The sequence below is a fragment of the Varanus komodoensis genome, unplaced genomic scaffold, assembly GCF_004798865.1.
Source record: "Varanus komodoensis strain SLA01 unplaced genomic scaffold, ASM479886v1 scaffold44_3, whole genome shotgun sequence".
Taxonomy (NCBI): domain Eukaryota; kingdom Metazoa; phylum Chordata; class Lepidosauria; order Squamata; family Varanidae; genus Varanus; species Varanus komodoensis.
In genome coordinates, this window is record NW_025336010.1 from 5,373,093 (window position 1) to 5,445,181 (window position 72,089).

The window sequence follows — 72,089 nt, forward strand, 5'->3', positions numbered from 1 at the left end:
TGCCACCTTCTGGGAAGTTATATGGGTGGTGGAGGGTCCCCCCACCCCACGCTGTGAGATCCTAGACGGCAGCCCCAAGCGCTGGGCCTAGCGGCATCAAAGCCTCTGCTGCAGAAAGTTGCATTTATCTCAGATAATGATGACATGATGAAATGATGGGTAACTTCAACTTGCATTGCAATTGTGTGTAGCTCCTCTATTCAGTGAAAAGATTCTGCAGCCAGAACTTGGAAAATAAATACAATCACAGTTTTGCCCCTATGTTAGGGTTGGGGAACCCATGACCTCCCAAGCATTCTTAGATTACAGTTCATTCCAGAGCACTGACCATGCTGGCTAGGCCTGATGAGAACTGGAGTCCATCTGCATCTAGAAGGTTCCCTTCTCCATATTCTACAGCTTATTATTTTAGGTAATGTGATTGTGGTTAGGGAAACTCATGACTTTTTTATAGTTGCAACTTGCCATATAATTAGCATAGCACATGTTTGAATTATATCAGAGAGCTTCTGTGGGAGGAACAGCATGGTGTGACATGCAAACCCTACTTAATGAAGTCCAGTGGCCTAAGAAGTTGTTCACTGCATTCAGATTAGCCATCCTTTGCCATCAAAGTGCCTCCAGATCCAAACATTTTTCAAAATTGAGACACCCTGATACCCACAAACTGTCCAGCGAATGTGTCTATCACTTCTCGTATAAACAGTACAAATCTGCAAAGTAGGTATGAAAAAAATCCCTTTTCATTTGTTTCATTTTGCAGATCTGCACTCATTTCATTGTTCATCTGATTTGCAATAGTTTTTTGATTCATTCAAAGCTATTCATTTTATAACTCGCATGTGTGTTGTTGCTTTCATAAAGCTTTCGTGTATGTGTGACTGCTTACTTTTGCAGACTGTCGTGGGTCCCCTGCCTTCCAAGGCATTTTGCTGCTTTGGGAAGCTGGCAGAAGAGTCTCCTCTATTTGGATGGCTGCCCAGTCCAAGCCTGGTTGAAAGATCAAGAATCGTCAGCAGTGGGAGAAGCAGGGTCTTCAAGTTGCCAGTCCATGGACTGAGCAGGCACAGAAGATCACAAAGGAAAACCACCTGTGGCATCACCTGCAGGTTGATTTAGGATCCCAGGTTTGTAGTCAGAGACGGGCAGCTTTCCATATCAGCACTGAGGACTGGTCCTCCTCCTTGCCACCTGTGTGGGGAAAAAACACTCCGGCTGCTCTCCGGGGTCAGAAAAATTACCTTGGGGAGGGGTGGTGAAGGGGCTGGAGTGGCCAGGATAGAAGATAGCTCCAGACTCCTTTCCCCTGCAGAGCACCCCATCTAGACAGCCCCAAAAGAGCCATCTAGCAAAAATGCAGAGTACGGAACAGGCAGCCAGAGGCCACCTCCATCATTCCTCTTGCTCTGCATGGAGTGCTCAGATCCTCCAAGTTCCAGGGCTCAGGGGCAGCTTGATTGCACTGCACCCTTATTCAGTTTTCTTCACTATGGCAAGCTGGACTGTGTTTCTCGAACTTACCGTTATTGTTATTTCTAAATCTGCATGAATGCTTATCAGTTTGCACATGCACATTGGTGCCCTCTCTTTGGATGACCCACGTGCATGCACAAAGGGCCACTGTCCTGCTGTCCCCCAGGGCACGGGGAGGAGAAATGGCAGCTCCCAGGAGCTGCCACAGAAATGGCTTCCACTTCCAATGGAAAAAGGTAATTTCTCCACCCCGTACCTGGAATGGCGCAAATGGGCACCTCTGTGTATTTTATGCAGAAAAAATGAGAACTGAGCAGAATGCCTGGAAGGAAACACAGTGAAGGGGCCTGAAAATGGGTGGGGTGGGAGAGATCAGCCCCCCACAGTGGCCTTCTGGCCCTTTAGGTAGCCTCCCAGCACTACTGCGCCCCTGTGCGCTTTGGGTCCAAGTTGCTCTGGATTTGTTGGCTGCCCTGCTTTGATGGCATGGACCTCTCTGGTGCTAGTGTTACTTCTCTGGTGATTTGTGCTAACAAGATGAGTGAAAAATACTTCTTGGGTTTGCCTCCATTTTGATAGAGATTTTATTGTTTTCTGCACATAGTAAATAATGGATAGAAAAGCCTCTCTCCGTAATTAAAATGGATGCCCCTTGCTTGACACAGCTGATCGCTCTCGCAGGAGAAGGCGCTTAAGACACATGTAAAGCCAGGGTTGCCTGCAGTTTATCTTTGGGTAAGCCGTGGTGTTGCATACAGATTGGTGATGGCATCAGCAAACATAATAAAACCTAAGATAGCTGAGTCCACAGAATAGGCCAAATTTGTTTTCCTTATGACTGTGAAAACAATTCTTCCTTTGCATATTGAATGGAGCCCCGGTACCTTTAATGGCCACACAGGAGTGCAACCTTCAAAAGCACAGCTTGCAGCGTCTTTGGTGCTGCCCAGGAGAGGCCAGATGTGCTTGTGAATGAAGGCAGGTGAACCTCACACGAGGTTCTAAATATCTCCTGGTGTGAAAGCACTCAGGAAGTTTGCTATGGCCGGCACGTTTGATGCAACACAAATGCTTCACCGGAAGCAAAAATACAGCGGAGTGGTTAAGTCTTGCCTGGGTAGCTCTCACCATCAAAGGTGGGACCTCTGGCACTGCATATGTACAATATCCCCAACAGAGACATAAGCTCAGCTCAGTCACTCTCACATTTCTGCTGCTAAATTCAAATCATGTTTAGTTGTACTAAGAAACCCAGAATAGTTCTCACTGTGTCTTCTTGTTACACAGGGCTATTTTACTGGCTGGCCGTTGGAGGAAAGAAAAGGGAATTTGGCTATTCTGTGTTTGCAAGGAGGAGGAGGAAGACAAGATCCATGTTACAAATGGCACATTTCATCGTTTATTCCACATCTTTTGGAGAGAGCACACAGAATGGAAAGGACAAACACTCTTTGGAGTGCTAATAGGAACTCACACCTGCCCTCTGATTAGGCCTTTAAAACCCTGAAATTGGGAATCGGAGGGTGATGGGGGTGGCTGCGCAGGGAAGCAAGACACCTCTGACCTTGCAGTAGCAAGCAGAAAGTTGATTTTGGAAACACACAAAGCCCATCATGAACAGGAACTAACCAGATTGTCTAGGCTGACACAGGGGCTGGAAAGCTGTGCATCTCTCCCCATGTTGTTGGATTCCAGCTCCCATCAGTCCAAGGCAACATATGCAATTGTCAGGGATGCTGGGAGTTATAGTCCAATGTGTGGGGAGACATGCTTTTCCCCACTTTGGGGGTTGGGTGTACTGTCACGAAGGTTGCAGTCCCACTGGTGGACTTAGTTCTGAACAAAAAAGCACGGGGTTGTGCTGCAAGTCATGTCTGTTTTGATGGTGCCTACGTATTTGCAAATAAGTCACTCATCGCAGTCTCCCGTTTTGCTAATAGAAGCAGTCTGATTCTCTGTGCTCAGCTTCTTCTCTGTGCTTTCCTTCCCAAGGTCCCTGTGAGGTCTGAAGAGCAAATTAGTGTTAGAGGTGAACAATCTGTCGAGTTCAACAAGAATTCTGTCTAACACAGGATAGCAGAAATCAATTTTTATGTATTTTTGACTGCTCTTAGGAATAGCCTGTAGAGATGACTATCCCAGTGTGCCAGCTTGCTGAAGATTTGCTTTAGTTCTTTGTGATCTACAGGTTATAACGCTGTCATAGTGATTTTTTGATACTGCCAGGTTGGGAATGGCAATTTTGAGATCCTTAGCCATGTTTTCATCTTCATCACATAATGTTCCTCAGTTGTTGTTTTTAGATAAACTCATTCTTGACAACCACTAACATGCTTTTATCAGTTTCAGGGTGCTATATAAATCCAGGTTTTCATGTTGTAGGTTTTCCAAGGCACTGCCCAGAATCTTAAATATTTTCCCTTCCTAAACTAGCCCAGCTTTTAACACAAAGGGGCACTTTTCACTCCTTCCAAGAAGCCCTTTTGCAATACTAAAAGCCGTTCTATCAGTGGGCTGTATTTTCACCATTGCAATATGCCTCGCATAAGGTCAGAAGGAATTCTACATAATTCCGCATTCCTCAGGCTTGTGACCCCAGTTCAATTCCTAGCATCCCCAGCCAGCATGGCTGTCTTAGGGGTGCTGAAACTTATAGTCTAACACATTTGGAGGGTGGACATAGCCCATTAAATTTACCTGGCCTTTGGTTTCTCCTTTGCTGTGTTTTTATATAGGCTGTGCTCACAGCACTTGTCCCCGAAGGCTTCAGAGGATGCAGAATTGCTGCACAATGCCAAATATGCCTTGCCATTGGGCCATGCCACAGAATGTGCCCCTGGGTGCATATACAGCATGGCAGCTGGTCTGAAATCCGGTCCACTCCAAGCAGGTGCTCCATTGACTGAGTGTCCACGTCCCCCATAGGAAGCTCTGAACATTGGGAAATGTCACCGAATGATCAAGTTCAAAATGGTCTCAAATGCTGCGCTTCTGTATGAAGGCTCCCTATACATTCTGACTTAAAGGCTTACATTCTCATACTGCTTTCTGCTGGAGCAGGCAGAGGAAGATCCAAGACAGATAAAAAGGGGTTCTTTGCATAGTAAACCATGGCATTTGCTACAGCAAGTATTATTACCACTACTACTGCTACAACTATCATATCATTTCTACACTGCCCAAAGCTGGAGCTCTCTGGACACTTTACGACAATAATAATAGAATCATACTCTCAAGTCCAAAAAACCAAAAAATCAAGTCAACACCAAAAAATGATGTCCTTATCATCCTGGGGGATTGGAATGCTAAAGTAGGAAGCCAAAAGATAACCAGAATAACAGGCAAGTTTGGCCTTGGAGTACAAAATGAAGCAGGGCACAGGCTGGTAGAATTTCGTCAAGAGAATACGATGGTCATAGCAAACACTCTTTTCCAACAACCCAAGAGACGACTTTACACACGGACATCACCAGACGGTCAACACAGAAATCAGACTGACTATGTGCTCTGCAGCCAAAGATGGAGAAGCTCTATACAGTCAGTAAAAACTAGACCAGGAGCTGATTGTGGCTCAGATCATGAGCTTCTCATTGCAAAATTTAGGCTTAAGTTGAAGAAAGTAGGGAAAAGCACTAGGCCACTCAGGTACGACTAAATCATATCCCTGATGAATATACAGACAAATAGATTTAAGGAATTAGATCTGATAGACAGAGTGCCTGAAGAACTATGGAGGGAGGTTCGCAACATTGTACAAAAGGTAGCAACTAAAACATCCCAAAGAAAAAGAAATGCAAGAAAGCAAAATGGCTGTCTGAGGAAGCTTTACAAATAGCTGAGGAAAGAAGGGAAATGAAAGGCAAGGGAGAAAGAGAAAGATACACCCAATTGAATGCAGAATTCCAAAGAATAGCTAGAAGAGATAAGAATGCCTTCTTCAATGAACAGTGCAAAGAAATAGAAGAAAACAATAGAATAGGGTGGACCAGAGATCTCTTCCATAAAATTGGAGATATGAAAGGAATGTTTCATGCAAAGATGGGCATGATAAAGGACCAAAATGGCAGGGACCTAACAGAGGCAGAAGAGATTAAGAAGAGGTGGCAAGATTACACAGAAGAACTATACAAGAAAGAGCTTAACATCCCTGATAACCACGATAGGGTGGTCACTGACCTCGAGCCAGACATCCTTCAAATAGGTCTTAGGAGGTCTTAGCAACAACAAAGCTAGTGGAAGTGACGGTATTCCAGCTGAGCTATTCAAAATCTTAAAAGACAATGCAGTAAAAGTGCTACACTCAATATGTCAGCAAATTTGGAAAACTCAACAGTGGCCACAGGATTGGAAAAAGTCAGTTTACATTCTGATCCCAAAGAAGGGCAATGCCAAAGAATGTTCAAACTACCTCACCATTGCACTCATTTCACATGCTAGCAAAGTTATGCTCAAAATCCTACAAGCTAGGCTCCAGCAGTATATGGACCGAGAACTACCAGAAGTACAGGCAGGGTTTCGAAGAGGCAGAGGAACTAGAGATCAAATTGCCAACATACACTGGATCATGGAGAAAGCTACTTCATTGACTATGCTAAAGCCTTTGATTGTGTGGATCACAACAAATTGTGGCAAGTTCTTAAAGAGATGGGAGTACCAGACCATCTTATTTGCCTCTTGAGAAACCTATATGCGGGTCAAGAAGCAACAGTGAGAACTGGACACGGAACCACCGATTGGTTCAAAATTGAGAAAAGAGTTTGGCAAGGCTGTATACTGTCGCCCTGCCTATTTAACTTATATGCAGAGCACATCATGAGAAAGGCGGGGCTAGATGAATCACCAGTTGGAATTAAGATTGCTGGGAGAAATATCAACAACCTCAGATATGCAGATGATACCACTCTCATGGCAGAAAGTGAAGAGGAACTAAAGAGCCTCTTGATGCAGGTGAAGGGGAGAGTGCAAAAGTTGGCTTGAAACTCAACATTAAGAAAACTAAGATCATGGCATCTGGTCCTCTCACTTCCTGGCAAATAGATGGGGAAGAAATGGAGGTAGTGACAGATTTTATTTTCCTGGGCTCCAATATCACCACAGATGGGGACTGCAGCCAAGAAATTAAAAGACGCTTGCTCCTGGGGAGGAAAGCTATGGCAAATCTAGACAGCATACTAAAAAGCAGAGACATCACTCGGCCAACAAAAGTGCATATAGTCAAGGCTATGGTTTTCCCAGTTGCAATATATTGCTGTGAAAGCTGGACCGTAAGGAAGGCTGAGCGCCAAAGGGTTAAGGCCTTTGAATTGTGGTGCTGGAGGAGACTCCTGCGAGTCCCTTGGACCACAAGATGATCAAACCAGTCAGTTCTAGAGGAGATCAACCCTGAGTGCTCTTTAGAAGGCCAGATCCTGAAGATAAAACTCAAATACTTTGGCCACCTAATGAGAAGGAAGGACTCCCTGGAGAAGAGCCTAATGCTGGGAACAATAGATGGCAAAAGAAGAAGGGGGCGGCAGAGAATGAGGTGGCTAGATGGAGTCACTGAAGCAGTTGGTGTGAGCTTAAGTGGACTCCGGGGGATGGTGGAGGACAGGAAGGCCTGGAGGAATGTTGTCCATGGGGTCGTGATGGGTCGAACATGACTTCGCGACTAACAACAAAACAACAACAACTCTCAAGTCACCCATCCAGATCCTAACGACTACCCAGCTGAGGCTGTGAGGCATCTCAGAGAAGCCATCTGCCCTCCCACTTGGCAATCCATGGATAGTGTCAGTAGATGGCCCACCGAGGAATGGGCCCTGCACCTTCTGAGCAGAGCCCCGGATCTTTCCAGCTGCCCCACTTGTCATTGTCAGTCTTGCTTCTTTGTGAGCACCTTAGTATTGCAGTTTCTAGGAGTGCAGGGCTCCCCTAACAGACTAACAGGGAGTGTAGCATGAAGACAGCAGCCTTTTGAACCAGACAGAGCAGGGAGGGTGCCCTTCCTTCCACAGTCTGCTCATTATTTTCATTATCTTCAGAGTCCAATGCTTCCTAAGAGCTCGGCACCCAGATTTTTCTGTTATGTAGCACCACTTCTGCTGGTGTCAACTTAGAAGGGGATTGGAGGGTTTCATGGAGGAAAGGGCTATACATGGCTACATGTCAGAATGGCTATATGCTGCCTCCAGTTTTGGGGCAGGATACCAGCCACTGGGGAAGATGAGCGAGAGCTGCTGCTGTCCTCATGCCCCGCATGTGTGCTTTCTGCAAGCATCTGTTTGGCCTCCATGAGAACAGAATACTGGGTCAGAGGGCCTTTCATTTGATCTTTGTGGCTCCTTTCATGGTGCTCTCAGAAGGAGGGCTCAAAGAACTACCTATGAGAAGGCAAGCGGAGCCGGCTGGTGCCAGAAGTCAGACTAGATGGCCTGGGAGGCCCCTTCTGACTCGCTCTGTTTCTATGTTTCTATGTTTCTATCTTTGCTTAAGAGGTTGTCAATTGTAAGAGAAAAGATGGAAGAAAACACAAGTGCCTTTTGCAAAAGCTCAGGGAAGCAAGGTTTGATTTGGATGCCAGGAAGTACTTCTTGACAGTTAGGACCCCAAGGGTATGGAATGGGCTTCCACAGGAGATGGTTGAAGCCCCATCAGTGACGGTGTTCAAGGATAGGCTGGACATGCACATGGTGGGCATGTCATGAGCAGAGCCGGCTGGAGCCAGGGGTCAGACTAGATGGCCTAGGAAACTCTTCTGACTCACTCTGTTTCTATGTTTAGGCCAAAAACAAAAGGTTAAATGCACATGCCATGGTGCATATGAAAAGGATCTCAGGATTATTTTCAATCACAAGGTGAATATAATTCAGCAATCTAATACAAGTGTAGAAAGGGCGAATGGGATCTTAGGCTTCATCAAAAGAATCATGGTTTTTACATCACAAGAACTAACAGTTTCAATTCATTCTGCATTTGGCTGTCCACATCTGGAATGCTGTGCCCACTTCTGGGCACCTCACTTTTAAGAGGGACATAGACAAAATGGAATGGGTTCAGGAGAGGGCAATGAATGTAAAAGAACCAAGCTGGATCAGACTGAAGCCCATGAGCAGGACGTGAATGTAAAAGCAACTCTCCCGGTCACGTCTCCCAGCAACTGGGTTATAGATGCAAAGAAAGCCACAGGTAAAGAAAGCAAATCCCATGAAGAAAGCTTGGGGAAACTGGATATGTTTAGCCAGCAGAAAAGAGGACCAAGGGAGAACATGATCTCACTCTTCAAATAGCTGAAGGGCATAGACTTTTCTCTAGCTCTAATGAGCTTAAGTCACAAGAAAGGAGATTTTAGTGGAACATTAGGAAAGCCGTCTTGACCATTTGATGATGGAACTAATTGCTAGGTTGCTGGGTGGTTTATTTCCTTGCTGGAGGTCTTCAAGCTGTGACAGGTCGGCCATCTGTCAGGGATGGTCAAGTTCGGCGTTTTCTGCATGGAGTCGTAGGTGTCAGACTAGGGTCAGGGCGAATAAGAGCTGAGTGTCATACAGCAGAATACCGTTCCAGGGGTAGAGCTGAAGGGCCAGTGGGGTGGACTGAAGGGGCCATAGGGCCAAGCTGCATCACTGAGCCTGGCCCACATGAGAGGGAGAGCAGGGCCACCTCTGTGGAAAGGCCTTCCTCATTTATTAATTCGTTACATTTCTATCCCACCTAATAGCTGAAGCCCTCAGGAATTCTCTTCCTCCTTCCACCAGCTGCCAATTCCAGGTTGCACTGAGGGGGAAGGAGGGCTAAACTGACTACGAACTCCCCCACCCATTCCCTCCCCATCTGGGTTGGCCCCCCCTTCCCACGAACTAGTCCTCACTGGATGGTGTGGCAAATTGCTGCACTGCCTCACCAGGGGACTTTCCTGCTCCCCACTTCTTTTTACCTCTTCTTAGTCAGAGACTGTGTTCTTTTATTGATTATGTAGAAGCCATTGCACAAGGCTTTCTGGTTGAGGAATGGGATAAAATAAGGGACCCATCGCTTGCTCCCTGGGTTCTGCCTAGGGGTCCCGAAACGCTTCCTATGGAGCGCTCTTTATTTCAGGAATCCTAATCTGAGAGCCCTTGTTCTTCTGTCCTCTCCTTCTGCCCCAGATTACCAGCTGGATTTGCACTCTCCTAACTATGGAGTTGACCAATAAAGGCCACTAAAAGCTGCTTCTTGCTGTTGCCTGCATTCTTGCCATGGAATCACACAGAGTGACAACTTTTACAAGTATTGCAGCATAGATTGATTGGTAGAATCACATAGGCCCAGAAGACCATTGGGTCCAGCCTCCTGCTCAATGTTAGATTCAGGTCTCCCATCCAGAGTCTAAGTAGGGCTGACCCTGCTTAGCTTCTGAGATTAGTCAGGATAGAGCTACTTGGTGGAGTCACTAGCATGACTGGGATTGGACAGCAGGTGGTAAAGGCAGGGGAGCAAGAAGTACAGAAACAAGAAACAGGATGTGCAACTGACTTACACTTCCTGTTCCCTGTGTCCATTTAATTGTTCATCTTTACCACTGTGGGCAGAAAAATTAATTTTCAACTAGGCAAAGAAGTACAGGGAAGGAATGCAAGACTCAGGAGTCTGTAACCCCTTTGGACCCATGGGCGCATTTAGGAATTTGAAAAACTGCTCTGGGCGCCATCATAAAATGCTTAATCAGTGAATTGCTTTGTGATGTACTTGTCACATCTATGGAACTTAAACTGCATTTTATTCTGCAAAAGGTTTGTTTCATATCTTGTGGACACCACTATGTCTCTTTAACAAAGAGATTGTCTAATTCAGCTAATTGCTGGTGGTGCAATGCAGCTATGCTTCTTTTCAATGACAATGTCCACTATTTGCTTCTTTTGGGGAGAAGGTTATTACATGGATGCATTTCGTTCTAGAACAACCTTTAATATTCACAGGTGTACATCCTCCTTTAAAGTGTTTACCTGCTTTGTGGAAATGGACAAATGGACGGGGAGATACATTTGCAGTGCCCTTTTGACAGGGGAAAACTAATATTATAACACTGGAAGATTAACCACGCAGCTGCTATAGTGCAGTAACCTCAGATGAATACCTATTTGGATGTTTGGGCAGCTTTTGTTGAAGCCTATGCTTAAGTGTTAAAAAATAGTATGCATTTCATACAAATCCATGTAAGTATATTTTAAAAATTGAAAAATGTGATTTTGTTCAGATGCCCAGGGGTACTGCACCAGGGATTCCTGCATCTGCCTTTCTGTCTTTTCTAACAAATGGCTTACCCTTCCTTCCTTTTGAAGCTGCTTTTAGCACATGCCCTGTTGTCAGTCTATTCTTCAGTTTGAAGTGGGTCAAAGAGACCACATGAACAGTAGAAACAGAAATACAGACTTTGGTACACAGTGATCATGCAATGAAAAGAGAATTTTGACTGAAATATTGGCCATCAAAGAAGACAGGAAAGCTAGTTCAGGATGGACAAGCCTGTCCTTTTAGTCAGTGTCATTTCCAGAATTGTGTGTAAGAAGCCCTTTTACTTGCATGGCAATTGGGTGCTGGAGCTGTTGTAATAATAGGATCTTCCTTTGCTGGTGAACCTGGGAAGTGAAAACCCAGGCTGTGGTCTACAGCCAGACCCTCTAGACTGTCTAAAGTTGTGCTGGTGGAGAACAGACATGTCCACTGCAATGGTGTTTCTAATTAAATTAATACTGGTGAATCCACAGTCATTTGCCAACAGAATTTGGGAGCCCCCTCTCAGAGCAAGAAACTGGAGGAGTCTGGTGCCCCTCTCTTGCTGAGCATGACGCTTTTTATTTCTTCTATCTCCAGAAAGTAAAACCTCCAATTTTAGAAAAGATGGCCTAGTCTTGTTCTTCTCTATGTGCTGTTATGTGATCTGAGCTTTTAGGAGTTGCTCACCAGCAATCAGAGAGATATGGACAGGCGAGGGGGCATTTGCTAACCGTGTAATATATATTCAGCCAAGCTACTTTATGTCTGAAAAGAACTGAGTGGCTGATATAAGTATAAAAGATCTCTGACTGCTGTCAGGAGCTGCCTCCCAATAGCATTTCAAAGGTACCACAAAGCAAGTGAGTCTTCATCTCAAAGGTGTTTATTGACAGCCCAGGCATATATAGAATATATAGATACGATTTTACTTATCTGTCCTTGGTGCCTAAAAAGCACATTTCACATTGCCTTCTACTAATGTAACTATATTGATTATGACATAAAGTGTATTTTACATTGTGAGAGATTGAGACATTATGGACATCTGTAAGTGATATATTCACATTGATGCACTACATTATGTATTCTTCATTATAACAATACACTTATGCAGGTAATGTCCAAACACAGCAGCCTTCCCCAACCTGCCTGATTACTTATCTACAATGTCCATCATCCTCAGCCAGCGTGACCAAAGCTGCTGCAGTCCAATATACTGGGAGGGCACTAGGTTGGGGAAGGCTGTTATAATGCAGCTAAAAGAGTCTTTGTTGTTTTATTATTGTCAGCGAAGGCCTACTAAGCAAATAAGACGCTAAGATGTTTGGAACCGCTGCCTGTAACGATTAAACAAAGAAGCGCTGCATCGCAGAACATTTATAGTTTCTTCGACACGCTCGACAGCTTTCCCATACCGATGACGCTATTCGCAGTCTGTAGCGCCCTCTGCTGCCACTTAGGAAGTAAAAGCTTCAAAGGCGAAGAGCAAGAATGGGCGTGGGGCGCGATGACCGCATCAGGATACGGCCTTATTCGACCCGTGGCAGGTTGTCTCCTCAGGCATGGCTTGTCATGTTGTCCTCATGGCTTACGGGAAGGTCGTGTTCCCCTCTGATAAACCATGCCGCCTGAGTCTGGATGGTACGGCAAATTGTAGGAACATCCTGCCAGGGGTTAATATTCAAAATGGCCACCAGCGCATGCCAGAACTTGCTGTGCAGATCCGATGCAACCTTGGTTTCTGAAAATCAAAGTTAAACAACTTTGTGTTTTCAACACAGGAAGGTTTCATTGAGAAAGTGGTTAGTAGTTCTTAGCATTGAAGAAGGATGATTGGGATGTGGGATCAGTCTGTCTGTCTTGTCTATGCCGGTCAAAAACATCCTGTCACATGATGAAGGGACAGAACCCAGAGCAGAGCTATGCTACAATGCAGACCATAAAGCAGAGGTGATTTTTAGGGTCCTTCCAAACAAGGGCCTTATTGAATCAGCATCCTGTCTCATTCATGGAATTGGGGACTAGGGCATCCAGGGAAAGCCATCTTCCTATCATAATCCTTCTGTATGTTCCTCTGCCCCACTGTTTCTTCCACCCTTTCCTTTTGGGTCTGCCTGCTGAGCATTCATTTTGCTAAAGGGCCATTTTATCCATGGCCTCTGTTCTTGCTTTTTTCTGGAATGTATTATATATGGTACAATGTTTGTAAACTGTTGTGGGCCACTCTGAGTGGTGCACAGGCCCTAGAAGAAGGCCTGGGGTACTTAGCAGGGGAGCTGCGAAGCCCCTGCTTTGCATGGAGAAGCTCCCAGATCTGATCTGGCCATCTCCAGGTTGGGCTGGAAAAATCCCACCAGTTCTGACATACTAGGCAAGATGGACTGACTTTCTCTATATATCGATGCTCTAACTCAGTGTAAGGGGGTTTCCTAGGTTTCTAAGGGTGGAACATAGATGTCTAAACAAATAAGGGCGCACAATACTTTTCTGTTTGCCAATTTTTTGGGCAGAGCTCCAAAGACTACTCTGTAAGCAATCCATTGCTGCTGCTCATGCATTCCAAGGACCATTCAGAAATCGCATGTATGTTCCTTCAGCGATTTAGAAGGAGCCAAAGCAACTTCAGGAGTATTTGGTGTCCTACTTCAGCGCAGCGTGATGTGTTACCTCTTCCCCTGTGGTTCCTCTCATTGTCTCTCTTTACTTCCACTGACATGGGGGAGTGTTCTGCAAAGCAAGGTTCAAAAACATGCACATTGCTTTGTTCATGGAACATCAAAGCATCCAGTGTGGCAGCAACAACATAGTTTCTAGCCTCCCGTCCCACATAAGCATGAATATTTGTGTAAATGTATGTCCTTAGCACGCATTGCTGCAGAGAGAGAGACTGAGAGAAAGAGGAGTTGGGCTCTCTCACAGAAACCCTTCTTCAGTAGGTGCCCCCTCATTCTGAGGCTCAGAGGGTGGGAACAAGGCAGAGGGCCCTGTCAGTGGTGGCCCCCATCTCCTCTGGAGCACTCTCCCAACGGAAGCTCCAATGGCACTTATACTGCTATGCTTTCAGCACTGGCCTAAGATGTTCCATTCTCCCAGGCTTTTCAAGATGTCAGTCTTTTAAAGTTTTGAAAAGACTTTTAAACATTTTAGTAATTTTTGTGTTTTCTTATTTCTGTCCCTACAATCTGGTTTTACCTTATACTTGATCTTGTATTCTTTGCTGTGCAAGCACATTTATTTGTTTTAAATTATTGGTTTTATTGCAGTCTTAGTCACATTATTATTTTTGTAAAATGCCTAGAGAAATTTATTCTATGAGGCATTCAATAAATGTAATAAATAAACAGAAATACCTGTCAAACCTGTTCCCACTCAATAAAAGACCAATCCTCCAGGCTTCCAGTGTCCCAGATAAACTGGGGTTGAGCAAACTCTGAATGACTTTGGATATTGGGGGAGTGTGTAACTGTATCTTCTCCAGATAACATTTAAACATTTAACCAAAGGCGAGTGCCAATGGTACATGAAAAGGCAAAAGTCACTCACCATATGAAAAAACCAGATCTGCTGAATTTAACCCCAAACAGCCCTTCTAGTAGCCTTACCAACTCTTCAAATGGAGCTTGGTACATTCAAAATGAAGTTAGCCTTATTTTATCTATTTCTTTGTTAGTTCAACTTATGAGCTGCTCTATAGCCAAAGTTTTCAGAATGGTGAACATACACAAAATAAGAATTGCATACCATCTGCTTAAAGAATAATAAAAGCCTTAATTGCTGTATAGGTCAAAACTGACACCATGAACCAGGCTTGGAAGCATACAGGCAGCGAGTGCAAGAGGGCCAGAATCAGTGTTAGATCTACTTCCATTGTGGTTCTGGTTATTGTTAGGACTGCCATGTTTTGCACAAATGGCAAATTCTGGACTGTCTTCAAAGGCAGCCGCACGTAGAACACACTGTAGTAATCAAGCTTGGAGGTTACTTGAGCACAGGTGACTGAAGCCACATTATCCCTGCTCAGGTACATAGGGATAACCTGACTGAAGTTGGTAGAAGGCATTCCATGCCAATGGGGCCACCTTATCCTCAAGCAGCAAAGATGGCTGCAAGAGAACCTCCAAGCTATGGACCCATTTTTCAGGAGGAATGCAATCACATCTCAAACAGGTTGAGCACCTCCCCCACCCACAACAAGAAAAACCACCCACGAAGAGCATGGCAGTCTTGTCTGGATTGCGTATCAATTTATTAGCCCTCATCCAGTCTACTGCTGCAGCTAAACACCAATCTGGCACATCTACAACCTTGTCTGAAGACTGAAAAGAAGTAGAGCTAAGTGTCAACAGTATACAGATGACAGTACACTCCAAAACTCAGGAAGACTGTACTCAGTAGTCTCATGCAGATGGTAGACAGCATGGGAGACAAAACCATTCCCATGTGAGAGAATTCAAGGGGCCAAGCAGCTTTCCCCAAATGCTACCTTCTAGAGCCAACCATCCAAGCAGGGGTAAAACCAATGCAATGCAGGACCTCCTACTCCCAACTGTGAAAATTGCTGCAGAAGGATAACATGATTGATGGGATCAAAAGCCACTGAGAGAGCAAAGCAATTCAACAAGATTACGCTCCCCCTGTTTCTCGCCTGTTGGTTACCATATAGGGTTACCAAGCTGTTTCTATGCCCAAACCCCACCTGAAATGTTCAAGATAACCAGTTTCTTTCAAGAGCGCCTGGAGCTGGCTGGCAACCATCTGCTAAGGACCATTTGCTACTAGCCTAAAACTATTACGATTTTCTGGATCCGGGAAGGGATTCTGGATTCAGGAGTGGTCTCACCATTGCCTCTTTCAGGCAGCCTGGGACAATCCCTTGTCATTAACTACCTCCCTGGCCCAGCTGGCTGTTTCTCCCCAACAGCTTCTCTAAGCCAAGGGGGCAAGGATCCAATATGGAAGTGACTGCACATACTTGTCTAAGTGCATTGCCAAAGCTTTGAGCTATATCCACTGAAACTCATCCAAGACTGTGGGACTCCTCACCTAATTCACAAGTCCTAGTGGACGCACAAGGTTTTGCCCTGCAAGTACTAACAAATGTATTACGGTACGCCTCAGATGGCTCAACAGTATCCTTAGGGCCAGTATTATGTAATAGGCCCAGTAAATGCAGATTTCACATTTACTGAAATGTTTAACTGCAGTTAAATCATTATCATTAAGCCACAATGCAGGGTTCGCATGCAATGACAACCCACAATGCAACAGCAATCCATGAATTGACAATAGCTCATACTCAACCCATACTCTGGGTTGTTGTGACGTGCAAACCATGCCACAGAGTATACAACAAGTGAAAAGGCCTGAAAAAACAAAAGGTCTTTGCCTGAGGCTGAAAAAGCAACAAAGTAGGTACTAGCAGATCTGTCTGGTGATGGGAAGGCGTACATGGAAAAATGCCACTTATTCATTTATTTATTATATTTATATCCTGCCTTTTATCCATCCAAGGAACTCAAGGCAGCTTACATAATTCTCTCTGCCTCTCTGTCTTATCTTCACAACAGCCCTATGAGGTAGGCTGACCTGAGAGTCTGTGACTGGCCCATGTCACCCAGGGAGCTCCATGGCTGAGCGGGGACTAGAACCCAGATCTCCTGAGTCCCAGTCACCCACTCTTAACCATGACACCATACTGGCTCTCCATGCAACATACCCACTGAAACTCAGACAATTGCAGAGCACAGGTTGAAAGGCCTGGGAAGAGCTGGTCCTTCATATCCTATGTGTGGTCCTAAACTGGTCACATATGAATACTTATGGTGAACATAAATTCTTTCCAGGGGAATCATACTGACTAGTTTGGGGAAATATAAAAGAGGGAGGATTTGATGCTTCCCCCTGCCTTTGAAATTTCTGCCCCTGTTTGGGTAGGGGTACCCCTGCCAGTCCTACTCCAACGTGCTGACCACTAGGCCAAAGTGTGTCCCATATAGCTACCTATCAGCCCAATGCATATGCTTTCTTGGTTATACACATTCCTTACATGTGTGATCACAAGACAGAACCATTTTAAAATACCAAGTGCACATTCGAACATTAATATTGCAATAGTGGAAAATGCAAAAAGCACTTTGGACATTATGTATTGGCCACACAAGAGGAGCCCCTTCGGTTGCCTGGTGTCACATTGCTTGCAGGGTACCTTCCTTGGAGGGACCAGCATCCGACTTGGTTTTGGGGAGGGCGTTTGGTTGCAACTGGGAAGAAACTAGCAGGCTACCTTAACAAGTTAGAATGGAATTTTGGAGTAAACTGTAAAAACCCACTATAGGGCCTCCATGACTTTCTCAGGTCTTGTGGTCCCATAGAGAATGTGAGCATTAGCTACATGATGAAATGCATATTTGAATCCCGTTCCCTCACATTCACATAGAAAAATTCCATTAATCCAATCTTTTATTAGATTACACTCCAAGGATCACAGAGTTACTTTGGGATGGAGTCAGCATACATTGAAGTAGAAAGTTAATATTTATGGTATACAGCTTTACAAATCTGTGAAGTGGGTGAAGCAACTGGCTAGAGATTATAACTTCAATTAGGTAGTGTTAATAGGCAAGGCAATGATGCCTCACTGAGGGAAATTACTAAAATTGTACTTTAAGTATAGTCAATTAACTAGATTTTGACAAAGCAAGGAAAAATGAAAGAAAAGCCTTTGGATAAAATAATGAGAAGGAACATGTCTGTTTAGGGAATCCTAATATTTTGGTTGAAATCCATTAAGCGAAATTAAATACTATTTTAAACCAAAGTGCTAGAATATCTAATTAAGTTAGTGAAAGGCTTGGGGAGAGTGTTTTGTTGGGGGAATTAGAGAGATGGTTTACTAACACATCAGCCAAAACGGATCCCTTAGGGAAAAAATATATAGTGTGTTAGAAATAGGTAGGGGAAGTCCCCAGACATCAACTAAGACTCTTGTAGCACCTTAAAGACTAACAAATTTATTCTGGCACAAACTTTAACGGACAGTGTTAGTCTTTAAGGTGTCGCAGGACTCTTTGCGGTTTTTGCTGCAATAAACTAGCAAGGCTATGCTCCTGGAAGTCATCCATGGGTAGCGGAACAAACACTGAAGTGAAGATTTCTTTAGGGTAACTTTGAGGCTTGGAGCCTTAGTTAAAAAGGAAGTTAAACATTTGTGTTCAGGAGCATAATTAAGTAAAACATATTTGGGTTTGAATGTGGGGAGAGAAAAATAGTTTCTCAGTGGGATTTCTCAGATTGAGATCCAGGGCCCAAGAGCCAAATAAAGAGGCACAGAGAAAGAATACACGCTATGTTTGCTCCTGACACTATTGAAGAAAAGTAGAAGAAGCTTATTACTACAGGGAGGCCAGTAAGAACCTTTCTAGGTAAGGTTTCAGTGCACAATGAAGCATGCAATCCGCTTTGCCAGTCGCTGCATTCCAAATAATGTTTTCAAAAGCACCACTTCCATGGAGTTTGTCTTTGGCCAAACAAATGCTTTCACCATATGGAAATTCCATTTTCCTATCAGAAAACTGCTGGATGGGGAAATGTACTTTTGCTAGTTACCAGGTCATCTGTAGCAGTGCATACAACATGAAATGGAATTGCTGAGTGTCACAGAGAGCCCCTTATTAGTAATATCACAAGTGAGGAATAACAACACACCATGAGCATTTTATCTTAATGTTCTGATTGATCTTGCTGCCTGTAAAGACAGAGCTTTCCCCCTAACTCTCTATTTTGTTTCCTGGGCCTTTTACATTAGCATCCAGGTCATGCTTTTATCAGCTCCTTCTTCCTAGCAGTCCTCTTCTAGGCCCCACTCGGGCTCTTGGGACAAGGAACTCGCCAGGCCAAATGACCGGCCATCTCGGATGTGGGCAGACCTGGCCATGCACAGGAGGAGCTTCACACAGCCACCAATGACACCCAAAGTCCCCTTTGAGCCAGGCAGCGATGCTCATGTGCATGAACAGCCAACTTACTGAGATCAAGGAGCCCAGTGTTTTCAGCTCTGCTGGGAAGACAAGACACAGCACACACACACTCCTTTCGCACTGGCAAGTGACCTAGCTTGCACTTCACCATGCAACATTACGAGGGCCACCTCCAGCTTCAGAAGAGTTCAAACAAGTCTTCAGCAAAGTTCCACCTGGAGGGCCTCCCCAGTGTTTAACGCCTCAGGCAAGGGGGCTGACCCCCAGGCATGAAGGCCAAATCAATCCTGCCTGCATCTCCAGTTTGGCCCTCCGGGATTCACCAGAGGGCAACACCCTTCTCCTCCGACCCCTGGCTTTTGGTGGTTTCCTGCGTGTTGCATGGGGTTTCCCCACATTCTGCAATCTGGAAATGCCACCGCTAAGGCTAAATTACTGGCAAGAAGAGATTTACACTAAAATGTGCTGATTCTTTTTGGAATATTGGCTTAGTTCCCTTTGCCTCCGGTCTTGTCCACTGCTGGCATGTGGCCCCAGGCTGAGGGCAGTGGTCCCCTGGCATCTGTACCTTTTCAGTGGGTTTACTGCTGGAGAAGGCAGCACCACCACCAGCTGAAGCAGCTCTGCCATCTTGCTGTGAGCCGCCCCCCCCCTTCTAAATGTCCTGCGAAGCCCAGACCTAGGGCTGCCATGTCTCAGGCACTGGGGGAAATTTGAAATCGTGCCTGGCTCTCAGGCTGCTATTGTGAGCCTAAGGCAGTCCAGGGGAACGTGAGCAGACACGTGTGCTCAATTTGCTGAAGCTGGCAATAGCCCATGGTGCAGAGTTCATATTCCAGCCCTGAATAATGTCTCTTCTAACTGGAAATCTATAACAAAAGCAACATATGATCCCGAAACAGCTGGAAACCTATCTTCTAGCATCTCCTCAGTTTTGCAAGTGCAGCTGTTGGAAGTTTTGACTGGGTCAATATCTACTACCAGAATACAGCAGGTACAAACCCTCAACACTGATCCCAAGAGGCTTCAAAGAGTCTTTCCTTTCCCTTGGGTTTTTATTGACAGTCATCAAAAGACAAACTGTCAAGGGGAACCAAAGGCTTGGATAATCTTTGCTCAGAAAAAGGGTGATTTACATTCCCTTTGCAGCGAAATCCTGCTGGTTGTGGCTTATTGTTTGTTTTAATTTCATTAGATGTTCCTAGGGGTGAGCTCATTTTTACAGTTGTTCCCGAGATTCTCGGTGGTCAGGAACATGGATGGGAAAGACTCCCTTGTAAAAGGGACCAGCTGTCAAAATTCTAGTTGCCTTTAAAAGGGGATTCTTGGCAGGCCTCTCCATGGTTTCTTGACAAGACACATGCATTCATTCCTGCATATCTCCATGCGATGAAAGTATGCGGAACCCTTCCTCCCCAAAAGAACACCTTTTTAAGAGGAGCTGGACAGCTCCACTGAAAAGGGGGTGAGTTGCATTTTTCCATGTTCCTGATCCTGGAAGACAGTAATTTTTATTGTCAGTCATGTGCAACTGTGGGTATTTGCAGTTACTTGGAAGTGGCAGTAAGGACTCTTGGCTAATGGGCAAGTGGTCTGCCTGTTGGTAAAGTCCTGCAGGTGTCCAAGACATATTCTGAGGCTGTAAAGGATTAGCCATAATTTCTACCTCCTTATGATTAAAACTGCAACCCTATATATTTGTACTCAGAAGTCCCATTAATTTCAATGGGGCTTACCAAAGTGCTAAGGGATTATATCCTAAAGTACATTTACAGTACAGTTCCATATAGGCCTACTTGGTTCAATGGGGTTTACTCCCAGGGAAGTAGATTTGGGTTGCAGCCCTATTAAACCCAATGGAATTGATTTCTGATAAGGGAATTGCAGTAATCTTACATCCAGTCATTTGTTCTGCATATGCTAACACTAATTGCCATAAAAGGTTTAATTTCTTTGCATGTGCAAAATATATGCAAGTAGTCAGCATATTGACCTCCACATCTCCAGCAATTATCACAAGGATAATTATAAATCAATTTCAGGCTCTGTGATGTCAAATATAATTGATGTACGGTTTAAAAATAGTTTTCCTTCAAAGTTTTTGCAATTAGAGTTCTCCCTACATTATTATACAATCCTTATCAAACTTCTATCAGCATAAAATTTAAACTTTAAACCTGAAGCATCCCTCTTGCTTTTCTTTTTTGGAGGACACATAGGCATTATGAGAAATCTCCAACACCAATTCCTAAAATATACCCACTAATCCTACTTATTCTATGGGCTTAGTAACATCTATTCAGTGAATCTTCCGTCTCAGTGGTCCAAAAGAGCCTTCCTCAACCTTGTGCCATCCAGACAGTTTTTGCTGTGGCTTCCAGCATTACCAAACATTAGTCATTAACATTAGGCTGGGGCTGATGGGTACTGAGGTCTACAGATTTTTGGTGGCCACCAGGTCAGAGAAGGCAGGTCCAGGTGGTTGACCAGTCCCAAAACTCCCTGCTTAAGGCTGGAGAGCTAAGTGCAAGCAAAGTTCTCTGAGAACCCTTTTAGTGGCCATGATCATGATCACCATCACTGTAAAAAAACAATCTCATATGCTGTGCATTGTGTCCTTGCGCAGTAGGATTTGCATCTCAGCCTCCAAACAGTGGTTCATTTCCCTCCTGCTAAGCTGCACTCCAAGAAAGCCTGTAGCCCCCAAGATGAGAGATTTCCTCTCCAGGCTTAACCAACTGCCCCAGTAACAGTAAAGGCTTAAAAGCCTTTCTGAAAGAATTTATGAAGTCTTCTGACCTCCATCATCATCTTGTTAAATTCATTTTGTATCTTGAGACAAGTTAGTGAAATATGCATGGGTCATTGTATTAAAGAGAACTGCATCTTTCAATCGGTATCTGATTTGCACTTTGCAATAACTGCTGATCATGTCTACCGTGCAACCTCTAGACATGATTTGATGTTATTTTATTACCTTTCTATTATTCCAGTTGCTAACATGCAGGCAGGTGGGGGACTGCAGTTTTTTGAGTGCTTACTGGGCAATATTTAACACGGGATGTTTTATTTATTAGCATAAAGAGACACAATGGATTGTTGGTGATTAAAGGGATGATACCACTGCCATACTTGTCAAAAATATAGACTTAATTCAATAGAGAGGCGACAGTCAGTCTCCACGTTGATCTATGCTGAAGCCAACTGCTTCTGAAAGCAGCACAAAGCCAGCTCTGGCCTCTTAATTTTAAGCTCTAGGGCATAGTATAAAAAGGCTGAATTCTTACTAAGTGCCTATAATTGCATGCTACCAGCAATGAAAATACAAGCCAAACTTTTCAAAATTGGAAAGTGTTAAGCTTTTCCGCTCTGGCCCATTTCCAGAATAAATGAACACACAAACAAACCAAGAGCAAAACTCCCCAGTAATTCAGATTGGTGGGAAGGTAAATCTGGTATTAAAATACAGATTGCTTTTTGGTCAGTTGTAGAAATTCTGATGCAGTATGTAGGCAAGAACATGCTGCCCTTGGATACACAGGAATGAAGCCGCTTTAGCACTTCAAATCAACACCATGGAATTTTACAGGTGGTCCAGATTTACTTATGATTTACTTGATTTATAAAACTGCAACCAACAGTTCCAAATGAGACTCTCTGGGCAGTGAGATCTCACATTCTTCACCATCCTGTTTTTTGTCTTTTCCCTTACTATGGAAAATCTGTTCAGGAAACAGGGGTGGAATAGTGGTAAGAGGCCTTCTTATCATTAGTTCTAAGAGCCCTCTGTCTTGAAGCACAACAGAAATTTATAGGAAGCTGGAGCACAGCAAACCTTGGCACATGGGTGCAATATGTCCTCAGAGAAGGAAACAGGAGGGTGTAGTCCCTGAATTTTTCCTCCAGAATGCATTGTCAGACACTGATGCTGAGGTTATGAAGCGTGATCATTGGTATGAAACTGAAAAGTCATACAGAAATATTGTTCCATAGGATGAGATCTACCTCAGGAAAGGATGGGGAAAGAAGGTAAGACAGAGCACAGAGCACTCTACTTGGAGCTAGCAAGAGGAGGAGAAAAAACAGAGAAACTCAGTTCAGCTTTGCTTACTTCTGAGTAGAAATACATCTCACTAGTCATACAAGAAAAACATATCTTGCAAGATGATAGTCGTCTTTTTGAAGGCATCTTTTATCTGCAGGACTCTCCATTCCTGGTTCTGTTTATAGCCTGAATGCCTGATCCTGCCTAATCTTGGAAGCTAAGCAGGGGCTTAGTTAGTATCTGTATGGAAGACTTGGGTCTTGCATTAAGCAGTCAGCTGGATCTGATGACCTTCTAGACCCTTTCCAACTATATGGATCTATGAACCATAAGATGGGGGAGCAAGCAGGGCTCTTAAAGTTGCCCCTCAGCCGCACTGTGCATGCATAAATATCAGGATAACTGGCTTGCCTTTGTTGAAATAGTGTGTAACTAATTCAACTGACAGCAGGATATTTCCTTATATATGCGGAATACAGAGCTGTACACATTTCATATGTATTTATTGCAACTAGCATTCCTCACCTTTATGTTTGTGCAATGCAAACTATTTTTCTTCTTTTTTATGTTTTTCTTTATTGTTTTTGGTTTCATTATAAGCTTCTGAAATCCACACTAAAAATTATGAAAAAGAAAACCAACAACAGCAGCGAGTACCTGCACAGCAGATGGGGCTGATGCACAGATCCTCAGTTGCAGTCTTCCACAAAGGGATGGGGATGCAGACTTGTCCACCAAACACCTGCGCTGCTCCACCAGGTGCTAAGGGGAAGCAAGGTATGAATGGGAAGGATCTCCCCCAGCTTATCCTTCTCCCTGACATTCTAGCTTTCTATGGGGAGGTGAAGTGTGCCACCCCTTCCTTGCAGTATGACGTGACAGAGTCCAGGTACAGGTTGCCTGTTTCAGATGGAGCAAGGCCATGCACACATCCAAGAAGGTGAACTGTTCTGTGCAATCCTGCAAGATAGCATGTGTTTTCAGGGAAAAGAAACACTTCCCCTGGTGTCTATTTGGATCAGGACATTACTGCTTTTGTGAGAGTATTTACATTGTTTTAATGATTAGATTTGTACAAGATGTTTCACTAGGAAGTGTTGTAAAAGCAGGCAGAAGCGTTATGCTGATCAGACAACCCTGGCGCGATGGGGAGAACTGGGCGGCCTGCAGGCAGAAGAGGGGTGGATGGGTCAGACCAGTTTGCAAGGGCACAAACAAGTGGGAACTTGAGGAAAGGGAGCACTTTGCATAAGTGACACCCATTCAAGAACAACAACAAAGAAGAAAGGAAAGGCGAATGTGGGCATGACCAGAAGGTAGAGCTAGATGGGTCCTGGGCAGATTCGGCAGGGCTTATCTTATGCTTCAGAAATATTTTTTTCCTTTATCAACAATCTTGCAGCAATGGCGTGGTACAGTCATGGCAGCCCCAGTTCAAAATCACGGGTGGGCAGGGACTGACTGGTGTTTCCTCTGGACCACCAGCAGGATGTCCTCTAGGCCTCCTTTCAGCTCCTTGTGTGGTGTGTGCTCTTGTTTCTTCTCACCTTCCTGCAGCAGCTACCTGATCAAGAGCAGCCACCGCTGCCTCCTTTGTGAAAGGAGGCCTGTAATAGACTTTGCCAGTAGATGTGCTGAGGAAATAAGTAACAATAAAATAGCCATTCCCTATGAACGCTTCTGTTTTGAAAAGTAGCCACTTTTTGCTTTAAAAAGGCATGCGCAGAGATGAAACTTGATAGACTTGCAGCAATTAAGTTCTTTGTTTGTAAGCATAATGAACAAAGGAATGAAACTATATTTTGATTAGAGATGAAATGCACAGTGCTTTTGAAAATAAATTGTCATTGTTTGTTTATTTGAATGAATACTCGGATCCACGACTTGTGAATCTGCATAACTCACTAAATCATTTGTTGATTGTACTTTTCAGGTTTGCAGATCAAATATGATTTTTTCCCTTCACATCCATGAAAGATGTATTAAAGATAATAAGAAATGCAGTGAAATATCTGGCTATAAGCTTAAGGAGAATGCCTAAAATTATGGGACTGAATATAAAAGAGAAGGAGATGTTAGAGATCAAAAGGATTTGCATTATCTGTAGTATTATTTGGAAAAATAACTGCTTTGTTAGGTGTCTTCAAATATGGTTATCTATAGAATTTGATAATTTTTATAAAGCCACAATTTGCATCTGAAGGAAAAGATAAAACAAGATTTATCAGAAAGAGCTTGTGTAACATTATCATGGATGAGATACAATTCTAGCATGGAAATGAATGTTTTATGCAGCACAATATTTTTTCTTAATACAATACCAATTAAAATACCTAATAGTATCTTGGTGAATCCACAGGCTTGCATTATGAAATTTACATTGAAGTTAGAAAAGGAAAGAAACAAAACAAAACAAAAGGGTTAAGGATGAATTTCAGCTATGTGTAGATGCTACTCATCCAGTGGACTTTCTCCTTCTCTCCTCCCACCTCCAGCCCCCACCCCCAAACCCATCCTTGAAGGGTGTCCAACCCTCTGAGTGTGGGTGGGAGCAGCAGGGGGCCGTGTGAATTGTTAATGGAAGCAGGTCCACAGGTAGGAAGGCTTAATTGGCTTGCACCATAGAATGTGTGGGAGAGCCCCCCGGGCTATGGGGTGGCATACAAGTACAATCAATCAATCAATCAATCAATCAATATCCTATGTTGCAAAGGGTGTGGGGAAAGAAAGGAGGTCCCAAGACATTTTATGTGTTGGTTGGGTAGTACCCCTGTGTAACATTTTCAAGGAGTTCACATGAAAAGGAAAGGTCCACTTCCACCCATGCAGCTTATCCAGTGTAAATAAGAGATCTACCCAAGTAAGGGAAAATCCTTTTGTGACCCCCCCGCCTGAAGTAGCCACCTCATTCTGCTGCCTCTCAAGGGCAGCTACTGAGATCATGACAGATCATAGCTAAATGTAGTGCTGGGGCTTCCAGACAAGCCATTCATGGTGCAGTCACTCGATTCCGAAATGTTATGAAGGTCCGGCTGACAGCAACTTCCACTGGTAGCCCTCCCGTTTTCATGTTGCGTCTTCCATCTTTTTTCCTACCCCCCAAAAAAAAATCCATGAAGGAGAGAAAGATGGAATAGCTGTGCATTGCCTTTCAAATAAAGGACAGCACCTCGGTCTGAAAGCACCCAATGGCCCAGGATGATGACATCCATTTGCTCCTTTGTTCAGCTTTGTTTGGAAATGAAAGCGAGACTAGTGGAACTTCATGGAATTAATTATTTAGCCCAGCATTGCCACACATACACCTTTCTCTGCAGGCATCTGCTCAATTCTCCCAGGTCCAGCAGTAGCCACTGCAGTGGTCAGTGAGGCATCAGCTATTCCTGTTCAGTGGTGCCTCGGTCTACCCAATTTCTAAAAGTATTTGGTGCCTCAACTGATGCAGCTGATGGGTAGATTCCTTTGTTCCTATAGTGACTTATTGTGCATCTTCTTTCGATGTATTTGAATAGAACAGACTCAATTATGGAAGGAGGAGAACATCAGGTGCCTTGCATCAGTCTCTCAGTGGAGTTCAGAATGCCCCCCCCCAAAAGAAAGGGACTGGGTGGGCCCATTAGCAAGAGTTGGTCCCTTCAGGTGATAGCTCAAGTGTGATAGTGCACATTAAAAAAAAAGAATTCTGCATACTTGTCACTGCAAGGGCTAGCAATTTCCATAGCAGTTTAATACAATCTCAGATGTTATGATCTGCTTAGAACCTTTTGAATTTCCAGGATTACGTGAGATGTTTGCAGTTTACATTTGTTTGTGGATTTCCACAGCACCCCCTTGTGAGTGTGCACATCACAAAAATTAACTCAGCTAGCGCCATCTGCTGTTGTAACTAATACATTGCTGTTAATTTTGTGGTCTACTCTTCCAGCTATTCAGTGGGCTGGTTTCCTCTTAAGAGAAGGCTCCCGAGAGCTGCATTCTCCAATATGATATCCTCTGGATGTGTTGGATTACAAACTCCATCACCTCAAGCCACTTGGCTGTGCCAGGTGGGAATGAGAAGGGTTGTAGGTCCACCAGGTTAGGGAGGGCTGCTTGGGGAGGCGGAGTCAAATGCCAGGTGATTTATTGCTGCCCGAATCTTTTTCCTGGCAGTGTTCCTCCATCCCTGCCACCAAGGAGGAGCACTCAGAGGAAGGGAAGTCTTAAGGGAAGGACTGACAGGTGGACTGGAGGGGGAGGAGAAGCTGCTTGACCCTCTCCTTGCCAGTTGTTTGTCTACTCATCCCCCTCCTCCATGCTCTATCTCTAAGGAGAACACATTTTTGGATATTCTCCTTGAAGTATCTGGGGCTTCTCCTAGCCTTAGGGCTATGGATGGAGGCACAGGGGGTATTAGTAGCAGTAGCTAGGAGTGCTTTCACCAGCTTTGGCTGATTGGCCAGCTAGAACCTTATCTAGAGAAATTGGGCCTAACCCCAGTTACACACACCCTGGTTTCAGATTCTACTCCTGGAGTGCACTGTGCCTCTGGCTCCCTTTCAAAATGATTTGGAATCTGCAAGTGGTGTCAAGGTGCAGAAGCTATGATGTCTTTCAGGACCAGGCCTGCAAAGTGCAGATCGTGTGTGCCAGCTGCAGGAGCTGCCTATTCGTCTCCAGGGTCCATTTAATGTGCCAGGGTGGGCATTTAAACCCTTTGAAGGTTTGGGTTGTTGTTTTGACTGTACATGTACATGTACTATGATTTACATAATAAGAGGAGCTTTATGGAAGTAGGCTGCTTGGAGGACTGACTCCCTGCTCTTGCCTGGACCTGCCCAGACCTTAAGATCACATGCCACAAACATCCATCAGACAGTAAGAAATCATGGTCTTTTCAGTAGTGGTCCTGTATTATTTGGAATTTTCTCCATGAAGTAGTACAGTCTTATTATTAATAGCTTTTAAATAGACCTAAAATTAAGCTTTCCTAAGTTTAACCTAGAATTTAATGTTACTAGTTGGGTTTTAAAGTGGGGGGCACCAGGATGAGGAAACCTGCTTTCTACATAAAAGGTCAGTGATGCCATTCTTTTCAAAGGGAAAAAAGCTTTGTGAGAGGGCTCACAGAAGTGGAGAAACTACTTTGTCCCTTCCTGCTGTTTCTCCAAAATGCTCCCCACGGCAGTTTCTCTCCTGGAACCCTTGCAGGGTTCCCAAAATGCATGAAAGACCATTTGCTGTAACTTTACTTCATTATATTCTCAGAGCAATGCTATGATGGCGATGGTAGGAAGACTGTGGTGAAGGAATCATCACTTCCTGAGAGTTGCTGGTTTGCAGCACTGCCCTCTGCTTGCAGTGGGAATTTACTATGCCAGCTACTGGGCTGATGGCGGTTCTGGCTCTCTCCATTAGTGTGTCAGTATGGTCAAGAACTATGATGCTAGGCCCTTTAAGCTAACCTTTATTTACCATATTTATATCCTGCCATTTTTCCTTTCAAGAACTCAAGGCAGCTTACATAATTCTTATCTGCACAATAACCCTGCAAGGTGGGTTGGGCTGAGAGCCTGTGACTGGCTCAAGTTCATCCAGTTGGCTCCATGGCTGAGCAGGGACTAGAACCCAGATCACCTAAGTCCCAGTCCTGCACTCTTCATCACATGATATTGGCTCTGTATTTGTGCCTCTGCCTATTTACATAAAAGTTTAAATAGATATAGCTAATGGCGAGGGCTGATGGAAGTTGTAGGACAAACATCCAGAGGGCCTCAAGTTGCCCCTGCCAGCACTAGGCAACTAGAGCATTTGCATGTTTTACGGAAAGCTTTGAGGGCAAGCCGATGTCCCTGGGTGAGCATCTCAGGGGCTTTAAGATATCACAGGATATACCTTTTGAGGCTGGAGACAGAAGTGGGAGTTGGACATCTGTCCCTGCAGGTATGTATGTATTATATTTATATCCCACCATTGTTCCATTCAAGGAACTCAAGCCAGCTTAAATAATTCTCCCCCTCCCAATTTTGCTCATTACAACCACTCTGTGAGGTAGGTTGGGCTGAGCATCTGTGAGTGGCCCAGAGTTACCCAGTGAGCTCCATGGCTGAGTGGGGACTAGAACCCAGGTCGCCTGGGTCCCAGTCCCGCACTCTTAACCACTATACCATGCCTCCATGGACATACAAGAATCTCTCTCCCCTTCCTGCAGCACATCAGGCCTTAGAAAGTGATAGTTCCTTTGCAATGGTCCTTCCCCCTCACATTAGGATTACTCTGCTACAGTGCCTGACTCCTCAGAAATGTTACATCCTGTGATGTGTTCAGTGAGGCTTATTCCCTAATCTTGTGTTAAGGATCATAGGCTTGAAGAAGTCTGGAAGAACTTGAAAGCTTGCTATTTTGTTCTATTGTACTTGGCTTCAATAAAAGATCTTGCATCATTGCATTATATACACTTCCGAACAAAACAAGCAAACAGACTTGTCTTTTTAAAACTGTCTTTTTTAAAGTGCACTTGAAACTCTTAAATTGGCACCATTGCAGCTATGGTAATTCGATTTGAGTTTGCTTCTGCTGCCCTTCCACTGAACATTTCACTATAATAATAAACACTTTTATTGCAGAAAAAGATCATTTTTAAAAGGTTAAAAACAGTAACTGGAGCATCTGCAACCACGTATATGTCTACTGGCTGCCCCAGAAATCCCGTGTGCTGGAACGACTTGCCACTCAGTGGCCGGTCATTTAGCACCTGAGCTACAGAGTTTAGCTTGGGTCCTGAGCTCCAACCCTAGGGGTACTATTGCCTTGGACGAATTTTGGACGAATTAAGGAAACCGATCATCTTCATTTGCAGGTTATACCCAGGAGGACAAATGAAACAGATTTTGTGAGAAAGACGAGTCTGAAACACACACACGAGAACCACCAGTTTCGGAGAGCACCTGGTCCAAGCCCTCCTGACCGCCCCGGATTGGAGATGCTGCGCCCTTGCTTATGCAAAAGGCACGTACCCACGGCGCACACGAACAAGCCGCATCCAACGCGAAGCGCGCTCGGGCGTTATGACGCGTGGTGGTGCAGATTCATATGCTACTCCATCCTACCTACCAACCGCGTGCGCCGCTCTAGCCACGTTGGGGAGAGGCGCATGCGCCCTCGCGGAAGAGCCAAAGCGGAGGAAAGGGTGGGCGGCTGCAGTTCTCGCGAGGCCTGCGAGTCTATATATAGGGGCCGAGTGGGAGAAGGCGGGTTCTTTTTTGTGGGGTGCGTGAGTCCGTCTGTTGCTCGGCGCCCTCGGTCTCGATCCTTCTTCGCCGCCGCCGCCCGCCCGCCCCCATCTTCGCGCGGAGAGGCGAGCTCCAGAGGACGAACGACGACAGCGAATCGCAGCAACATGGAGGACAGCGACATGGACAATATGGGCTCCCTGCGGCCACAGACCTTCCTCTTCGGTAATGCAGGCCGGGCCTCGTCCCTCCCTCCCCAAGGGCGCCCGCTTTTCTCCCGTTGTTTCTTTTCCCCATCCCCTTCTCGCGCGGCCCGCATGAGAGGCGGCGGCGGCGGCGGCGGCGGCGGCGGAGGGCAGGCCTTGTATTGCGGCTCGGCCGGGCCTTCTCACGTGGCGCGGGTTTCGCGCGTGGAGGCCCTGACCTTGCGCCAGGCTGCTGGGAGGGTGGGAAGAGAGGCGGCGGCGGCGGCTTCCTTTGTCCTCTGCCTTTCCCCAGGAAGCGGACTCTACTTTGGGCTCGGCCCCGCCAGGTCCAAGCGGCGTGGTGGTGGGGGCCTCATGGGGCCTTCATTTGCGGTCTCCACCTTGCTACCTGGCCACGCTTTCTCTGTACCGCTCCGGGATAGGAAGGGAAGGACCTGGTCTTTGAAATGGGTGACTAGGTCGATATTCCGTTTGTGTCTGGGTGCAAATACATTTCTATCACAATCCTCTAAAGCTTACTGATAGGGATTCACTGCGCGGGAGCATCGTTTCCTCAGGGTACAGGGTATCTTGGAATGATCGCTTGCGTAAAGCATCCGCGCTTCTGCCACGTGGAATTTGAATGTGCCCCGGGTTGGCCCATCTAGGTTAAGGGGAGGAGAAAACAGAAAGCCGCTGCGAGGCCCGGGTAACTGGGACTAGTGTGGGAAATGGAGGAAGAGATGGATGGCCATGTGCTTAAGTAGGTGGAGCATGATTCTTACAAGCTCTAGGGGAGTGTAATTGGTAGGCAGCGACTACGTTATAGCCTACGGGCATATAGGGAAATTATGCCTCGTGCTGCTGTTTCTTGAAACTGAAACCCTAAGCATAATCTAGAAAGGCAAGAGTGGGAGAGCCACATTAAACTTTAAAAAATGTCTTAAATTCTACTTGTTACTTATTCGCCACAGGCTAACATCTGTACCATTTATGGTAGATTTACATCATGGTTATATACTTAAGTCTTCAGAAAGCTAGTTTTGTAGAAGCAGTTGTTGTAGCTGAGCAGAGATTTTCCCATGCTTAAAAATGGACATGGACTTGCTTACTAGTTTGACTTGTAATACGAGTTAGTAGTTCAGTCTGATAAAGTAAAGTTGTACCCTTACAGCACATTATTACTGCTGTTGCAGGATGTGAACTGAAGGGAGACAAACCATATCATTTTAAGGTGAATGATGAAGAAAATGAACACCAGCTCTCACTAAGAACAGTAAGTGCTTGATTCTCGGGAAATAGGGAAACATTTGGCCAAGTACTGATGAATAAATGCAAAATGTGCAGAAGCGAGAACTTGGAGCAGTAGCACCTTAAAAGTGCACATGGCCAGTGGGGTTTGCAGGTCCAGGCATTTGCATGCTTTTTTGACTACTTGTTGGGTGGATGGATAATAGGACAGATCTGAAACTAGAAACTATTAGTGGGTGTCTGGGAACTACTAGTAGGTTTCTGGGTGTTTTGCAGTAGATGGCCAAGGAATTCTTACTACAGGTTAACGATAACAGTAACAAAATGACTTCTCTGTAAATTATACTTTTCAAGTGAAGGAAGGTGGGATAATCAGAAATAAATGAGAGGATTGTGAGCCATTTGGTTCTGATACTGAAAACAAATTCTTATGCTTAGAGTTCATACTTCTGAGTGCATGTTTTTGCATCATATTCCTGTGACTGAATCTTTGGATTCAACTGAAAAGTAAATTCTGCAAGCTGAATTCCACCTGCTCCAGTATAAGGCATAGCTGTACTGCTACATTGCATATGTGTGGTTATTATTTAAAGGCCTGTTTAAGTTCAGCTATATTAAGTTAAACTTAACTGTGAAACAGTGGCATTGTAATAGATAAATGTTAAATACTGCATCTTTTTACACAGGTTAGTTTAGGGGCTGGTGCAAAAGATGAGTTGCACGTTGTTGAAGCGGAAGCATTGGACTACGAAGGCAACCAGATTACTGTCACACTGGCATCCTTGAAGATGTCAGTTCAACCAACGGTAAGGTTAACGTGAGTTGGAATGTAAGAAAGCAAGTAAATTGTTATTTCTGCTTTTGTTAGTTGTACTCTTTCATGGGAGTCACCAGACATTTGTCCCGGAGGACTGCACTGGGTAGCTGCAGAGGTTTGAGGGACTTGTCTGTGTGCACCCACAGGGGAGGCTCCTTTTGGGGGTCTTATTTCATCTTTTGTTTAATGAACACCTTCATCCCATCATTTTGATGCTTTTAGTATCCTTTTTATCCACTTTTATTTAATTCCAATACCTTTTTATAATAAAACTTTACTCATTTATTTTGGATAATTGTGTGTTTTATCATGAATGCTCCCTTTCCACCTATTTTCAAAGTGCTATTCTGACACACCATGGTTGGGTTTTCTGTCCCATAATAAACCATTCAATCCTTGCACATTTTCTGTTACCCTTTTTATTCACTTTATCCCTTTTTGTAATAAATACTCCCATATCCCATCTCTCACTTCCCCACTCATGTCATTTCCCATGTCCACAGATTTTATAGTGAACATCCCTCCTTTTTCAAAATCCTACCTTCCTGCAGCTATGCAGTGGAGCATTTCACTGAGCCTCCTGGCAGCAAAAATAAACTGCTGTATTGGGCTATTAGTTTTCCAGGTGATGCTCTGTGGTTCTTGCCATAGAAGGTTTTTTTTCTCAGAATGTTCCCTGGAAGTAAGCATTCTTAGAGCCCTTGAGAAAATTTGACACTCAAAAGTACTGATTTTCTTGCTCGGTTCTTCTACCGATCTGTCCTCTGCTTTGAACACTCATATGTATCGAGCAGTTCTTCAGAAATGTTCATTATTTGCTTCTGTGTAAGACCTTCATGGGATTGAAATTACACATCTGGTTTCAGTGGTTGTTTTGGTCAGACTATAGTTGAACTCCAGCAACTTGAACTCCAACTTGATCCTTGCCCATCGTGGCTACTGTCCAAAGCCAAACATGGGATTGGTGCCTGGATCCTGGAGGTCATCAGCTCCTCTCTGAGGGACGGCTGGATGCCTGCCTCTCTAAAGGAGGTGGTGGTCAGGCCGGTCCTAAAGAAGGCGTCCCTGGATCCAGAGATGGGCACCAATTATAGACTGGTGGCCAACATCCCGTTCTTGGGCAAGGTGTTGGAACGGGTGGTCGCGGGACAACTCCAAGCTCTTTTGGATGAGACTGATTATCTGGATCCATTTCAGTCCAGCTTCAGACTTGGGTATGGTACTGAATCTGCCTTGGTCACCCTCTATGATGACCTGTGCAGGGAGAGAGACGGGGAGTGCGTCCCTGTTGGTTCTCCTGGACCTCTCAGTGGCTTTCGATACCATTGACCATGGTATCCTTCTGGATAGGCTGAGGGGGCTGGGAGTAGGAGGCACTACTTGGCAGTGGTTCTGCTCCTACCTCGACGGCCGATTCCAGAAGGTGGTGCTGGGGGACTTTACCTCTGTGCCATGGCAGCTATGCCATGGAGTACCGCAGGGGTCTATTTTGTCCTCTTTGCTATTCAACATCTACATGAAACCACTGGGAGAGGTCATCTGGAGGTGTGGGCTGCAGAATCATCAGTACGCTGATGATACCCAGCTCTACCTCTTTCTCAACCAATCCAGGTGAGGTAGTGGCTGTACTGAACCAGTGCCTGGACAAGGTAATGGGCTGGATGAGGGCCAATAAACTGAAGCGCAATCCAGACAAGATGGAGGTCCTGTTGGTGGGTGGCTCGGGCTCTGGGGTAGGTGACTTGGACCTTGTCCAATGGGGTTGCACTTCCTCTAAAGGACAGGGTCCACAGCTTGGAAGTGCTCCTCGACCCAGAGCTGTCTTTGGAGGCTCAAGTGACTGCGGTGGCGAGGAGCACTTTCCTTCAGCTTCGGCTAATCCATCAGCTGCGTCCCTACCTGGAGGACGACTGCCTAGCAACAGTGACACATGCATTGGTTACTTCCTGATTGGACTTCTGTAACACGCTCTTCGTGGGGCTGCCCTTGAAGACAGTCCGGGTACTTCAGATGGTGCAAAATACAGCAGCCAGGTTGCTGACGTGGACTGGGCGTTACTCTCACATAACCCCAGTCCTCTACCAGCTTCACTGGCTCCCCATCGAAGTCCGGGCTCAACTCAAGGTGCTGGTTATCACCTACAAAGCCCTCAACGGCTTTGGACCTGGATACCTAAAGGAACTCTTGCTTCCTTATTTGCCCTCCCGTCCCTCCCGTCCCTTGAGATCGGCAGCAGAGGCCCTCCTCCAGGAGCCCTCTGTGAGAGACATCAGGAGGCAAAGTACCCGGAGGAGGGCTTTCTCTGCTGTGGCGCCCCATCTGTGGAATGCGCTCCTCAGAGAGGTCTGCCTGGCACTGTCATTATTTGTTTTTCGGCGCCAGGCTAAGACCCTTTTATTTAAACTATTTTAACAACGCCTAATATCTATAGGTTTTAATTGTGCAGCCAGGGTGTTTCTGGGTTTTAATTGTATTTGTATCATGTTTATTTATGTGAGCTGTCCCGAGGCTATAAGCGATGGGACTGCATACAAAACCTCTGGATAGATAGATAGATAGTCTGTATTTAAAGATTTACTCTATTCTGAGTCAGCACTGCAAAATGTGTACAACTTTAAGCCCAGTCTGGAAACTAACTCCCAAGAAAGACCCTGAAGCATATGCTGCTGTTGCAGAACGTATGGAATCAATACTCCAGGAATGAGGCCTGATTCCTGTCACAGAAGTCACATTCCTAGCATGTCGTAGGAAGTCATGTTCTACAGGTCTTGCTGGCTTTCTTGGTTGCCTAGAAATACGACTTCTATGGCAGTAACCCTAACCCATGCCTAGAGTGTTTGGGGAAGCAAAAGAAAGGGTTAAAGCTGTAAAAGAGTATGAGTGTCCAAACATGAGTGAACAGGGTAAAACAAATGGGGGGGTGGATGTATGTGTGTGAGACACTTGACCCTTCCCCATGTCACATCCCCCCTCCCTCAGGAAATGTGGCATGAAGTATTTCTGTATGTTGAGAAATATTGCACATGTTGCACTGTGTGACACTTTATTCCATTGTTGTTGCTGGTAGGGGCTAGATTATAAAAATTATTTGGTAGGACTGATGTTTCGATCTATATATATTGTAAATAGATTTTTTGGTTAGTTCATAAGGAGTCAGATGAGGCTTCAGAGATAAACTAATAATGGGTGGGTTTGGTGGACAACTATAAGTTTCTAGTAGTTATTCTGAATTCTTATGCAACACTGCAATAGTATATTAACCTAGATAATTTCAGATGAAATTGAAGTTTTATAATTCAGACTTTGAATTAGACCCATGGAATTTCTTTTAATCAGCTATTCATTTCAGACTTTTTAACTTAAAGGAGTTTCTTCCTTTAAGATGTTAAAGTGTGCTGCCTGCTTGAGCCCCCCCCCCCCATCCCCGCCCCGTACATACACCTTGATTAATTCCTGGCTAAAGGTGCCACTAGGGAAGAGTTTTGCTGCCACTAGGACAAGGGTAGAGAACTTCAGTCCAAGGGTTGAATTGGCTCTGGGCTTGATGGACTTCATTGTTCTCATGTGCCTCATTGTGCAGGTACCTGCACGCATGCCCTGCATTGCTCTCACACGTGGAAGTCTGCTGTGCTGCCCACTGGTTTAGCCTCTTCCCAGATTTGGGAAGGTGAGAGGGGTGAGGCAAACTTAGCCAGTGCCTTGACGTATGCTTCTTGAGTTCACAGTTCAATTGCTCTTGCACCTTTGCCTCTGGGGGTGGGGGCCTTTCAGAAGCCCTGCAAGCTTGGATAGGGTTGGGCTAGCAGGCTGAATTCGGCTTGCAGGTTGGAAGGAGGGTGGCAGGGTGATAGCTGGCAGAAATTCTTTGTGCAGCACCCTTCTGTGCTGTTCTAGAATGTTCTGCAGCCTACAAGAAAGGATTGGGAGGTGGTGCTAAAGGTTACAAGCAGATATTGAGGGCACTGTTCCCCACCCCTTTTCTGTATCCCATTTCCTTTGTGAATGGAAGTTTCCATTATTTTCATGGAGGGGTAGGTCTAGATGCAACCCTGTGTTTTATAAGCTCAAATACGAAACATTTACTAAACATTAGTTGTTTTCAGCATGGGAAAATGTGGATAAGATATCTCAGTTTTCTGTTTCAGAAATTTTGGTACATAAATTTTGAGGAAGACTTTAAAGAGTCTTTTGGCATAGTAGAGACTAAAGTTTTTATAGCTTCACTGCTATTCCATTCATACTTAAGAGTAGGTTCCATTGAATGTACTGGTGTTTGCTTTGGCATACATAGGTTTTTCTTGTGAAATGTTTAGCTTTAAGGATTTACAGGCAGCTGAAATACAACTTTTAATTAGGAATGAGTAAAACCAGCAAAGAAAAGGAGTCAAGTGTCTTCCTTGTTTGTATTCTTCTCACTTTTATTTCTATTGGAATTTGATTCCTTGCAGTTAGGAAAACTGTTTTAAGTTTGTCAGTGATTGCAAGAGTTGCATCCCAGAAGAGGAAAGCAAGCTGTACTCTCCATTTGCCCGGCCTTGTTTTTCATCTGAGTTCTGCACTTGATTCATTTAATAAGCAAAGATCATGGACTGTGCGTTCTTCTGCAGGGAGACTGCCGACTCTTAAATTTGAGCTGGTTTGTCACAAGCATTCTTGAAAGCTTATTATCTTATTCACTGTTTTGAGGAGAGTTCAGGGTTCCGCAACCTAGTGTACTTCAGATGTATTTCTAGCTTTAACTCAATGTTAACTGCAGCCAGCATAGCCAGTGGTCTGAGATTATGGGAGTTGTAGTCCAAAACATCTGCTGGGACCAGGTTGCCTGCCCCTGAATTAGCCAGTGGGTTCTTCATGCGACATCTAAGCCCTAGTTCATTCTGGCACTGTTTGGATGTATGTTACTATGATAACTTTTATCCTAACTCTGAGATTTTTTTATGCCTGTGATTCAGCTGGTATAAACTGTTCCAAGCATGCTTTGTTCATTTTTCCCCTTCAGGTTTCATTAGGTGGCTTTGAAATTACACCCCCAGTGATTCTGAGATTGAAAAGTGGCTCAGGACCTGTTTATGTCAGTGGTCAACATCTTGTAGGTATGAAACGTTAACTTCATTTTAACTTGAATTATTTCTATCCATATGTATCTTGTGAAAGTTGGAAGATTGTTTCATTTTTCATGTCATGTATTAGCTTTAGAGGAAGAGCCAGAATCTGAAGATGAAGAAGATGATAAGGTTCAACACAATATGGCAAAAAGGCCTGCAGGTGTGACACTGGCTAAAGTTCCACAGGTAAGTTGAAAATGGTAGAAATTGGAACTGTGCTTATGGGAAGCTAGTATTATGCCTAAATGACAGGTCTCCTCATATGGACTCTTTGGAAGCCATTTGACTTACTTTAGTAAGTGTTCTAGCTTGTACTGGTAGCAAGAGAAATCTTGTATGTGCTCTATAAATCTGGGCTATGAATAAAACAAAACCGAGGCCTCTGTATGAATTCACTTATAATGTGGTGTGGGGAGAAGGGTGAATATTCTAATTTAAGTCGATTGATTTTTTAAAGTAAATTTTTATTATTTATTTCTGCAAAAAAAAAACACTGAAAAACATCAAGCATCAGAAACATCAGACCTGCTGGGTCAGCCCCCCATTTTTTTTATAGCAATCTATAAATATATTCAAATCTATGCGTAGCCCTGTTTCTCTAGCCAATAATAAAAAGAGTTCCAAGTTAGATAGAAGTATGTATCCTCTTTCTCCTTCAGAGACAAAGTCAGTCTGTCCATTTCAGCACAATCCAGAATCTTTTTTAAAATTAGTTCATCAGTGGGTGGTTCTTCACTCCTCCAGTGTTGGACAAATGCAATCCTTGCCACAGTAATTACATGTAATATCAAATACGTTGCTTATTGACGACATCAGGTACAATGCCTCGTAAAAATACTTCAGGTTTAAATATTAAAGATTTTTGTAACATTTCCTCAAGCCATTTATGAATTTTAGCCCAATATTTTTTTGCCTTATCACAAGTCCACCACATATGATAGAAAGTTTATGTTTGCATTTCCAACATCCATTTGACATACTTGAAAACATCTTTGCTAATCTATTTGGTGATAGATACCATCTATAAAACATAGAGATTTTCTTTATATGAGGTTACTAAAGTTACCTTAATATTTCTTTCCCACAGCTTTTACCATTTCTGTAACTGAATATTATATTCAAAATTTTGTGCCCATGTTATCATAGTTTCCTTAACTTGTTCATCTTCCATTCTCATATCCAAAGAAAATTATACAGTCTTTTAATCATTTTCTCATCTGATTTTAAGATCACTTGGTCAAATGTTGTTAACTCCTTATGAAAACTCCACATTTTATAATCTTTAACATATCTGTGTATTTGAACCTTATGCCACCAAGAGATATTAATACCCTGCTCTTGTAATTCTTGGTTCGATTTCAATCCTCCATCATTATCTAAAATACCATATTTCACATATCAAAATTCAATGCGTTTGGATATACAAGAGCTTCCATAGGTGAAAGCCACCTTGGCAACTTAGTATACAGTTTTGTCTTTAATTTTTCCCACACCAACATTAATGACTTTCTAATATAATGATTTAAAAAACAACCATGTGTCTTACACTTCTCATAGCACATATAAGTGTGCCAACCCATTTGTAGATCATGCCCTTCAAGATACAGGATTCTCTTATTTCTTAAAGGTACCAATTCTTTTAACCATGTTGAAACAGAAGCTTGATAATACAACATCCAGTCAGGCAGGCCAAAACCCCCATTCCCTTTAGCCTCTTGAAGCATTTTTAATTTAATTCTTGGTTTCTTCTTTTGCCATACAAATCTCAAAACTTGGGTGTTTAGATCATCAAAATTTTTTTATCAATTTTTATGGGACTTGTTTGAAATAAAAATAAGAACTTTGGTAATATATTCATTTTAACTATTGCTATTCTTCCCAACAACGATAGTTGCAAATTAGCCCATTTTTCCAGATCACTCTTAATTTCCTTAAGTAGTTATCATAATTCTTTCAGTGTAGTACATTTAGCTGTACGAAAAATTCCCAAATATTTAACCTTTTTAACAATTGAAGATCTACTTGTTCCGTCAAAGTTATTCTCTGCTCCAGTGTGAGATTTTTCACTAGCAATTTCGTCTTTTCTCTATTTTCATCCCAGTAACTTCACCATACTCTTCTATCTTTTGTAAAAGTTTAGACAATTAAGTTGATTGATTTTGAGGATATCTATGCATTGGAAGATCTGAAATTCAAATAGAACCACTGGCATTCCCTTGACATGCATATGTTTTCTCTTAAAGAAAAAAGCAAAGCTGATGGATGACGACGAAGACGACGAAGACGATGACGACGATGACGATGATGACGAAGAGTATGTTCACGTTGGAATACTTGTTTGCATAGAAACCAATAGAGCAATATTGTTATCAAGTTAATAAGATAAGATGCCAATTTTACAACTGGGAAGTGTAACTCTGGAAAACAGGGAATTGGTTTAGATCAGGGTAGTCCAACACATGGTCCACAGGGTATATATGTTCCCCAAGGCCTTGTTCTGTAGCTGTCTTTCCTCTCCAAGACTCCCATTCCTCTCAGGAAAAGAGCAGGACAGGCTGTGCAAGAGTTCATCCCAGCATGCCCCACTCCACTCCAGCTGAAAGTGCAGAGGTGCTCAGGCGCTAAATACCTTTGTGCTTGTCAGCAGACACAGGCAGGGCATGCTGGGGGGGAGTTCATTGGCGCAAGTACAAGAGGTTCAGCGTGGCAATTCCAAGATGGGATGGGAGGAAGGGTCAAGGGTTGTCACATGGGAGAAAAAGGGATGCCATCTTGTTTTTGGCCTCAGGCCAGTCCTGGTTGTTTCACATACAGCCAGTCAAATTTATTAATTTTTTGGGCCCTTCAGCGAAATGGCTCACAGGTCAGATAACGTTCAGGACAGGCATATAATTTAAAGGATATGGCTGAAAAGATAAGGGGGAGGAAAATGAGTAAATGGAGGCATTGTAACAAAGTTCCTATAAGACCAGCTGGAATGGAAACAGTCCAAGGAAAGAGGAGCCAAACGTAGCCGGTGTCCATGCAGGGCCAACGAAATGGCCCTGCTTCCCATCTTCCGCAGCCTGCTAAGTCTCATAATTCAACCTTGCCTGCAAGGGCCGTCAGAGCTCTTCAAGAGGGGAGAAGTCATGGATTCTGTTCTTAGGCCAGCCTTCTCAGGCCTGGCACCCTCTGGATGAACTGGACTACAAATTGTGCTCAGTCCAGGCCTGGGGCTCTTCAACATTTGTATAAATGATTGGGAGGAGGCAGTGCAGGGAATGCTTATCAAATTTGTAGATGACAGAAAACAGGGTGGGATAGCTAATACCCAGGAAGACAGGAACAAAATTCAAAGTGATCTTGATTGTAGGAGTGCTGGGTTGAAAACAGAATGAAATTCAGGAGTGGCAAATATCAAGTTCTGCGCCTAGGAAAAAGAAACCAAAGTTTCTAGTGGGGGATATTTGTCACATGGGAGGGTTTCTGAGCAGGAGAAACGGAAGAAAGGGATGGGCCACCCCAGAGGAACGGTCGTTGTGCTTGGGCTGTGGTTGGAGAAAGAGCTGCCTGTGATTTCTGCAGAGATCACAGGCCGGCAAAATGTTCTTTTCATTCACGCCTAAAATCATTTTAAAATTAAGCTGCTGCCCCTGATTCCTGCAGCAGATACCAGGCTGCATAGGTCCACAGAGCTTTCAGTTTGCATCTGTACTGGCACAAGATATTGGTGCTGACTGTAGTTTACTGAAAGTGAACACTCAGTTTCCAGTTTTGTCAACCAGAAGAGCTATATTTGATTTAGATTGGTTTCCCAGTGTGGGTCCTAATGCTCTGGTCATTCAGTCATCCCTAAAACCAGCTTAAAATTAAGCAGTGAGCCCAGACTGCCGAGGTCTGTAAATCAGTTGATTAACCAGTGCCAGAAACAGTAATAAGTTCCAGAAAATTCTGATTAGCGCCGAGGGACCAATCTATAATACCTTATTAAAGACAATTCTATTTAATTATTGGCACAAAATATTGATGCTCTAGTACAAACTGTAGTTTTGCCATACTGAACCTTGGGGCCACTACTTAGTTTCCAATTCTGAACAGTAAGTGCTAGAATTAGATTTGTTTTCCATTTTGAAAAATATTACATTTCATCGTTATTTGTCCCAGTGCTGTGAGCAGGAAGAGAAAGAGGTCATTTCAAGATGGGAAATACTGTTTTCAGGATTACTGAACACTGGACTATCTTTTTGTGCAATCTGGCAACAAGGTACAGTGTCTTGAGTGCCTGCAAGTAGTCAGTGTGCTCAAACAGTACGATACCAATCATCATTACATAGCAAATCATGCCTTGAAGTACCATAATGTCGAAAATGAAGTTAGAGGAAACCCTTGTTAAGGAACTGAAGAAGAACTTTGCTTGTCGGGCACAACTCTTTCAGAAATGCACCTCTGTTCTTGCAAAGTAACATTTGTTGTGGCAGAGTCAATTGGACAACATATGAAACCATTTTGCAATAGTGAATTTGTGAAAACCTGTGCTGTAAGTATGGCCAAAGCCTTAAGATAAAAAAGCAGCAAAGTGTTTTGAATTGGGGTCCTTGTCACATCACACAGTATTGTGCCACGTAGTCTTTAGTTGTGAATGTGTTGATTAAGCTGCATGAGAAAGTGTTGAATGCAGAATGTATTTCGACTGCCGTTGTTGAGAGCACTGATGTGTTGGACACTGCACAGCGCATGATAATTCTCGGTGGTGTGCTCAGTGATTTCACTGTGTGTGGGGAGCTATTCACTATTTTCTTCGTGGAATGTCAACAGAAGATACCTACAAACAAGTTGTAACCATACTTAATAAAATCGGAAGTCTTGAAAGCCAAGTTTGATAGCAGCAGATGGTGCACTAGCAATGACTGGGAAAACACAACATGTCCTTTCATTGTATCGTCCCTCAAGAATCTTTGCCAACCAACTGAAACTGAAGGACACCATGAAGATGGTTAAGATTACAAATGTGATTTGAAGTGGAAATTTCTCACTCCATGAAAAGTGAAGTTTTCTTGAAGAACTTGATGGAGACCTTGTTCACTCTAATGTCTGCTGGCTTAGTTCAGGGAAATTTCCTGAAAGATGTTTTTTTCAGTTAGGAAAGTTACACCCGTTCAGCATTGAAATGAACTGTGCTGAGTCTTTTCAGCAGAAGAAGGTTGGTACTGAGTTCATTGGAGAACTGGCATTTCTAACTGATATCACGAGTCACCTTAACATTCTCAAAAAGTCTCTGCAGGATATGAATCAAGATGTTTGTCAGCTCTACACCGTGGTTGCTGGGTTTCAGCAGACGCTATCTGTGAAACAGTTTGAATGCAGTGCAACGAGATACATGATGAACTTGGTCATTCTGTGGATTTTGGTGACTATCAACTCCAGTTGGATGTGCTGAAATATAATTTTGAAGGATGATTTCACAAATTTGCTGAACTACACTCCTCACTCATGCTATTGATTGACATCTCGACTGTTGAATGCCATTATCAGATGGAACATTGTTGAACTTAAAGCTGACCCATTTCTTACACAATTGGCTGATACAGGTGCTGAAGTCTTCAGATTACTTTCAAAAGAGCAGTTTCCATTGCTTAGCCATTTCAGGCTTAGCATACCGTCAGTGTTCAGCTCTGCATACTGCCGCAAACAAGGTTTTTCAAACATGAACTTCAAGTCCAAAACTTTAAACAACAGACACTTCACTCAAGGTTTGACTGTGGATGTGAACAGCACAGTTCAAGGCACTGATCAACTTGTAAGTTGTTTTCAAGCTCAGACATCCCACTGAAGTTGCCAGGTGGATAAAAACAAACATATTTTTCCCTGTGATTCCGAACAACTTTCCCTACATATGTACCTTTTCAGTCTGAACCTGTTTTCTGGCACACAGTTTTGTATCTTCAAACTTGCAGAGAAAAGCCAACTCTGAGACCTCATACTGGTTTTCTCCCTTGTTTATTGGTTAAATACGTTAATCGTGTCTATTAAATATATTGCAAACACTTTAATTTACATTATGGAAATATAATTCAGTGTGTAGCTCTCAGGTTCTGTGTCAAAGTCTTCATGGGGCCCTTAAGGAAAGTTGGACATCCCTGGTTGTCTTGTCTTTAAATATTTTAGAAGTTGCAAGCATACTGCTAAAATACAGCCAGTATTAACACAGTGAAATTCTAGCTTCTGACTGAAAGTTTGAAATAAGACTTTACTTGAGATTCCAAAATATTATTTATTCAGCTAATTCTCTACCTTACATTCTATTCAGAGCAGTTTATATAATGTTACTAAACGAGAGTGTTTTCTGTATTCTCTGGAAACAGCATTGCCCTGGAATAGCACATAAACCCTTGCACATTTCTTAAGAGGTTGTCCTGCTTGTTTGCATTGCAGTTACTCCCATTTTTGTATAAAAAAATATATAAAATTTTTGTATAAAACTGGATGGAAGCATTCAAAGATGTTCTTAAATGTATCAGGCCTATATAGTTATGAAGAAAAAATGGGAAAATGAAGGGCTGTTAGTATTTTTCTGAAACCTTGAACAGTTTTGGATTATAAAATACTCTTTCAGAATGTAAGATGCAGTGTTTATGTATCATTATTCAGTTCTTACACCCCAGTTATTTCTAAAAACTATGGATCACGAATGTTAGCAGATGGCTATTGGTGTGAAATGTCTTGAAATAATGATTTTTAAAAATTCTCTTAAATTCCCAGCAGAGTTACTCTATTCTTTATTAAAATTATAACTCAGATGTATCCCTACTGATAGATATTTGCAGATACTCTGTCATGTTTAGTTTCCCAACATGTCAGTAGAATTACCATATCATATGGAAGAAATGTACGTTCTGAAATATTTGCATTTTTTTCTATGTAGTACTGTGTTTCTGGATGTGTTCTGGTTAGAAGCTGTAGCTGGCAATCAGTGGAGTTCTGATCTCAAATCAGCATGTGAAATATATTTGTGGGTTAGTTATTCACTGTCACTAGATGCAGCAGAACATTGTTTAGGTTATCCTCAGGTTTCTTTTTAAATGTAAAGGTTTGAATCTATAGTTTGCTGCCAGTTTTTAATAAGGTTCTCAAGTCAATCTTACCATAAAGGGCTGGCTGTTTCAACTATAAAATCTTCTGTAAGAATCAACTCTCAGGCAAAAAAACCCTCAGTTGCCTGTTCCTATGGCATAGGATTGACTCTGCCATTAGAGACAACCTCCAGATTGAACAATCTATCAGATGTTCATTAATGGAAACGATTTACAAAAGTGAATAAAATGTTACTTTTAAATAATAGGTGGGAATGCTTGCCATTTCTAGATGGAATCTTTCTCAACTGAAGAAAATCTCACAAGCTTTTACTTCAACTCAGATTTCCCTAAGCTTCACAAACAGGAGCAGGCTTAGAAATTTCCTTAAGCTTGCTCGTACAAGCATGTACACCACCGTTTTGGCACTTTCAGTTCTTCCAGCTTCTGATGTAGGATGATTCAGATGTTTCAAGGACTACTTAAGTTACCTGTGGTCACTCAGAAGACAGGAACATGTTACATATTTGCTGCATGTAACTTAGCTTGTAAAATTATTAGTTAAGGTGAAAAATATAATTTATGCAGACAATGGAAATGTATTAAGCTTGCTTTTAAAAGTTCTTAAATACAAAGATTACTTTTACGAGCAAATACAAATTTAGGAACATAAAAACTGTTTATGTTGGGAAGGCAAAGCATGCTTGTGTAACCTGGTACCCTCCCAATGTTTTGGATTACAACCTTTCTTGCTGTTGACTTTGTGAAACAACAAAATGACTTTAGCTCTCTTAAATTGCACAAAGTATGTATTGCCAATTTTTCAGGTTTTTTTTTCCAAAAAACTTGATTCTTCTTTCCTGGGGATTTCTTCTTATGATTTCAAAATTTCTGTAAATTTTACATTTTTATGTATATGGGAATCTATGCTAACTCCAGTTTTAATTGTAGTGATGATGAAATGGATGAAGAGGAGGTGGAAGAGAAGACTCCACCCAAGAAGGTGAGTATCTGTATAATTCACATAACAGTTTCATAGTATGACTTTGCACTTAGTGATGGAATTGTTAACATTGTAGGCAGTAGTGGGTTTATGTGTTAAGACCTGAAAAGTAACAATGTGTGGGCATATTTTATTATTTGAGGCTGTAGATTCAAGGCAAATTTCAGTCTTGTGAATATTTCAACCCATGAAAAACACTGATGGACAGTATACCTAAGCTATGTGTGGTCCCCAAATCAGTTTAACAGTTTGCTTTAATATGGAATAGTACCAGTCTAGTGCCTCCTGCGTAGAGGGTCTTGGGAATGGATTGCTAGAAAAGTAAATAACCAGAAGACATTGTGTTTGAACCCTCATCCATGATCAAATACCTGCGTCACAGTTGATAGTTTTTATGGCAGTGGCTGAACAAAGTTCACTAATAAGAGAGCCAGTGTAGCAGAGACGGTCTGGGGATATGGGAGATCCAGGCTCTACTCCAGCCATGAAGCTCACCTGGTGACTGTGGAAAGGGCACAGTCTAACCCACCTCATAGGTTGTTGTGAGGATAAAATGGGAGAGGAAGAGAACCTTAGGGTGCATTGGGTTTCTTGCAAGAGTAAGAAAAGTGGGGTATAAATGTAATGATTGAGGAGTTTCTATAGTATTATTTAGGGGGACCAGCAGCACTTGACTAACAATTTGTAGGTCCAGTTAGCATGTTAATAAAAACATGCAGATTGCTGTCTGTTAACTGTTTACATGTCGAAACCTCTGATAATGGTTTTTAGCAATTCAGGTGTTTCTTTTGAGCGTTCTTGGTGTGTTCTCCTAACACTTGTGTTCAGCATCTGCTCTAGTTGTAAAATCCTTTATAAGTAAGTGTTGAGACTGCTGCTTGGTTTCTTCCCTTCCAGAACTTTTCCAGCATTGGCCATCATTTCTGTATTAGTATATTCATCTCTTTTCTGTCTATATCCAGTTCATGGTGAATTGCTTTAAATGCATTGACAGAAAATGCATATGCGTACAACATGGGTCTTCAAACTATGGCCCACAGGATGGATCCGGCAGCGAGTTCAAAACCATCTCCGAGCGAGCAAGCCGCTGCCTGCCTCCCCTGTGCATGTGCGCTCGCCACTGCTTTGCAGCGTGGGACGGAGGCAGTGCTTGTTCATCCAGAGATGGCTTTGCACTCTCTGGGAGATATCTGAGTGTGTGAGCTGCCGCAGCACACGCCAAACGCCACTTTGCACATATCCAGGGCCCCCCTCCTCACTGGCCCACGCGTGTAGCTGCCGCCTTTCAACTGGCCCCCTATTGAAAAAGTTAGAGGACTCCTGGTGTACAACTGCAGTAGCTGAGCTCCCTGTCAAAGCATGGTAGTCTCTGCTTTGCCTTCAAGAATATTGGGGTGGTGAGCATATCTGTCTGGCACTGGCACAGCACCATTGCTCCCTGCAAGCTAGGCTGTGGAATGAAGTCCAGTTAGTTACAACACAGTAGGTCTGTCTTTATAAATAGCAAGGTATAAATAGGAAAATGCTTTTTTGACATTGGATTTTTAGAAGTAAAAATAAATGTATTATACCAATTTTTAGCAGACTGAAACACTAGGTGGTGCTAATGCACTAGGAATCTTGAAGCTGCCGCATAGAACTTTAATTGGGATTAATTCAAACGAATACAAGTGTGTATGAATAAAAATTATCAATTTAAAAACTCTGATCTAGTATTGAGGATTTGGTAATACTTACTAAATGCTGTCTCAAGTCATTACATTAATGGTACTGTTATATTTCTATAACCTTGACTTCATTGGGGGGGGGAACTTGAATAAAATAGCTCAGAAGAGGAAAAATGTTAGCACACCTTAGTTTAAGAAGTAAAATGAATATTCAGGACTGAACTGGCTTTCCTGGCTGCAGAAAGTTAGCAGACTCTGGTTTGGGTGCATTACTGTATTTGTTTTATGTTTCCTCTTAGGTACTCCACAGCATATATGGGTATTCTCCACTAATCTCAGTCTTGCTATTTTCCAGGTCTGCTTAGCTTCAAAGGTTACATTTGCCTAATTTATTTATTTATTTATTTATTAAAACATTTCTATGCCGCCCCTACATTAGGCATCTTCAAGTCAGTGATAGGGGTTAGTCAAATAAATAAAAAAAAATCAAGGAAAATTGGAACATTAACAGTTTCAGTCAAATCTAAAATCAGTTGTAATTAAGTTCCCTCAGATGAGTAATCCTGACAAACACATGCCTCTTACACACAGAATAGTTTAGGTGTACTAAAACGAGTAAACAATTGTAATTATGTTCACTTCTTTAAAAGAAAATGTCCATGTAGCAAGTATCCATGACTTTAAATACCGTTAAAGTTTTGCTTATGATGTTAAAGAAACTTACTAAATTAGAACTCTATTAAACAAAGGTTGCAGAAGTTTTCCCTCAAATTGTCATCACTGATACTGTGAAAGCCAAGGAAAAGTAGAGTATAGGATTAAGTGGTTTCAAATAGTTGTTGGCTGGATCCCATTGGAGAACTTAGGTGGTTCTTGTTGTTGTTGTATTTATGCACCACTGCATAAAAATGGTGTTTTATAGTTATCTGTCTAAAATGAGACTATTTAATTTTAGCCTGCTCGAGATGCTTCTGCAAAGAAGACCCCAAAATCAAACCAGAATGGGAAAGATTCTAAGTTGGCTACACCCAAGTTGAAAGTGAGTAAACATAGGCCTGGTTCGTGCATAATTGTGAACCCACGTTTTATTTAACCAGTGATGATTTGTTGCATCCAGGGTTGTCTGCCACACAATTAACCTTTGCTCGCTCGCTCTGTATCCTAAATGTCTTGGTAGTGCTATAGCAATGGCATGTATGGTGGCATTTTTTTAAACAGCTTTTGAACATCTTGTCCTCACTGCTTGTATCATCTGGCAAAACAGCCCACATACAATGAGGGCCCTTAGCTTAAATGACCCATTTGTTCACAGCCCAGCAGCAGCTCTCTGGCTATTCATGGATATCAGTGCAGTCATGTTCATACATGACAACCCAGAATTTAGAAACCTACATGATTGGTTAGTGTTATGTGTAAACCAGGCCATTATTTTATCACACTGCTAATCATACTTTGTCTACAGATTTGTAAAGCAATTAGGAATGATTTCAGTACTATTCACTGTAGCTTCTAGAATGTAGCAGTGGCAATCTGTACTATAGTAAACATAGAATTCACATAAATGGTGATGCAAGCATATGTCTTCAAAAATGCTTTTGAAACTGCAGTTCTAATTATGTAAGCGAGTCAGTATCATGTTATGACTTTACATACTGCTTCTGTCTTCTGAATGCAATGTTTTATTGATAATCACAACTTGATTACATGCACTTCTTACCGTACCTTGTGCTGTAGAACATAGAACTGGTTGTAATTTATCAAAATCTGTTGCAGTCTTGCTGTAAAGCACGGGCAGAAGATGTAACAACAGAACTGTAAAAACATTAGTTTGTCATACTGTTGAGAAACTCCTATGATTTGTGTGTTTCAGACTCCAGAGTCCCATAAAGAGAAAAAACCACAGACTCCAAAAACACCAAAATCCTTCACTTTAGATGAGATCAAAGCAAAAATGCAAGCGTTTGTACAGAAGGTAAATTTACCAGACAACTCAGTAGATATGGCTAATTTAATAGAATCTTTAATAATAACCTTGTTTTTGACTGGGCTCATAGTGATGGGGAAGAGCAGGTCAATTTATGTTTAATTTTCTGTTAAATGCTGTACTGCTTTTGATATTGGTAGAGCAGAAATTGTTTCTATGGATTGCTTTGTGCATGTGCAGTAATCTGGCCACAAATGTTACATTTTTGGGAGTCAGGCTACTTAAAAATGTATTCCTCCAGATCCCTCTGTCCCTCCCTCTGAAAATGGCAGTATATGCAATATATATCAATCCTAAACATACTCCTCCAAGAACATGGTACTTTACCCACATAGTTGTATTATTAAATATATTTAAAGTGTTTAAGGTATACTAGTTGTGCAGCACAATGGTTTGGCTGCAGCCATTTTTTAAATGCTACTTGAAAGCATATTGTGTGTGTGCTTCTAAGAATATTGATTCTCTCCCTGCTGGGGAAAAATCCTCAGGAAATACCGCCCCCAACATCTTAGGCATCTTTTCCGCTTTAAGATAAAAAAGACTAATGCATATCTTCCCTTGTAATCTTAGCCTGCAATTTTCTGAAAAGCAGTTAGTATGTTTACCTTTTCAAACTTTTGAAAAGTTACCTAGAATATTCACATATGAAATAACTGTATCTTAAATTTGTTATAGGAACTTTCAGATAAAGCACAAGCTAAAAATATTTTAATTCACTGCGCTAACTTGGTTTCCCTCTTTCTTTTACATTATAGGGGTCTTCTCTTCCTAAGGCAGAATCCAAGTTTGCAAATTACATTAAGAATTGCTACAGGACAGAGGACCCAAAGGTAATAGAATGGTCTAGAATATTATCACCATTTATTTGTTACATTGTTATCCAGTTAGTCTTCCTCTTGCAAAGAACCAAAGGCAGCTTGCAAGGTTCTGTTTCTGTTTTATCCCTACTGCAGCAACACTGTGAGGTAGATTAGGCTGGGAATTAGTGTCTAGCCCAGTCATCCAATGGGATTCATGACCCAGAGTGAACTAGAACCCAGATTTGAGTATCAGTTCAGTGCTCTTAACCACTACACCACACTGGCTCTAGATCTGAATGAAAAGGCTAAATTTACTGTAAAACTGATGTATTTTCCACAATTATTTTCTCCACACTTTCAAGATTTCAATTACAAACAATGAGCTTGATCCAGACTTAGTCATCACTAAGTCATCTGTCCCTTTGATTACAGTGGGTTGACATTACACATGATTAAGTCTGTATCCAGCCCTGTGAATGATACTTAGAAGTAGATGCTGTTTCAGTGGTGGCTGTGGGAAAGGTAACACTTTTCTCCATTTAGATGGTCAGTGAACCCTTTCACTACATAACGATTGTTCAGCACCATTTTGACCAAGTGAAATGGTATTGTGGTTTTCTACTGCTGAATTTGGCTAGCCTATGCTTTAGTTTCCTTTTGGCAGGCTAGAGGCTTTCCTTTTCCAAAATCAACCAAATTACTGTGTGAGAGCATGCCAGAAGGTGGTGGTGGTGTTGGTATCAGGAAGCAACTTGCATTGGGTTAGACCTGTAAATCTTAAATTTCACTATCAAAATTCTTCAAACAAAGTTGTTACGCTTTTCTGCTTCCCCAAAACAGTTCAAAGCTGTTGGGGTGGGGGGAGAAATTGTGGCGTTCTTTAAGGAGAATGTTTGAAAGCAGCTCGTTCAGCTACTGAAGTGGATTTGGACATGAGGCAGGGTGGGCAGAGTTCAGATAACTATTTGCCAACTGATACACACCCTTTTGCTTTTCTTTGCCATGCTTTATAGAGTGTGAAAGGTCTTGAAAGGCAAAATTTATTGAGTAATTTTAATCCTTATATGCTGTGTGGTGTATTTGGTTAGCATATTTCAAAATTAGCACAGATTTTATGTATACTTGTCATGTTAACCATTCATCTAGATGAAAGAAACTTTCAAGTTGAGAATGTTATGCCCATAACTATCTTGTGTGGACATTATTTGCTTTTAACTGTGTCCCCATATGTGTATTTACTCAGAAGTACGATCCACTATTAGGTGGGTCTTGGTGTCTGGTGAGTATGTTCAGATTGCAATGTGATTGAACTGATCATAATTTGTACTCGAGAGCAAGATCTATACAGAACTAAACTTCCTTTTTGGTGTGTTTTAGGTTATTCAAGCACTCTGGCAGTGGAGACAGACTCTGTAAGCAAGAAGTTAAATGGCTCCTTTTTAAGTTACAGTCCTGTGTGTTTAACCATTAATATCTGGCTGTCTTTTTTATAAATGCTAAAGCTTTCCCTACAGAGTCTGATTAATGTCGTCCAGAATGTTTTGCCAAGAATGTGTTGTCCAAAATGCCTGTTCAATTTTTAAGACCAGGACTCCACCCTTTTCATTTCAAATATGTATGGAATGTTTTGATAATGCATCGTAGTGGTGGTCAAAAATGGAAATGGGGAGACTAAATGTAAATGTGAAAATAAAATTTAGTATTTTAAGTAGCTTTGCTGTTTTTTATGGTGTCACAGTTAACTTTTGCTCTATATAATTGTAGTCTACCAATGCAATCAGAGATCCTTAATCACATATGTTTGCTCAAGGGCACATGCTGTGGAATGTCTTGTATGCTAACCATTCTTTCACTTGAACTATTCATTCGGTAATACCCATGAATATCCCAACATTTTCAGTTCATCTTCTTGCTCCTTATGCTCACAATGGTACACACAATGAACAGATGAGAGCTTGTATCATCACACTTAATCCAGCCTACTTGTTTTCTGTTATACCCATTCATAGCACCCCTCTTCTGAAATTCAGCCTTTGTCTACCCTTGTAATCCATAGATGTCATCTGATAGGTGTACCTTTCTACCTTTTGATCCTCAATAGACAGCCTGCTGACCATAATTGTCATTTTTTAATAGGCTTTATCTGTTCAGTCCTTATCAGTCCTCGCTTAGTTTCAGGATGGATGTCACCCACACTTGTGTTTGAAAAGGGGTTCCCTACGTTAAACTTGGGGCAAAGCAAAGCACGTTCAGTGCTTGTAGATCTAATGACGCTTAGTGAAGTCTTAACCTTTTTATGCTATACACCTAAAGTATTTGTGGCTTGCTCAATATTTTTAAGATGCTGGACAGATCATTGTCTTTGAATCAGTACAATAAACAGCATGTAAAGACTGTGTATACTTGGGTGGTTTCACTGTGCTCAAGTACAAGCAACATGCCTGATAACTGTGCCTTTTAAAAAACATGCCTTTTTACAATGCAGTGGTCAGCATCAGAGCCAAGTGATGCGGTCATGCATTTCAGCTACTGCATATTCCTCTGAATAATCATTGTCACCCTTTAGGAAGTCCCTGCAGAGAATTGAATTGAATGCACATTTTAGCCATTGTCGGAAGGGATTGTACATACATTGCTTGGGGAAGTTGAGGAGTCTCACCTGGACAGTATGGGAGTGGAGAAGAAAACATGTTGGGTTATAGGATGGATGTTAGGTTTTTTGTGCATTACATCTTCTGTTGTCACTGCCTCCTAAACCTCTCTTCAGTCAGGCCTTCAATTTATTCCTGTTCTGGGCCTGCATTCCTATTTTATCTCTGAATTCAATTTTTTATTATACAAATGTTGCAGATGCATGTAACAGTGAGTTAGAAATCTTAAGACTGCATAAAAACAAAACTGAGTAAGCTGGTACATGCAGCCTCTGTTCCTCCTGTTAATGAAGCAGGTAATAAACTTTTCAGGGAAAGGTTACTGTGATGTCCAGAACAATCCAGGATTCATAAAGAACCAGGTATAAAGCTGACTTTAAGGGCAGTAAACCATAATCTCAGGTTTGAATTTATACTAAGCTGTTCCTGCTGAGTGTGTTTATCTCCATCTGAAGCAGGAACAAATAGAATGCGTGAGTGAGCATGCAGGTTGTTAATCTTGGGGTTTAATAAACTATTTGTACTGTCATGTGGAATTGCAGTGATATTTCCTACCTATAGGATTTGAGCGATTTTTTTCAGCACTCAATACTCTGCACCCTGATCAGTTTGTAAGATTGTATGTTAGGACTTGTTTTGGTTCACTTGGTCAGGCAAAGGAGGATAAGCTTATTTTGTTTACATTGCCTTTATACTGCATCATGAGCATGAACAAGATTCACACGGGTCACTCTTCCAAGGAGCTTATATGTGATACACAAGTTATTTTGAAGTATTTGTAATACATGATTTCTTTAGTATGTTAGAGATGCTTGCCCAGAAAATTGAACAGGCTTCTAACAAGCCTGTTTATCCAATATTGGTTAAAAGTATCTGGAAGAACTGGCTACCTCACATAAACTTTTCATCCTTATAGATTTGATCAAAAGGTAGAACTTCCTTTGCTGATCTCCATTATCTCATCTGCTAGTTTTTCTAATATAAAAGCGGCAAAGTCTAAAATAATGAATCAGCAGAGGCCCTAATATGGGTATGCAGGGGCAAATTAAAAAAAAAAACTGATGTAATTTGGTAAATCCCATAGGGTACCCTTAATAGGTATGGTTATTGTGCCCAGAGGTTTTTGGGTGAGCAGTCTCATGTAGTATACTGAAATGGGGAATTAAAAGGAAGGGGATGCCTGTTAAATGTAGAATCCAGCTGTGCCATTTCTCAAGGGACCTATGGAGTTCTGTTAAATTGCAGTTAGAGTGGAATATGTAACAGGATATGTATTTAAAAGTAATGTTCAAGGGTTGCGTGGGGGAAATGGTAACAGTTACAGCTGATTGAGGAGAGTCAATTTCAGTGTTGTTTGAACATGTGGGATCTGATTAAAACTTAGATGATCCATAATCTAGAGCAACTTTGAGCCCATCCATATGGAAAGTGCCAACTTGATGAGCTAAGGCCTCTTTCGTTCACATTCATAGCCTAGTGCATCTTGCTTTGGAAGGAAATTCAGCCTTTCAGTGCCGATCTGAGGGCACAAGGGAAGCTTGCGATACCACTGTTGCACTCCCATTATTTTAGTTGCACCAGCAGGAACTACGGTTAGCAAAACAGGACTCTAGTGCGCACTGAAGCAACCCAGGAAACAAATGGAAGCATCAAAGTGTTGGTTTCAAGAGTGAGCAGGTCAATACAGCTCTCTTCTGCAGCCTCCCTTGCCTGCTCTGGAAGAGAACGATTTTGTTTTTAAAATCTGAAATAAATTTTGTTTGCTTCAGAATCTGTTGCACTTTGCCAGATGATCCATAATCTGGAAGCACTTGGCATTTTCACAAAGCAAGCATTTTCTCTCTTCTGACCTTGCTCCTGCATAACTCAGTGCCAGCCAGTCTTTCTTGAAAACAGTGCGCACAGCTCCTTCCCCCTCTCCCTATCTTAAGTCTCTCCCACTTTATCACATTTCTTAAGCATCATAACTTGCTTTTATACGAAGGTGCATTTTGATTATAATGACAAAGAGAGCATTCTTGTAAAACCATGAGTAAACCTGTAGCAGAAACAAGTGGGAGCTGGAGCAAAGCATTGCAGTGTGGAATGCTTCTGTTCCATTTGCCAGGCAGGCCGGCCTTCCAGGATACCCCATTATTTCCCCCTTCCCTCCCCTTCCTCCAGATACTCTCCATACTGTGAGCAGAGAAGAATGTTCAGTTCTGAGCTGAGTTTGGGCAGTTTTTTCTTTCAAATGTTTAACCTATAAGCCTTGGGGTCCCAAGGCAACTGAGTTTTGGTTGCAGTCTTGGCACTCATTAGCTTAGATTATTATGAAGAGTCAAAATAAATTCTTTACTCAGATATTCACATTATATAAATGTATGTTGTTATCCCGGTTTTACCTAAAGGAGCTCAGCCTTTTATTTCTGCCCATCTTATCCTCCCTACTTCCCTGTGAAGTTGAGTTGTGGGATAGTCCAAGGCCACTCAATGAATGTCATGGGTGAGTGAGAATTTGAAGCAAAGTCTGTCTGGTGCTAGCACAAGATTAACCAAGGTACCATGCTGGCTCACAACCATGAAAACTCTTCAAAGATCCTGCCAAAAGTCAGCCTGTTCCTTGCTGAGTGTTGACAGTTGTCATGTTTTCTGTCTAGAGTTTATAGAGGGTAAACATAATTGCCAATAGAGTCCAAACGTTAATGAAATATCAGCTGCTGCTACCTTATTCCCCTGTTTAGTAATAGACAGTAGGCAGCAAATCGTTTAATATACCCAGTAAAAATACACAGGCAATGGGCAAACAAAGCTGAGAATCCAGTAAATGGACACAGTACACAGAAGAAATGACGTTTTAATGGAAAACATTAAACTGACAAGATTGGTGAACTGTTGGAAGTGTGCTTGTGACTCCACCTACCCGACAGTGGGGTCTGACTTGAGTTGAGCATATACTTCCACTCTTATTAGGGTGAATGAAGTATTTCCAGGTGTTCAGTGCAGTTTTGATGGAAGGATGGCCTCTCAAACAACTGTGCGCAGTTGGAGAAGTGGGCATTCATTTCTGTACCCCAAAGGAGCCATTAAAATGCCCTCCTTTTACCCGGCTCAAAACTGAAATGTTGGAAATGCTGTGTACTGCTTTAGTTTGCATTATATAGACTCCAGAGGTTGCACCCTGCTCTATCCTATGCGCTGCATCAATGGCAAGAAGATAATCATAACATACCCCTAGCACCAATTTCCCCCCACATTACTTGAGGCTCCTGAAAACTTGAGCTTGTTTGGTTTCAACAGGATAGGACCTAACTTGGTGGCATGTATTCCAGCTATCCACTGGACCTCCCACAAGTGTTAAATGATTCCTGCAAGCAATGGAAGGTTTTATGGTGAAAATATTTGGAGTGCTCCATGTTTAGTTTTGGATTGTGAATGTACTTTCTCCCCACTGAAATACTATTGGGTTCTTCAGAAAAGTCTTAAGAAAATACAGAAAGAGTGGGGGAGGGAATCAGGACAGAGTTTTAAAAGGATGGATGTGACCTCATTACTAAATGGAAAGCTCCCTTTTCCCCATTAATTTAGTTATTCAGTAGAAGCTGACCGCAATCTCATCAATCTGTTGGTGAAACATGCCACTTAGTAAATTAATACTGTCTGAAAAATAATTCTAAGTCCACAGGAGCATGAGCTTAATTTAAAACCCAACCTTTTCAATGTCAAGTTACAACATGGGAAGGAGCAGAACATTCAAAGCTGGCTTCACTCGACAAATTGCATGCATCACAACTTGTATGATATTTGTGTAGAAGTTGGCTTCAGATGAAGTGACTGTTAATTGCTTTGCTTCTGTAGCCTTCAGTTTACAAGATCTGAGCATGGCTGTCAAGGATAGGACCTTGTGGAGGGCTTTTGTTCATAGGGTCATTATAAATTGGAGACAATTTGACAGCATGTAACAACAACATAGATAGGCCAGTAGAAAATGCTGAATCTTGGGAAAAGCAGGAAAAATGTACCAATTCAACTGTAGGTCTAACATTTGAAAATAGTCCACTGACCCACATCAGAGAACATCAAACTGTGCAAGAAAGATGGGAGGTATTTAAAAGAATATATGGGCATTCTAATTTCATAGTAAACCATATCTTTTGTAAAAATTATATGTCATAAGACTGAAAAAGGCACAGGAAATTCTCTCACATAGATGCCATGGTAGAAGTTGTTGATCCTTTTGAGAGGAATTGGAGAAGAACTGAAGGCGAATCACACAGTAACCATTTTGCTATGCAGTCTTCCCATTTCTGATACCTTGTTGATGAATGTCCTGGAAACCAGACAAAAAAACCAGTTGACTTTGGAATATGTAAAGTAATCACAGGAAGGAAAACAAAGCAATTAAAGTGATCCAGGATTCAAAAGCAGTCCTACAAAGAAATGAAAGTTTTTATCACAAGGAAGAGGGGAGCATTTGTTTGAGATGTAGGGGTCATCTCAAGAAAGAGTGTGAACGGTGAAAGTTGATGTCAGGAAAGATGCGAGAAGGAAAAGACCAGCACAGTCATCTCAGGAGGATTTCTGGAATGCAACAGAGGGACGGAACCTAACAGTGGTGCGTTGGTGGTGGTTAGAACTAGTCACAGGGACAAGGATGATTTCTTGTGAGATCTGGATGCCAGTTACCAAGGTAAAGTTTTATTTGCTTGTGGTAAGAAATTGAATGTAAGGGGAAATATAAAAAGTGTCCAACGTAGGGTGCCAATGAAGATTTTGTTTGTTAGTTTCAGTCTTAAAACCCTCATTATTATCTGTAAAATGTTTGGCCAAGAAGTGACTGTACAATTCTGTAGACGAAAATGCACAAATCAGGAAAGAGAAGTCATAAACATAGGAATGGCAGGTGAACCCCTAGACCAGCACGACTGCCAAAATAAGAACACAAATCTGATGAGGCAAGCTGTACAAGATACGGTTCTGTGGCACTGGTGGTCAGGTTACAGCAGCCAGAGGCAATTAAAGATAGGGTGAATAAGTGTTGGACTTAGTGGTGTCCTCGTGGGCACAATGGTGCAGCGTTTCTGTTGCATTAAGGCTAAGGAGACACCATTTCCAAAAGGGAGCCAGACAAGCGTGGAATTCATGCTTGAACTGATTCATCCAGGAATCCACACCAATGATTCCTGTGTGGACCAATGAAAACGTCCACCTCAGATACCATACAAGTTTCATTGATGACTTCTTGAGATGCACAACTACGTATCTCATGAAGTGCAAAGGTGAAACACTGCAGAAACTGAAAGGATGTGTGGCAGTGGCCAGCAACAAGTGTCAGTACAGATCTATAAACAGCCAAAAGGACACTGGGGACACTACAAAAGTGAAAAGGCACAGGCTAATCTGAAGCAGCAGGGAACACCACAATGCCGTACAATGCAGAGCAGACTGGAGAATCACTTCCTCGGGATGTACACTCATGGAAGCCAAACTTTCTACAGAAACTGGAGAGAAGCAGTCATGACATTCACTGATCTGCAAAGTGGACTGCTGTCAAAAGCCATGGAGACAACATCATACAAAGTGTGGCAGAGTGTGAAACCTGAGATGCACTACCTGCAAGTTTTGTGGGGCAAAGCTTATGCATGCATTCTAGGCAAGGAAAATTCAAAGCTGTAGAAGCTGTTCTGCTGGCTAAGGCCACAGGACTCTTCTGAAGAAGGATCAGGAAATCAGCAAAGCATTTGAGGAGGCCCCTGCAGAGAGCGTCTTGAAACCTGTCAACACAGAAGTTGCCTTGCCAAAAGCTTCGCCTTCAGAAAGGGCAGTGGTGAAGCCTAGGGAAGGTGTAATGAAACTCCCGAATTCATTCCAGAGAATGAAGAGAAGCCCAGAGTGTAGGCAAAGGCAGAAACAGGCAACTTTGCCCTGAATGATGGAAGAAAAGCTGAAAAACAGCATCAGAGATCAAGCCAAGGGACAAAAAGCTTACCTGCAGAGAAACTCTCCTACAATGTAGTTATAGTGTGTGAAATATGAGAGCTCTCTAGCTGGGAGGGGATTGCCAAGCCCATACTCCGAGATCATTGCCACAAACTACTGGAGAAAATGAACCTGAGAATGAGCACCAGCTTTCCTTGATAAGCAAGGTTGGAGTATGTTACCAGACAATGTCAATAATGCAGGAAGGATTTTTAGTTTGATTGTCCATTAAAGGTTAAGTCAGACCTGTATAGTCTGGTTAAAAGGTAAAGGAAAAAGAAATCAAATTTCTCAGTATAATCAGAGGAAAAGGTTCAGTGGAGGAAGCCACTGGATTGGATCAGGGCTGCACATTCTGGAATTGGAATTCTTATTCTCTTTGTCTCTGGGAGAGGGGAGGGGGGGGAGAGGGAGAGGGATGATTGATTTAGGCCAGGTGGTTGTTTCAACTGGTGTTTGCTCAGTTTAGCAAGGGATTCACCTCTTGTTTCTCTCCCCTCAGAATATAGAAGCATTTAAGAAACTGAACTTACAAATTCTGTAACCATCATGCTTATAACACCTAAGAAACCATATGTTACTGTTGTTTGCTTTAAAAAGCATCTACTTGGAAACAATCTCTGTGTGTGTGTTGGATGAACCCTGCTGCTGACCCCACCTTTTTGCTTTTCAAGGAACTCAAGAAGGCTAACATAATCTTCCTCCTCCTCTCAGTGTTATCCTCAGGACAAGAACCCTGTGAGGTAGGTTGGGCTGAGAGTACATGCCTGGCCCAAGACACCCTGGGAGCTCCATGGCTGAGCAGGAACCAGAACCAGATCTCCTGAGTCCCAGCCCTGCACTCTTAACCGCTACACCATCCTGATATTGGGCTCTGCCGTCGGGCAGAGGCAGTGTTGGAAGTTCTAAGCCATTCCAGGACACAATGTCAAACTGAAATTTAAATCAGAGTTGATGGACATTTAGTGCTGACAGTTTGGATTCAGGAACCAGATTCCTCCAATCTCCTCTAGCATGTGCTGAACCAGAGGAAGAAGCATGTGAACAGGGCTATTTGCAAGGTGCTAAACTAATAGTTCAGTGTATGTTTGAACTAGGCCTATGTTTGGGATTAGTTTGTCAAAAAGGGAGTGTACATCACTGTTTCTACAGTAGCTTATATAAGTAATCTTTACTAATTCGACACTAGTATAAAAAAGAGTGATGTGGGTGGCGCACTGGGTTAAACCACTGGGCTGTTGATTAGAAGGTTGGCAGTCTGCACAATGGGTGATTGCCCACTGCTTTGTCCCAGCTTTTGCCTACTTAGCAATTAGAAAGCATGCAAATGTGAGTAGATAAATAGATACCACTTTGGTGGGAAAGGTAATGGTGTTCCATGTGCCTCGGCATTTAGTCATGCTGGCCACATGACCGTGGAAGCATCTTCAGACCACGCTGGCTCTTTGGCTTGCAAATGGAGATGAATACCAGCTAGCACATGTGTGCAGGGGAACCTTTACAAAAAGAGAGGGATGTTATCCTGACATATGAAAGTGTACAGTTTCCTTTGAAGAGACTCACATTTAATATTTATCTTTGAGAGCTGTAGAAGTCACTGTATTTCTATCTTGTTTCTTAAATCGGTGGCCACATTTGGTCGGTCAGTCTGTCCATCTCTCCTAAAATCAACCATACATTGTCCCTGTCAGAAATTCTTGACTGATTTTTAGGTAGTCTATTACTTTCATCCTGTTTTCTTAAAGTAGCAAAAAGCAGGAGCCCCCAGGAGGCTGCAACTATGAGTTGCAGTGGAGGGGGTTCCAACTTTTGGGGGCACATGGGGAGCTTGAGAAACTGCTGCAGGCAACACCGCAAAAGGCTTAATTAGTGGATTGCCAGGTTGGCATTAACTCAGTGGATCAATGGATCTTAGGCTGCATCTTATTCAGCAAAAACTTTTGGTCTGTATCTACTGATCACTGCGTTGTTTCTTTAATAAAGTGTTACCTGATTTGGCTAATTGCTGATGGTGCAATGCAGCTAATGCTTATTTTAAACATATGTCTTGGCAATGTCCAGTACTTGCTTCTTTTCAGAAGGAGGTCATTACTTAGATATATTTTGCTTGGATAAGTCTTCAATACTCACTGATGTAGATACTGTTTTAATTTCTTATCTGTATCATAAAAAAACAAATGGAAGAGAATTCTTATGCCCCTTTGACTGCTAAAAGACAGCTTGGATGGATAAACACATATAATGCAATAGACCAGGGACTTTAGAATGTTTAATGTTTAATATAAATGGGCACTATACAGATGCCAACTTCAAATGGATACTTTTTTTGATCTTTGTTTCCCTTTGTTTGAAGCCCATGTGTAATTGCTTGAAAGTTATTTTCATGTCTTACAAATTGATGTAAGTACATTTAAAAAATGGAAACATTGTGTGTGTGTGTATGCATGCATTATACATTATATATACATATATACACACACATTACACACACACATATGGGACCCACTCACAAACACCACCTCCAGCTTCCTGCTGCTTTTTTTCTTGTTGTGTCTGCCCTGCTGCAGCTTTCTTTTATGCTAGTCTTTGCTCTTGTCTTCTTGGTTTAGATAGCTGCATGCTTTGGTTTTTCAAAAGCTGCCATGTGCATTGTGTTGCAGTGGTAAAGCACCATACACATTTTTTAAATAGTATACATACAAACTATCTGTCAGCCCAACACACTGAATTGCTCATGCATAGCTGAAAAGACCAAGTCCAAAGCAGGTTTTAGGGCATGGTTTATATCTTCAGGCTTTTAAACGGAATTTCTTCAAATCAGTACTCTAAAGTGCTGCATGTTAAAATTACATGCATTCAAATTTAAAATTGGCAGCATTCATTCATTCATTCATTCATTCATTCATTCATTCATTCATTCATTGAATTTCATTTCTAAAATGTATATCCTGCCCTGTCTTGCCCACTCAGTGTTATCAGGGCAATGCACAAAAGAGCTTTTAAAAGATAAAAATGCAGAACAAAGCAAACAGTAAAACTTATAACTAAACTTATAACTAAACATTGCACTCAACTAAGCCTCCACAGCAGCTTAATTAGAAATACTGAAAATGCTACTGAAAATGAAAAGGTTTCCACAGGGTAGCCCATTGATGGTTAGGCTGCCAGTGTCATGAAAGAAGGTGGTGACTTTGCTGGGTATAGGAGTGTAGCCTCAAACAGTCATCTCAATGACTGAGTGGGACTTACTTCTGAGCAGACATGTCTGCAGCTGCTCCTGGATGAGATGGCACACCTTTGAACAGAGGTCATCCTAGCAGACATACGCCACAGAGACTCACGGGCTCCCGAAGGAATGCCTTTCCTCATATCTATGTCCCTGAGTTTTGAAATCAGGGTATGAGGATTATTTGCAGCTGTCACCATAGTCAGAAGTTAGGCTAGTTACTCCCAGGAGCAGCTCGCTCTCTCTCATTATACTTATATTCTACCTTTCTCCATGTGAAATGCAAGGTGGCTACATGCGGTTCGCAGCTTGTCTGGCCCCAGTCCTGCTTAGCTTCAGCAGGGTGTGTGCTTTATATGCCACTGGCAACAGCCCCTTGAATTTCCTTTCCTTGGGACCTGTCATATTTTGATCCTGCTCATTTCAGAAAGAGTTAAAAAATGGAAAAAAATAGACAAGTCTTTAGACTACAACCCTCTGGAATTCACTGCTCATTATTTACTCTTTGGTACAATTGTAATGTTTACCCATTTTGTTTTATGGGGCTTAAAGAACAAACATATTATAATAATTTTATACTGCTATGAGCCTGTTAGAAAAGTGGGCTTATTTTTTTAAAGAAGAAAATTAAATTATCTCTATATATGAGCATATGTTCAAAATTGTGGACTTGATACTACAAAGAGCAATCAGTTGCTTGTAGTGCTGAATGATGCCAGGTGCAGGATGGGTGGAAGGCGTACGAGCCTTTTCTGGTGTTTCTCATTCACATTCCTAAGTTCTGATGTGATGTGGCATCCAGTGGGTGTGAAGGTTTCCACTCAAGCATGCTATTAATTCCTTGGGCCCATTGAATACATTGCATACTCTGTGAACTGTCTGGTTGTTCAAGTGATGCTCCGGATCACTGGAGCAGAGCAAGTGAATTGCCTTTCACTAGCAGGGGGAATCCTTAACAGATCTGATTTTGGCAATGACTGGTAACTTGAATATACCTATATTTTATCTATTCTGTACCCAATGTTTTACTGTCTCGATTGTATGTTGCCCTAATGAGTTTACTACAAGGGAAAGGGGCAGGACTAGAAATCTTTTAAACAGATAAATAAATCGGCTCCCAAATGTTTTTGATCACCATTCCTATCAGCCCCAGCCAGCTTGGGGACAGTTGAAATAGATGAACAATGCTCATGTACTTATGCCAAGTCTCTGGAAACACATCTGTGTTCTGATCCGGGAGGTGCTTGGGTGCCTGAGCAGGACAACCAGTGGCTCTTGTTAATTCAAAATCAAATGGGGAGATACTCTCCATAACCTGAATCAAGAGGTCTGGGACCTTGTTGGAGCAACTGCAGAGGAATGCATGAACTGCTACTCCAGGGTGTTGAGGCTCTTTCTGCCAGAGGGCTGAATTCCATTTTGGAGATGCTCCGGGGACCAGCACAACTTTTCTAATGTTTTATTGTTTAAGGGTAGAATGTAGGTGCAGCAAAGTAGGTGGCACAGAATAGGGGAAACTTGAGATGGGCAAGGCTGGAGAGGGAGCAAATAAGCACAGGCAGTAGATCACAGCAAATGGAAAGGAAAAGAAGTAAGTGGGCAGGCAGGCAGGCGGGGTCTCTGAAGCTGGGATAACGAAGGGACGGTTATACAAATTCCATATTTGTTATCCCAAATTTTTTTGTATAGGACTTAGAGCTGTGTACAAGATGGAAAGATGGAAAGAAGACCAACCGCATTCCCCTGCCAGTCATGGTGAACAAACTACAGAATCCGTTCAAAAACAAGTCCATGGTTGTTTTCAAGGATGGTGGTGAATGAGGCATGGCTCGTTAGTGCACCTGGGTTGAGATGAAGCAATAACCACATTTCAGCAGCAACCCAACACTGTCAGCTCATGCGCTCCCCATACTCAGCCCTTGAGGGTATAGTGCTGTCTGAACCTAGCTGCAACATGGCTTGGGTAGAGAGGAACAGGAGAAAAAAAAGTGAAGGCAAAGCGAAAGAAAATATCTCTTGCTTGACTGGTCATAGGGCTCTGGGGCATTTCACAGATGTTTTCTACACAGAGAAAAGCGATTATCAGAGCAGGTAAGTCTGATAATATTATTTAATCTTCTGGGGATCCATCTACCCCTTTGTGTTAGAGATGCTGCTTCATCTATTCTTTGTAGCCCTAAATAAGCCAAAGGTCTCTGTGGTGTCTCCTGGGGCAATAGATTCATAATGAACATACCATAGTTGGTATGCTCCTAGAATGTACACCCTGTTTTATTGGAATGACACTCTCCTTGGTTCCTTGCAGATTTTTTTTCTTCCTAAGGAACAGTGAGCCTTCTTCAGGTCTGTAGGAGACCACAAAGGACCAGCTCTCCTCCCATGGATGTCAGCCCAGGTTTCTGCATTGATGTCAATGGATTCAGACTGACGTCAATGGATTTTGGCTAGTCTCTTTGCCAAGTCTGGTTAGTGTTATGCTCATTCATTACAATGCCAGCTATGCAGGGCGAGACAGAGATAATCAAATCTTACTTTTCAATGTCTGAAGCAAGTTTAATTAATTCCTTTTATTTCGCATTTCCCCAGTGGCTTTGCTTAGCTGGCACTGTGCACTGGGTAGACTCTTCCTTTTTGCGGGCTGTTGTTGGGGGTTCGAATTTTTTCCTAATGCAGTGCAGAACCCTGGGGGATGTGACAAGTGTTTGGATAAATGGGGAATGTTGCATGGCATCCCCATGGAGGGCACACACTGATTTTGAAAACAAGGTACTTAAGGTACAGGTGAACTGGCAGCAAAACTTGATAGGGAGAATATCCATTCTGTATATAAAATAGCTCCAACAATAACAGTAACCTCATATCCTTTTCCTTAAAAATCTCACCATGAACTCAGGTAATAGATTTTGTATTCTCCTGCCTTGCCCCACACAGACTGAAAATGTTATACGGTGTGATCCTTCAGCAGAAATCTAGAGCAAAAAGAGCCATCTGGTACTGCAGAGATTAGAGTGTGACAGTATGAGGATACGGAGTCAAATGATTAGCAGGTTGCCATATATCAGGCCAGATTGTTTGTTCAACTCTTCCATTCTTGTCCACACTGACTGGCAGCAGCTTCCCAGGGTCCTGAGCACAGCCTGTTCTCTGGCCTGCTACTTGATCTTTTTAAACTAGAGATGACAGAGTGAATCTGAGACCTTCTGTGTGCACAGTGTGGGTCTACCACTAAATTGTGATTCCACACTAGCCTATCTCAGGCTACCTGGTGATATAAATGGAGAAGCCAGGGACGGGGCCTAAGACCTTCGACATGCAACGCGTATGCTTTACCACTGAAATATGGCTTCTTGCTGGTTCAGCTCCAAGGGCATCTTCCAGCCAATGTGCCATGGAGGACTCTGATGAGGCCTCCAACTTCTTCCTCAGGTTTTCCCCACACCCATCAAGGAGCAGTTATTACTACCACTCTACACGACTCTGGTGTGCCCGCAATTGGAGTATTGTGTTCAGTTTTGGGCCCCTCATTACAGAAAGGATATAGCCAGGTTGGAGTCAATGCAGCGTAGGGCCACAAGGTTGGTGGCCGGTTTGCAGGGGATGCCATATGGGCAAGACTGAGGGAACTGGGTCTCTTCAGCCTGGAGAAGAGGAGACACAGAGGGGATATGTTGGCGACATGCAGGTATGTAAGAGGATGTCACATGGAGATGGGTAAAGGCCTGTTCTCCCCTGCAGAGGAAGGCAGGACGCGCTCCAACGGAGCAAAGCTCAGGGAGCCAAGGTTCCCTTTGGATGCCAGGAAGCACTTCCTGACAGTCAGGACCCCGAGGGTGTGGAATGGGTTTCCCCGGGAGGTCGTTGAGGCCCCATCAGTGCAGGTGTTCAAGGATAGGCTGGACGTCCACATGGTGGGCATTTCGTGAGCGGAGCCGGCTGGTGCCGGGGGTCAGACTAGATGGCCCGGGAGGCCCCTTCTGACTCGCTCTGTTTCTATGTTTCTATGCCTGTTGAGCACTGACAAAAGGCAGTCCTCAACAGGAAAAAGCTCTTATCATTTAGCAGATGATCAGAGATAAGAGCTTTTTGCTTCCTGGGAGAGGGTAGGAAGTGTGGAGAGGACACTGCTGAATGATTTGGTCCTGCTTACTTCCTAGGCATGTCCTGCTTGGTGTGTAGAAGCTTGCCCTGTAAACTTGTGAGTCAACATGCATCCTTTATTTACGTCTAAGAAGATGTAAAGAGAATTGGTATTTGTGGTATTTTTTCCAAGGGCTGCTGAGTGATGTAGTCCTGTATATGACTGGCACTCTGATGGTGACCCAGTTCCAGCCTGCCTTGTCAATTGCATGAAGTGGTGTCTTAAACTGGTGAATATGTAAGCAAATGCCTACAAGACTAATTTTAATTGAATAAATCTTCATTTAGCTGTTTTATTGGTCTTGGGATTTTACTATGAGTTGTTTTTAACTGTTTTAAATTGTTTAAAATGTTTTATGCATTCATTCCTTTTGTAAGACACCATGCTTTCTCTGAGAAAGGCTAAGAAATAATAATAATAATAACAACAACAACAACAACAACAACAACATTTCTATGCCGCCCCTTGCCGAAGCCTCGGGGCGGCTTACAACACAATAAAATACATTGAAATACAATAGCACATAATAAATTACCATTAAATACAAAAATACAAAAAATACATTGAGTTACAAACATAATAATATAAAATTAAAAAAATTAATAATAGTAGCAAGACTGCAAAAAGGGCTATAAGGTAGGGACCAATTACTTCCAAGAGAAAGAGACAGGTAGGGCCAGCCCCGGGGACTCCTGGTAAAGTCTCATCTGCTGGGTTCTCCCCACCACCTGCAGGTTTTCTCTGACATCACCAGGCTCCCACCTGGTGCGGGTGGTAGGGGTGCAGCAGTGCTACAACCTGCAACAGGTCGTTGCGATTTGTCTGCCACTTGAAATGACTGCAATGCCCGTAGCTCCAGGGGGTTGCAGGAACTGCTTGTCGGTGCAGCTGGGTTTAGCCTGCATGATAACCCACAGTTCAACAACAACCCACACTCAAGATTTCAGTGTAAATTATTGAGTTTTCTGAACTGAGTCACTGAGTCAGACTATTAGTCCTTACTACACCAGTTTTCTTCACATCAGACTTGGGGCTCATATTTATGTATTCATTCATTTATTTAAGGTTTTTGCATGCTGTTCCAATTACTAAAAAGTCTCATTATTAGTCCAAATAACATTAGTTATTGTATATTTGCATGACAATAGGGTGGCCACTGTGACCCATGTTACATGCAGCAGTGCAGTGCAGGAAAGGGCAACCTTTGGTCCTCCAGTTGTTTTGGAGCTCAGTTTCCACCGGCCCCAGCCACCATAGCCAATGACCAGAGAAGATGGGAGTTGTTCAAAATATCTGGAGGGTCATTCATTCCCTACCCCTTTGGTAATGGGCTCTAGACCCCCAGTGGAAGACTAGCTTTCCCCAACTGGATGCCCTCCAGTTGCTTTTCCCCAACTGCTATCATTCCCAGATAGCAGAGAATGCTGGGAGTGTACTGCAAAATATCTGGAAGATGCTGGGTGGTCCACAGGATTTTCAGGATATTAGTTTGCAAAGTTGATCTTTTTAGAAAAACTGTCTACTCTCTTTTTGATTCTTCTTTTTGTTTCTTGCTGACTTTCCATTATTTTACATTCACCTGTGATGCACCAGAAGCTTTCTTTTAAAAATACAAAGTAATTTACAAGCAGACCCTGAAATGGGTCCTTCTTGGTTACTCCATTCTTGCAGGAATCAACAAGGTAACTGGCTTTTTTCCACATTTTGAATTCTGAGCTGGTAATAAAAACACTCCGTAAAGGTTTGCCTTCTGCGCACATTCCCTCAGCCCAGCTCTCAGACAAGAGCCACTTGGTTCCACGTAAGGCCCAGCCTTTCTCAGGTAACACAAGGCCTTTGCTCTGAAGCACTATTAGCATCTGTCCACTAGATGGCAAGCGAAGTGTTTCAAAACTCTGTCAGACAGGCATCCAGTGGAAAACAGCTGGGATGTGGGAAAATGCCTTTGACTTTTTAAAAATTTTGCTCTTAAAAAAAAAGGGAGAAGAAAAGCTGCTTGAGCACAGATGTAAATAATATCACAATGTGGAAGAAGCAGCTATTAATTATGACAAAGAATAGTTCGCAAAAGCACCTTATGAATTTTACTCATTTATTTATGCACTCAAGCACTTCTTTGCTGCTTTTCCTACAGATGTTCAAAGTATCGACAAAATGTGTAAAAACAACAACTTCATAAAACAGTTAATACTGATTAAGGTAAACAAAAACCCTTCTGAATTAAAATTGAATTAAAATTCAACTAGAGAGAAGTCATAAAAGACAGGTGTAAAGGGGTGGTCTGTTTGTCTGTCTGTATTTCCTGTTTTAAGAGATCATTCCACAGCCATGGGGCTACAATGATAAAGACCCTGCTTGTTGAGGCCAATGCTAGTAGCAAACATGCTGATGGTTTGATGAACAGAGCCAGTAGGGCAGCTGAAACACACTTTAAAACACATCCATGTTTTTGGCTCCCCACTATTAGATATCTAGGGCTTAATTCTGGCTTGGGCATCTCTGCAGGCTGTTTTGTAGGTAAATCATGCCTCATAAGGCTGCTTTTTTAGCTGTGCAGGTCAGCAATAGGCTAGTAGTGAGTCCAGAGGCATAGAGATGACACCTGCCAATGTTCAGTTATGACATCTTTGGATAACTTTCAGGTAGCTGTTGAATAAATACATGTTCTACAGGGTCAAACTGATGGGCCACTTCCAAAGCCAGAATTCAGGAAGCCTGTTCTCCTTGGCTGATGACTGCAAAGGGGGAATTGAAGCATCAAGGTACCTTTCTGCCTTCTGAAGCAAAGGGGGGAGAATGCATACTGCCTTGCCTCCCAGAGGGAAATGTGTGCCGATTTCCTGCAGTGACTCACCCTTCCATAGGTCTGTAAGCAGCACTTCAAAGTGCAAGGGGACTCACATGATTAAATGATCCTTCACTGATCTATTTCAGATCTATTTCCTACACTGATCCTACACTGATCTATCAATCCAACCCATGGAAAGTAGCATGTCAGGGCTGAGACTGAACAGAACTCTTTTCTCTGACATGCTAGTTTTCTATCTGCAAGGAACATTTTTATATGCAGGGTCATTTAATCATATAAGCTCTTCACCTACATGTCTGCACTGGCGCCGGTTGACAAACTCAGTGAGACACAGGACCACATCTATTCTAGGTTTTGTTCGAGCAGAACCTTCTTCACCCACAGTGATGGCTTTCCTCACCTGCGTTCAGGTTCCCTTCTTGCATTGCGAATGGTTCCTTTTGTCCTGTCTTGTCCTCAGGTCTTCATTCCTGGGAAAATTTAGCCATAGGGATGCCATTTTTGACCCACACCATGTGCAATATTTTGTACCCAGGACAATGGAATTCATGCTCTGGATGTGACACTGAGATTTCTGTGTCGTCATTGCATGGGGGACGTGGCTTGAATGTTCTTAGTGACAAGTGGCCCAACTTGCCATTAGTCAGCCTTTCATTCTGCTTTATAAATAGTGCTAAACAGCAACAGGATTATTCCTTGACAGTATGCCACATGCAGCATTTCGTGTTCTCATTCTTTTAATCTCTTCTATGCTTTGATTTTTAAGATCCACCATTAGAGATTGCACACTCCTTTGCAGGAACGTACATATAAACCCAATTTGCCTCCTCCCCACAAAGTGTGGGGTAATTAACCTGACTGTGGGTTCTTTCATAATGAACCTGTAATATCTAGATTGGGGCACCACATAACAATGGGGGGGGGGGTCAAAAGTAAAAAAAAGTTGTGGAATGTGCTTGACAAGCACTATGTCAAATTTTGGGTTAACCCAAGATTTGCCTAGTTATGTGTGAACAGCAGTTATTCGTCAGAAAACAGCAGCCCAGCTGTTCCCTTACCACAGGTCAGCTGTGTCCCCTACCCTTGTCAGCTATTTGCTAATGGATCTTATACCCAAAACGTTATTTGGGCATGGATGGCTATGTTAACACTGCAGCACACTTTCTGTAATTATGCAGAAAGACTCCAAATATGCAGATATTGTCTTGTATACTGACACTGTGTTCTGAGCACCCACTTCCAGTCAGAGACCAGGCCCCACCTTTCCACCGCTGGCCCTTGTCGGTGCTCCTATATTACCCTTGCATGGAATCAGGAATTTCTATTATTTTCTTCAGCACAGATGTACAATTTCTTCACATGCAGTGCAAGACCACTTGCCTTGCTTTTGCACACCCCTGTATTTTCATGGGAGATTGTTATCAAATAGGGCATTTCCCATGTGCAAAGCTTGAATGGTTTTCACCTGCATCTGTCTGGAACATGTGAAACTTGCATTGTTCTGTATGGACCTTTGATTAACAAGAAATGGCCTACCTTTTGACTCTAATCCTGCAAAATAACAGCATTCACTTGTGGCATCCAAAGTTTGTGAGAAGCCAAACCATATTTTTAAGTGTCAGTGTGTGAAGACACTTAAACATCTCCGTCTCTCTCATACATGGTATAGAGAGAACAGGTTTGGGAAAACACCCAGCAGCACAGCCAACAAGACCATGGATGGATGGGAACTTTAGCCTGTCAACTTTTGAAAGGCATCAGGCGCTCCACCCCTTCCAGAAAAGAATATTTTGTATATTAATAGCCAGTTCTATATTAATAGAACTGGGATGACTTGGGTCATGTTGTTTGTCAACTCTTGCAGTGAATCAGAATCCACAAACAATTTGGGGGCGAATGAAAAAGAGTCCCACTTCTTTCTACAGTACATGTCAGCGCAGTAAGTGCTCTTTTTTTTAAAGCTCCCAATAACTATGTGAGATATTTAAATCCCCATCTTTTCTTTCCAGGTGGGAATCTGAACTTATGCTGCTGAACAAGTTATGAACTAGGACAAATCCAAACAGCACCCACCGTGACTGATTGCAGTACGCAGCTCTGTTCAGGGGCTCACCAGTGTGGTGTGTTGGCTTGCATAGCAAGCAGGCACTGTCTTTAAAATGTCACATATTTAGCTTCGCTTTATTTCATTGAGAACAACAACAAACAAGTGCAGACTTCCTTGGGTAGGGCTGTGGACAGCAAGAGAGAGAGAGAGAGAGCGAGAGAGAGCGAGAGAGAGAGAGAGAGAGAGAGAGAGAGACTTAAAATGTGCTGTGATGGTTGTGATGTTAAACAGTTGCTAAGCAAGTTGGCTAGAAAGTTTAAAAAAGGGACAGGCTCAACTGAGAAAGTCACAATGGGAAGGTGGCTATGTTTGCTAAATGGACAGCACAGAACATCCATGGCAGGGAAAGGTGGAATGGGGCAGGTGAACGGAGAAAAACAGACAGACTGACGATCTGTGGCTAAGTGCAAAAGGGAGCCTGGCTACATGGCTTTGTTCACTTGCAGATGGGTCAAGATTCAGACCTTCCTCTTAGCTGTGTAGTGCAGATGCTGGGAATGGGGGCTTAGTGACTTTCAGCAGAAAGCTGCTTGTTGTGGGATTTGATTGGATGCTGGCAGCCCCTTCCATCCTGAGAATGCAGAGAGCAATGAGACAATGTCCCTCTCTCAGTCCAAACCCAGTCGCTTCCCAGAAACAATTGGGCCTCTCAGCTCAGAATGTTCTGAGTTTCTCAGGACAGCCCCTGAAATCAGGTTAGGGGGTTCATCTTTGGCAAATGGGTCAAGAAGCTCCTTTGCTTCCTCCACGGTGCTCATGCAGATCAGCATTTCTTTGACAGCAAGCCCCCACCTACGCCCCTTGGAGTGCCCAGACTTTGTTGTCTGGTCCTCCTAGTTCTCCTGTCTCTCTGTGTGAGCAGCAGCAGTGGGGAGCATAAGGAGAACTTTTGTTGGATTAGAGCAGTGGTGCAGGGCCCCACTTAAGGTGTGTGTGTGGGGGGAGCCAGCAGGGTTGGCGGGCCATGCTTTGAACCTAGTGAAGTAATCACCATTATACAAAAAGCCCTCACCACTCTTCCTGTAAGAACATTAAGTCCAGGGTCTAGGGGTGGCCAAGCAGGTGCCTTTGAGAAGGCCACAAAGCCCTGCTGGGCCAGGTGCAAAGGTGCAGCCAGCATCCTGTCTAGAACAGTGGACAGAACTTGCGATAAGCCCGGAGAAGCGGAGCTTGCGAGGGGCCACGGCAGGCGCTCTCCCGATGAGCCCTGGCCCGCCCAGGCACTGGCCCGGCTCACGGGGAGGTAGGCTGCGCCTGAATGTGGCAGCTCCGCTGAGAGCTCAGCCCTCGGCCTGCGCTTCCCGTCCCTCCGCCGCCTGCCGTTCCGCGTGTCAGCGGCTCCGCTCCAGCGGGCCGGCGCTTCGCCCGCTTTGTCCCCGGATCGCGGCGGCCGCTGG

The 72,089-nt window shown here is 42.9% G+C and overlaps 1 protein-coding gene across 1 annotated transcript; it reads left to right on the forward strand.

The window, feature by feature from the left end:
• Positions 1 to 29,938: 29,938 nt before the first annotated feature.
• NPM1 (nucleophosmin 1) lies at positions 29,939 to 51,514 on the forward strand. Its single transcript, XM_044444246.1, has 11 exons — positions 29,939 to 30,164; positions 31,321 to 31,400; positions 32,062 to 32,181; positions 37,192 to 37,285; positions 37,383 to 37,483; positions 39,541 to 39,611; positions 45,301 to 45,352; positions 47,975 to 48,058; positions 48,890 to 48,991; positions 49,759 to 49,833; positions 51,181 to 51,514. The coding sequence occupies exons 1-11, from the start codon at positions 30,107 to 30,109 to the stop codon at positions 51,217 to 51,219; spliced, it is 876 nt and encodes a 291-aa protein (XP_044300181.1). The 5' UTR covers positions 29,939 to 30,106; the 3' UTR covers positions 51,220 to 51,514.
• The last annotated feature ends 20,575 nt before the right edge of the window (positions 51,515 to 72,089 follow it).

What these genes read in the sequence shown, in the direction of transcription:
- NPM1 (XM_044444246.1), top strand. Translation starts at nt 30,107, where the DNA reads ATGGAGGACAGCGACATGGACAATATGGGCTCCCTGCGGCCACAGACC. An exon ending in GATGACGATGATGACGAAGA is followed by an intron (nt 39,612 to 45,300) that starts GTATGTTCACGT and finishes TTTTAATTGTAG; the next exon opens with TGATGATGAAATGGATGAAG. An exon ending in TGCAAGCGTTTGTACAGAAG is followed by an intron (nt 48,992 to 49,758) that starts GTAAATTTACCA and finishes TTTACATTATAG; the next exon opens with GGGTCTTCTCTTCCTAAGGC.